The sequence below is a fragment of the Prinia subflava genome, chromosome 2 (genome assembly GCF_021018805.1).
Source record: "Prinia subflava isolate CZ2003 ecotype Zambia chromosome 2, Cam_Psub_1.2, whole genome shotgun sequence".
NCBI classification, from domain to species: domain Eukaryota; kingdom Metazoa; phylum Chordata; class Aves; order Passeriformes; family Cisticolidae; genus Prinia; species Prinia subflava.
In genome coordinates, this window is record NC_086248.1 from 57,024,383 (window position 1) to 57,081,606 (window position 57,224).

Sequence of the window (57,224 nt, forward strand, 5' to 3'; positions counted from 1 at the left end):
ATGCCTTGACAGGTCACATCCTTATCACAAGACAATAGTGAGGAATGCCAGTGTGGCAGATGAAAGACACCTCTGTTTTGTCATTTTCTTGTGGAAAACTTAGAGAATGACTGCTTTGGTACCAGGAACAGTTGCTTACAGTATTCTCAAGTCCAGTTTTCCAGGATCAGATCCATTTAGACAGAGATTAATAAGATTTCTTCAAAACTGCATTACCGTCTTCGAATGAAATGACAAAATCAGTGTTCTTTGCTTTCTTCAGAACATTCACACCAATGTAGTGTGCATTTTAATCAGATTTGAGACTATGAGATTGAGAGAAGAACCAGAGCCAAGCCTAAATGTGGCAACAACTATAGACTATAAGGAAGGAGTGTGGATTGAGAAGGAGTATATATAGATCTTTAACATGAGGAAAGCTTGTGAAAGAGTTTGCTTACCAGATGCATGCAGATTTTCCCAAACTATCCTGGACATGTTAACAAACCTTTGGCTACCACAATTAGCTTCTTTGGTTTCGAAAACCAGTAGGAAAAGCTAATCTGATTAAAATCTCTAACACATAGTGTTTATTGATGGGTTCTACAAACTCACTTAAGACTCAGAGCCTTTCAAACCTCTCCATGCAGCAGAAACAGCTACATTCAAACTCACTTGTACAGCATTTTTTTCTTAGGCTTTTACCACCAGAAATGCACCATAACACAGTAACCCAATGACTACCTCAGTGGAAACAGGGGGTACAGAAAAATGGGGAAGGTGCCAAAGATGCTAGAGAGGGCAGGGCTGAGCAGAAAACAAATTTTGCATTGGAGTAAGGAAAAGACCCACTATCTGATAATATCTGATGGGAAGGAGGCACAGGGATTGGTGAGCAGATGCTGATTGTAGCCAGGGAGTCGGGGTATAGAGCAGGAGAGATGGAAACCAGGGTTTGGAGCTAGAATTGAAAATGAGGTTAAGATTGTTAAAAACATGGAGCTAAACCAGACTTGAATAGCTCTCAAAAGCCTGCTTGCTAGTAAAACATACTTGGTATTCTGCTCCTTTGTTTTACCCTTCTTTCCCAATGAGTAACTGCTCCTAAAATCTGATAAGCCTGATCCCACATGTAATTGCATTATATCCAACCCATTCTCTCTATCTCCCTTCAAACATTTCCCTGAGATAAGTCCAGCTCCAATCGGCTCCTCTCCTTGGCCTGTCTGCTTTGTTTTCCTGAGCTAACATCAGTAGTATCCCAAGCCTCTGCAGATATCCCATGCTTTGTTGTTGTTCAAAAGTTGCATTAAAACAGATTCAAGCACAGAGAGCAACCAAATGGCATGGTAATATACTACCCTACAGGAGAAAAATAGCATAGGACCACAAGCAGGATCAGCTTTAAATTTTTCACATAGTCAATAAAATATAGGCAAATCTTGTTCTCATGCTAGAATGCCTCTCTCACATATTTACTCCTGCACTCCTAGTTTTATCCCAAGCCCTCAGTACAGTGTAACTTCTACTTAAAGCAGGCAGGATGACATAGGAATGAACAGCCTTATTGGTTTTTAGAAGCAACTCGTGATTCTTTAATCTTTTGGCCTTCAACTGCAGAAGATTTAATTGCATGATCAAGCAGTGTCCATTCAAGTTCTCCCCATCCAATATTCATCCTGCTCCTGCCTCTGGTGACTCACTAGCACATTTGATTCAATAAGTTGTTTGGAAACAACACCAGAGAGTTAACATGCAAGAGAAGCCATGAAATGGTGCTGCAGTGCAACTTTTCCAAGGTAAAGGCTGCTTGGGAAATGCAAAGTGAGCTGATGTTGAAATCAGGATAACACAAATGAACAAAGTCTGACACCCTTGCTGGATGAGTCTGTGCATGCAATGTGAGGTTAAATGTCTGGTAAGGAAGAACACTGAATTGTTACCTATAATTCTTAAACTTAATGTTTAAAGTTTAGAATAACCTCTTAAATGTAAAGTTTAAATTAAATTAAAATTAAGTCCTACTTCCAAACAGAAGAAAAAAAATGAAAGCTCTAGGTCAGGGAAACAGCAGAAAAGGAATTCTTTAATAAAGAAGTAAAACTAAACTATTTTACAGAGTTAATATTATCTGAATCTTATAATCATGCTTACCATGAGATTAAATAGAAGTTGCTCCTTATAAATCAATACAGGTATGCATGGCTGAATTTACTATTGGGACTATAATGTCAAGAGAAATTCAGATCCTGCCTGGACACATGATTTTCCATGCTTTCCAGCAACATTATTCCTATCTTTTCTCTAGGAGAGAAAGACCTAACTATTTGAGAACAAAACATACCCTGCAAAAAAAAAAAAAAAAAAAGTGCCTTTGCATTTATTAGCATCCAGTAGAAATGATTGAATCTGATTTGGTAATCCATCCAATTCAAGGTTGTTTGAACGGCCACACCACGGCAAGGGCATGGGACCAGCATGGGAGAATGATTAACTTAATCCTCCTGCCTTGTTTGTTTGATGCTGCCTCACTCCAGTGCGAGTCAATAAAACTTTGAGCACCGACACACACAACTTCCAGCACCCTCCAAGCTGGCCCAAAATGGGGATTAGCCAAGCTGCCTTTCTCCTTCTCTTCTTTCTCAGCTCAGGTAAGAGTCCTTTGCCTTCTGCTTGCCTAGTTGAGACTGGGGCCAGACACTTGCAAGCTCCATGTGATGAAGGTAGGTCCCCAAATTCCCGCGTCACAACTTCCCTGGATGAGAATGGATTTGGGGCTTGCTGGCCAGCAAGAGCTGCTGCTGAACATAGTGAGAGCTCTCGTTGCCCCAGGCTTGTGTTCATTAGCGACACAAGGAAAGGAGCAGCCGTGGTGTCTGCATGGGTAACTCATGGCTCCCAGCAAACATTTCCTATGGGAAGTTAGGGGCACCCTGGGGAAGCAGCCTCTCAAAGGTTTGTACAAGGGCATGGCTCCCTCTGGTTTCAGCAACCTTTTATCTTAGGTTTGGAATTATTTTTTTCTGTGTTATTGCCAGCCACTATGATCCTTATGCTGATTGCTTTAAAGTTTGTTAAATGCTTGTGCAAAACAGAATCACAAAGGAAAGCTTGTTCTACACATTGTAGTTTCAGTCTTTTTCATAACTGCATTCTTACTGGTGAATTTTTTATTCCATGTGATACGGAGACCACATCTGATTGGTGTTATTTTCTGCACTATTCTTGGTGTGAAAGATATGTGGAAGATGATAAAAAAATTTTTGAGCACACAAGAACTGAATTGGGCTCTTTAGATATATTTATATGGGTTTCATACATATAAATATTCTGTGTCCTGAAAACCTTAAATTAACCTTAACATGAAGGGTGAGATTCAGACCACACATCTTCTTGCAGGCATCTGTATCACCACACAATATGTTGTGATTGCAGTAAAAAATATAGTTATGAGTGTGCTAATGCATATATAAAGCTACAATAAAATGAATGTTTTAAAAGTTTTAAAGTTTTAAAACATAAGAAGAGGTAACAGTTAGGAAAATATATGGGTAGATTTTAGCTGGAAATATTATAGACATGCCCCAGCATAAAAACAGCTGCTATTTAATGCTAAGAATTTTTATCTGAGTTTAAATTCTAGTTTCTAACCTCTTTTTTGTAAAAGAACAGCCTCAGTAAAATCAAATACCATTCTCAATTAAGTAAGAATTTTATATGAGGGAGAAAAATATACAGTTTGGGCTTTTATCTGAAATAGTATACTTTTGTTTGCAAATCCTTTATGAAATGGTAGTAAATATTTGCATTTTTGAATAAGATAGTAATATATCCTTCTGAGACTATAAAACATCATAGATACGGGGAAAATGGTAGCATGAAAATTTACAGCCATTTTATGCGTATTTTCCTTTTTATTTTTTTTCTTAAAGTATTATGCCCTGCCATTAAATATAACAGAAAAGGGGAAAAATATTTTTATGACCTAAATCAATTATGACCTTGTCAATATTTCTAAAATCAAATGTTGCAATAATAATGACAATGCAAAATGTCAAAACAGAACAGAATTAAGTTTGCATGGAAGCTGTACCAGAATAAGAATTCTTTACTTGTTTTTCTTTTCCTTGTGGAGAGCATCGCAGCATCCCTATGATATTGTCTTAACCTAGTTTAATGTTTTGTGTCAAAACTCATTTCTTCTCAATGTTTTTGTTTTGAAATAATTAGTGGAAATTTCATTGAACTCTTTTTCACTTATTCTTTTGTTTTCAGCAGCTATCCTTTTCTTCCATGCATACTGCTAAAGTCACTGTCAACCTTAGGGACAAACTCTTCCCTTGTCTAAATGCAGAAAAACCCCTGCAGTAACTTCAATACTTTTGCAGTTGTGTAAGAGGAAGCATAATTTGGCTCCTCCCTGTTTCACCAGCTTCAACTTGTAGGTGCAAAATAATCTTTAAGAAAATACCCAATTGCAGGCTGAACTATCTCTCAGGTGAAGGGATTTACTAGCAGGACACGTATGAGCCTGCTTCACACTCAAGAGTGTTACCCAGGAAAGGGAGGAGCTGTTGCCTTTCTCAGTTGCAAAGATCACCGAACAACCCAATGGAGCCCCATTCACAGGCCGTGGGTCTGAGTGGGACAAGGAGGCTTTTTGTGCCTCCTGCTGGCAGTGGGCCATAGCTGAGACAGACAGGGGGCAGAGACAGTGAAGAGGTTCCTCTCTGCAGCATGGCTGTTGTTCCTGAGATTCCAGTCATGGTCTGGTTCATCCCGTCTGCCTTTCATTCACCAATTGCATAAGGCCAGGCACAAAAACACAGAGCAGGACTGAGGTGTCCTGCAGTGACCAGGGGCCAGGGTGTCTGTCTGGGGTTGAAACTCTAGAGAACTCCCAGAGCCAAATATTCGTCAGAAGAGTCATATGCTCCACTGATAAAGAAACTGTAAAAATCATGGGACTCATGCAACTCCATGACCCTGCAGCTGGCAATCATGAAAGCCACTGTGCTATGCACTAATTCTGAGACTGCAGAGATGTAACAGGAAAATACTAAATGCCAAGGTCCTTTACAAGGAGGACTGTTGTTGAGCACTTTTTGAGTTTATTACTAAACATAGCTGTACTTTTTAGTATCCTATATATTTGACACACAGCTGTAGCCCAGAGGTTGTTAGGTGAATTTCTATTACACTGGGCTTTCAGTGATGCTACCTTTTACCATACCAGGAAGGCATTTTAGATTTACCCTCATATTTTGTCACCATTATCCAAATTATTCCAGCAATTTAATGATGATGTCAAATAACTAGGTGACAAAGAATTTAACATGAGAGTCTGAAATAAATCAAGTTCGTCCTTCCCATTTTCACTCCTTTCTCTCTTTTTCCTTTCAGTGCAAGGAAGTGTCCTAGATGGCTATGTGAGAACAGAAGGAGCTTGGCTGCTCAACCCAATGAAGCAAGTTTATAGAGCAAATAGTGAAGAAGAATGTGCAGAGAAATGTGAACATGAAGATAAGTTTGCTTGCAGGTAATTTCCACTGGTTCCCACATATATCTTTCATTGCAGGTGATAGAACAATATGCTTTTTTATCAGCAGTCTGAACTTTCAAGAATTTCCTTTATGACTATGTGGAGGTTTGAAGTTTGCTGGAAAAACAAAAAACTGTGTAGAAACACAGTGCTGGGATATATAGATGGAGACAGAAGAAATAGGGAAATTAAGAAAGTTGTGTTGAATTTTTATTGAAAAACATTATGATATCTTGCTGCACAGCTTGACATGCTGCAAACCAACTTCACATGGTTTTATCAAGACTCTTGCACTCCTTCTACAACAAAGAGTCATAATTAATTTCTTGGAAATTTAGGACAGCAATAATGGCATTGCATTGGCTATCTTGCAGACAAATCCATTATTTGGAATTTGACTAGAATTTGGACTTAGTAACTTTTATTTACTTTGAGAAAGAAATGGCCACCTAAACCTTAATGATTCTAAACCCTTCTTTCAGCCAAGTCCTCCTGCTTTAGTTGCCTTAACCAGGCACAAGGGGCTAGAAGCATGAAAGGTGTTGATGAGCCTGTATCACTGGTCTTTGCTCAGGCTTCTGCCCCACTGGAGCTATTACTCTGAGCCTGAGGCTTCTGGATCTCCTTTGCCAAAGCCTTGCAGCCCGTTGAGCCCCAGCAGAACAGCAGAAACTGGGGCAGTGAGGAGAGATGTCCATCACTGCGGTGGGAGGCCGTCCTCACATGTGGGGCAGAGGGGCTTTCTCTTCCAATCTGCCACTTCTGCAGCACACCTTTTGAACTCAGCGGAGTGATTGTCTGCAGTGCTGTTTCAAGTTGTTGGTTCTACTTAATGCTTTTATTCAAGGCAGGGATACACTGGTGCTGACTTCTTACATGTGTTTTGTGACTTTGTGTTTTAACTCAGCAGAGAAAATGGGACTTTCTTTAAAAAGGTGTAACCCTGCAGTTGACAGGGGTCTGCTGACTGTATGAAATACCACCAATTCCCTTTGACCCAGCTTCACCCTGAAAACCATAAAGAGGGCAGAGCTGCAGTAGCACGTGGTTCAGGAGAGTAGGGAGGAAGGCAGAGAGGACAAGTCTTTATATTCAGGTTATGTATTTTCCCTACAGTTTGCAGGGTATTAATGTTCTCTTTTGAGGCATATTCAGACACAGTATCATTCTTTAGCTTCTGCCCCAGGGTCTAAGCCTGCCATCACTTGGCACTGGAATGACATCAGGTCATGCCTCCTTAATCTCTGTGTGAGATCTGTTACAATCAAGCAAGAACAGGTGCTATTTGGCAGGAAGGATTTGAGGGAAGATGAATGGTAAGAGTTTAAGACCAGGCCAGCACTGCAGCATCCTCACATTAATTCTTCAACCCAATCTGTTCAGACCAATACTTCAGACTTGTTATCCCACCTTAGAGGGGGATTGAGCCATGCTCCTTAGTTACTTCCCTAGTACAAATTAAACATTACTGACAGCTTAACTGGTTTAACTGGGGATAACAGCTTTCCTACCCACTGAATGCCATGCAGTTGTTGCTCTTTTTTTTTGGTTCAGAAAATCCAGCTGTAGGAATTACTTAGCCTGTCAGAAGGTTTTCTTAGATGCTATTCTGCAAATAACAGATGCTATCTGCTTCAGTTTTGCAATTTACAGCCTAGACATTTGCTGAAAAGACAGAAGGCTGTGACTTGTAAAGTGCATACTCTCAGAAGAGTTACCACAAGATAATTTAAGGTCCTGGACTGTGTTTTACCTGCTTCTTGGTAACTGCTGCATACTGTGGAATGTCTGACTCCTTGAATGACCACTAATATTTTTGAAATAAGGTCAAGGTGCTTTATGCATGTATCCCCTTCAACATGAGGTCTCTTGAACCTCTTGCAGGTTATAAACCTTTTATCCATTTGTTCTTGTCACTCCCTTTCGACCTAAGTTTGATATGAACACTTAGAAGTGAAAATCACCACTGAAAATGTGAGCTGCAATACTCAGTGATTTGAAAATATTTCTCAGTCTTAAGCGTCACTGAACTGTAGTGTTTTATAAAATGACAACTGCATACTCAAAAATGTTTTTAGGACAGGAAAACAAGCATATATTCAGTATTGTTTCTTACAAAGCTCTCTCCTCTTAATTTCAACAGGGCCTTCTTATTTACCAGTAAAGAACAACAGTGTTTAACATTGACTGAGAACACCAAAACAGCAATGATTTTCAGAAGAGCAAATGCAGTTCTGTACGAAAAAAGGAGTAAGTCTAATTCTTTTTTATATTATTGGACTGTGGTTCAGATAAAAATTATCTATTTTTATAGTATTTGTATATTGTTGTATGGTGTTTGTACACTTCAGTTAATTAATTTGGTGACATTTTTGTCCTATTCTTATTTTTATGATGTAATTAATTGACATGGTGAATTTTTGTGTTCCCATTTTGTATGTGTTTTATTTATGAATGTTTTTCTCACAACTGAGGATTGTTTGACAGAAATGGTCTCTAAATAATTCTTGAAAATAAGAAATGTGTCTCTGAGAAATGGCAGCTATCCAATTTTTTATCCTGTTTCAAAAATTATCACCTTATGCCAGATGTAAGAAAACAATTTGGTTTCAAGACTCTTTTTGAATTACATTATTGAGCATGGAGTTCTTGCTAAATACAAGAAAGAAGGAATGTGGTTTATTTTTAATGTAACATAAATTTCATTGTGCTGTTCCTTGACTTTAGTAATGCATAAGGGAGAAAAGATCTCCTTAGAGATCATTCAGATATAAGATAATGTAGTAAACTCTGAATAGAATTACTTCTGTGTTAAATGACTTAATGAACATCGTGTTTGACCATTTGCAAAATTTGCAAACATCGTGTAACTTTGCAAAAAATATAATACATTTAAAAATATTCAGAGATTGAAAGCTATATTATTTCAAGTCTTTGGTCTCCTTCAACAAAGAAAGGTGCATGAAAAGCTAAAATGAACCAGGTTCTCAGCTGCTGAAAATCATGAAGTGGTTTTGCTGGGCCAGTTTCTAAGCAAAAGGCAAGAATCTCAATAACTTGACAGTAAATACACATGAGCTCCAGAGAAATGCATCTTTCCTTCTTTGCTGACCTGCCCTTATCCCTCCCTGTGGGATAAGACAATGCTGTGTGTATAGCAGCTGCAAGGAGATTTTAGATAGTTGTTCAACAGCTTTAGCTGGATTGCAGCCGAACATCGAAATGAGATTTTGTTCAGGCACTGTGGATATAAGGAAGTAATTTTTCACAGAAAGGTGGGTAAGTACTGGGCCACATTGCCCAGAGAGGCTGTGGAGCCTTTACCCTTGCAGATATTGACTGGACACAGCTCTGAGCAGCCTTAGAACCTGAATGTGCTATTTCTGGGGCTATGGACAAAAGGCAACTGGGAGTCCTTTGCAACCCAATATTTTCTGTAAGCCTTTGGCCAGCTACATTCTTTCTGTAGGTAATTTAATGTTTGGAGCATTAGCTCTTTCATTATACACAGAAGCTCGTGAGAATTTCCATAAATCACAATTAAGTAACACTAAGAAATCTTCTGCAGTTCCTATTCAGAAATAAAACTGAGTGGATCAATTAACAAGTAACAAAGCTAAAAGACTGAATAAGTTATATATAAATAATCATATTGATTTTGCTTTCTGTGATCAGGAGCTAGATTGTGATTTTGGTTTATATTTGAGACATCCCTTGGGTTTACTGAGGTTAGAACCTGGTCCTGCAATACTCATTGGGGATTGTTGCTACATGTTTTGTGGCCACAGACATGTGTTTTAATTTCTTAAAATACCAGAACCACACTACTAAAAGTGTGAAAAACAGTCATTTGACAAAACCAAAATTTCCAAAAATTGCACCTCTACCTGCATAAACAAGAAGATGGACCTTGGTATCATAAACATCAAAAACACAGCCTACTGTGTATGTGTCAGATGGTGTCTGTGTTGCTCGTCTGTTTATTAGCAGTAATTTTTTCTGTCGAAGCAATGACTCGATGAAACCCAGTTGCTATTTATTGTGTTCCACAAAAAGGATGACAATGACCATAAAACTGACAGTTTCAGAAGTTATTTTTTTCTATAATATGTGCTATAAAAGAGAAAGTTAATCTTCTCTGACTTATAGTAAAAGTAACAAGAATTAAAGCTGCATTTGGGAATTGTTACCTACATATCTGTTTGTAAATAGTTAACCCAAGAGACAACTCAGCCCAAGAGGGTTGAGTTTGGGGATCAAAGTTAGTCATTTCTCATCAGAAAGGAAAAGCCCTAAAGGTTATATAAACGTTAAAAGTTTACAAAAGAAGAAGAGTCAACACTTGACTGATTCAATGTTCAGTAATTGAGGGGTTTAATGTTATTTTATTGCAAAATTGTTTGAGGGATCCAAATGGCTTCCAGCTAAAGTTTCTAGAGTAAACTTGCCTCTATATATGCATTGAAATAAAAGCATGCCTAAAGGTGCATCTATAAATTCAGGTCTAAACTATCAGCCCTCAGCAAAGCTGAACCATATTCTGGATTCAAATATTAGTGCTTTTCACATTGGGCAAGACAGGTCTGTGTAAAATGCCATTATTTCTCCAGATTTCTGTTAATCTTCTGCTTGTATGTCAGCTTTGTTACAACTTTGATACTGAGAAAAACTGGGTCTCTACAAGTATTTGATTTGGACACTACTTAAAGACACTAAGACAAACCAGGTCACATCCTAAAAGACAGATTGCTTCCCTAGGGAAATGGAAAATGAGTTTCCTACTTAGTTTTCTGAACCAGAGGACACATTGCCTGACAGTGACTGTCCCTAAACTGCAGCTGTCTTGTCTTCAGCTGAATTCAGGTGACTGAATTCAAATTCAAACCTTTAAAGATTTGATTTTAATTACTGTGCATAACTATAATAATCTAATAAGATGAAAGAAAAAGAGAATGTGTTTCTATTTTGTTATAGTATCTATTTAAATGTTTAAAGCATATTTTGTTATTTAAATCTACTGTGGCACATTCCCAAAATAACTGGGTTTTGTTACACTTATTTCTCTGAAATTCTGATGTAGAACTTTTTTTGCTTTCACATACATTTTTCTGTCCCAATTAAGTCCACTTAATCAGCTAACTAGCAGATTTTTAGGATGTAAAATATCTGGTTTTGAGAATATAAGAAAATCAAAATATGATCAAACATATTTAAGTGTGTTAGCATGAAAACAGATTTTGTATATATTAGAATCCAATGGATATGTCATGATACTGATTAAGCACATGTCATTTCAGTTTATCTTTTAGAATGCAAGGAGGGAAGAGGAGTGAATTACAGAGGAACAGAAGCCAAAACTCAGAAAGGTGTGCGGTGCCAGAATTGGGCTGACAATTTCCCACATAAACCAAAGTAAGGTCTTTTTGTATCTGTTTATATGTTTTTCTGAAATTTTGTCAAACCATCCATATATGCTAATTTGTCTTGTAAGCAGTTTTTTTGGTGTTAGAAATCTCCTTATAAAATACTTTTCTATACCTATCTAGAATAAGATAATTCTCTATTCTGAGTTGTTACTCAGAGACCTCTAAGTGGTGCTACATGATCAGTAGACACACTGTCAGCCTTGGCAGTCACATTTAAATTTTATCGTCTTTACATGAGCAAAACACTAGACAGGGAAACATCTGGTTCTGCTGAAATCAGAATTTTTCAATAATCTCACCAGAGCAAGAACTTCTTCTCTTGGCCAAAGGTAGAACATGTGGCAGATGAGATAGCAGTGCATCATTTGATCAGTGAATACACAATTAACAAGGCAGTATTTCTTATGTTTAATAAAAAAATACCTACCTGGGTTTATGTAGTAACCTTTTATTCAGAAGCTGTAGCGTTCAGGTTACAGAGGACTCTCACATTTCAGAAATATGTTCTCATTGAGTCTCACAGGGAACATATCCCAGAGGAAACAGTTCACTACATGCCACATGGTACCCTGGCTGCACAATAACTGCTGGAAATCAATAACTAAAGAAAATGCAAGTATTAAAGACATAACTGGCCATAGAGGCTCTGTGTTTCCTGAAGTCTATCACTGTAGCACTTTTCATGCTTCAGCAATGGCACACAGTAACAATTAGGGGTCTTCTAAAGACCAAAATATACAAAATTGTCCTCAGATAAAGATTTTATTTTAGAGTCCTCAGCTGAATGATTGGGACATTCCTTATTCTGTAATCCCATTTAATTCCATTCCAGCTACACACCTGAAAAATATCCCAATGCAGGACTGGAGGAAAACTACTGCAGAAATCCTGACAATGATGAAAAGGGACCCTGGTGTTACACAACAGATCCTGATACCAGATTTGACTACTGTAACATCCCTGAGTGTGAAGGTCAGGATACACATACTGACTTCTTTCCATTTTTTGCAAGATGTGTTCAAGAATGTGAAGTTATTCAGCTACTTTTATTTTCAATTGAGCATTTGTTTCAAACTTGAATTTAGTTCAACATAAAACTTTCCAAAACATTTTCATCATCAACAAGGAAGATATCAAAAGAGCCTGAAAACAGCTATACAAAGTCTTTTTTTCCCCTAGATAAAAAAGGCATATGGGTGTATTCATATATCATAAAATTAGAATCGAACCAATGACTGTTGCTAGTGCAAAACTCAATAAAATGTGACAGTAGCAAAGCACAGATTTTAAATTTTATCTTAATAGATTCAATTTAGCTCTTTTAAAGCCTGTAGTCTGTAAAGTTGGTTTGGGTTTTTTTGGTTTTTTTTATGGAATACTACAAATGTAATCAACTAGTTAAAGTCATCTTATCAAAGAAAATAAGCTTTTACTTTGCCAAAAAATGACTGTATTTCAGCCTTGTGCTCTGATCAGGCTCTTGTGCTTCATGTGAGACAAGTGGGAATGTTTCTGGACCAGTTCATCAGGAGCTTGCTGTCTCTCTTGTACTTATTCTGCCTTGTTCCTACAGTAGAGTGCATGCACTGCAGTGGAGAAAACTACCATGGAGTAGTTGCAACAACAGTGTCTGGGCTTGAGTGCCAGCGCTGGGACTCCCAGGAACCTCACTCCCATGGATACCTCCCAGAAAAGTGAGTCAGGTTCTGTGATGATCCTTTATCATCAGTGGTGGGCTGGAGACCACCCTACACCAGACAGGATAATAGTTACAGCTATTAGTAACATATCTTAAAACTTAAAAATCTTTTTTTTCTGGTTCAGTTTTCCAGAGAAGGATCTGAAGAATAATTATTGTCGTAATCCTGATGGAGAACCTCGGCCCTGGTGTTTCACTACCAGTCCAACTAAACGCTGGGACTATTGTGACATTCCTCGTTGCAGTGAGTCTGACTTCTAGACTTCTTCCAGTCAGAGTGGTGCGAGGATCTAGAACAAACAGAAGAGGTCCCAAAGATAAAGAAAAGTACAAGAGACAGCTGAATTTTATCTGAAAGAAAAAAAATGAATCACTTTAAAATGAACCTCTGATAGCTTTATTGAGGCTAGACATTTCTGTCATAGGCATTTCTAAGGTTTTGTCTGGAGCACATTTCCCTTCCTTGATGTATTTTTCTATGACCAGGCATTCCTGGTGTTTCTCCTGATGTTCTTCTTTTTATGCCAAGAAGTTTCACACTTCCTGAAAATACTTCGGCTTTTGTTTTGCTCTTCCAAATCAATTTTCCACCTTTTAAGTTTTCTTTCCCCCTAAAGGCCTGTCCTTGCTGTTACACTTTTCCTTGGGACTTCTCACTCAACGTCATCCTTGCTATCTCTCACCATTCAGAGTATGTCTATTTTACACATTCATCTGTCAGTATCACTGCTGGGCCTGACACTTTCACCCCAGTTGTCTTCATGTTATTACCACTTGCTCACTTTCCAGCTCTGTTCTGATGAGGCTGCTATCATTTTCATATCTTGACTTTTGTATCCTGTATTGTATCCTGGCTGCTGTAAAGGGCAAATGCCTTTCTGGCAGCCTGACTGCTTATGAAGAACTCAAAACACAAGAAAGAAAAGTTGAGAAAGATATCTTTAGATCCTTTCAGACTTTTCAGATATTTTGATATTTAGAACCTACCTGCAAAGAAATCTAAAAAGCCCACTTAATTATAAAGTTCAGAGTGGTTTGTTGGTTTAGTTTTTTACTGTATCTAGAAGGCAGTGATTAATTTCAGTTCCTTTTCCTGTAACAGCAACACCGCCACCACCTCCTAAACCGGGACGTCAGTGTCTCTCAGGAAGAGGAGAAGACTATCGAGGCACAATATCTGTTACTGAATCAGGAAATACCTGTCAGCACTGGAGTTCTCAATCTCCCCACAGACATGCTCGCACTCCTGAAAACTATCCCTGCCAGTAAGTGAAACCCCTCTGCTATTCATGAGAAATACCAAGTCTCAAAATTCAGTTTTCTTCATCTATATTGCAAAATTCTTCAGTTACACCAGCATTTATCACCTGCTGGACCTCATATTTTCAATTTTTTCATACATTTCTTTTTATTGACTTCTTTGTTCTTGAATACTGGTGTCTCCTCTTCTGACTTTCAAGCTCTGGTTGACTGACTTTTTCCCTCCTCATTTCATGCTTTCACTGTATGGTTGCTCAGATGAAACCAGGTGGAGTAAGAATGGTACAGTTATGATGCCTACTTGGGGCTAGATTCTTTTACCCTAGATTCTTTCTGCTGTGCTACTCTTGGCCTCAAAGTACTACAATCTCTTAATTCATCCATCAGTCGAGCAGGTGTCTGGTTTAGCACATCCAAAACACCAGTGAATTCCAATTATTCATGTAACAGATGGCATAAGAGTAAATACAACAGTAACCTAGGCAGCAAGAGATTGTCCTTTTGTTCATAACCTTTAACAGATTTCCATGAGAGACTTTTATCAGTCAAGTTTTCTGTTTTAGGAGCCTAGATGAAAACTACTGCAGAAACCCCGATGGTGAGAGGAGGCCGTGGTGTTACACCACCAACACAACTGCCCGTTGGGAATATTGCAATATCCCCTCCTGTGACAGTACCAAGCCAGAGCCCCCTGGTAAGAACAAGGAGACAAGTGGAAGTGAAAGGTCATCATGGAACATTTTGAAAAATCTTGTGTGACTCTGCTCAGTTGCATTGTTGCTGTCACTGTTGGCATTGCCGTGTCTAGTTGAACTCCTGGGTTCAGTTCCTGATGTGGAGCCCAGGCTGGTGTGTTCAGTCTGGCAGCTAAGTGCAGAAGGTTTTAAGTCAACTACTGACTCAGATCAGGAAAAATTGCAGTAACAGAAGTCTTTTCATTTTGCCCAGTGGTGGTTACTTCCACTGATATATTTTTAAATGCTCCATGGAAAATTTAGTTAGCTTTACATGCCAGTTCCTTAAAAACTGAATCTGTAGCAAAACCTAAGATAATTTAGGAGCACTGAACCAAGACTCCATAGAAAACAATGAGAAGAAAACTCTCCTTACACAAGGTAGTCGTGTTCCACACTTCAGTCTATGGCAGACATAGACAGCCCCCACTTGAAATAAATTTGATCCATGTGTTACTGTTTGGCTTGTTGGCCGAAATAAATCTCCGTGCATGATAGTAAAATTATGTGCAAGTGCTTTTAATCTAGCATATCATGAAATTTTTGCAAGCATCTTTTGAAATCTTCCTTTTGATCTACTGTCTGAGAAGGACTCTGTTACAGAGAGCATGTTGTTGTGGTCGGTGAAACACTCTGGCTTGTTGTTTTCTGTTGTCTTTCTGTGCTCAAGTATAAATGTCAAAGTATTAAGATGCAAGAGAGTGGTTTCTGTTATTCACTACAGCTGTTGATGTGGCTGAGGAGGCTCAAGTTACTGAGGAGTGCTATCAGGGCAATGGGGTGACTTACCGTGGCACAGCTTCTTTCACTCTCACGGGAAAGAAATGTCAAGCCTGGAGCTCGATGTCGCCTCACCGGCACAACAAAACGGCAGAGAACTTCCCAAATGCGTATGTGTGTTTCCCATTTCTGGGTGTCATTGGACAGTGGTCACTCATGTACTTGTTTTGATTTGCATCATCATTGCACAACAACTATTATGAAGCTGGGAAGGGAGTGTACTAGATAAAAGTAATCCCTTCCTTTTCGTCTTTTTTATCATGGAAATATTTTTTATTAACCTCATCTTGAAAAAAAACCACAGTTGTCACTCCTATACTTTAGACTAATTAGCTATGTGTTTCTACATTGCTTCTAAGGCAATTAATAGTTATCATAAATTTTCCCTCATACTGATATTAACTGTTTCTATGCATTAATTGATTCATGAGTTTAGGTCTCTGCTTCTTAGTCTGCAAGTCATTGAAACCTTGAGAAAAGGATAGATTGTTTTCTTATTCCTGATATTTATCACTTATTTTTTCCAAAATGCAAAAACTATTCCTTTTTAAAAGCTATGACCATATTTGAAAAAGTAAAATAAATTATATCTTTGTTATACATATATACATTTACTTATCTGGATTTTAAATTATATTCTATTATAAGTGCTAATCAGTGAATAAGTATTTGGCATATTTAAATATTCTATATATGTGTCCTGATTTCTTTCTGCTGCAAAAACAATTTCAACTGGCCATGACAGAATGTACATGATATATGTACATGATATAATGTAAATGTATATATGCTAACTCCGTAGCAGATCTGCTTTCTAAAATGTTCTTTTGAGCTCTCCCCAGGGCAGTGGCATGGATAGGAATATAATGTGTTTGGATTTGTAGGGGTCTGAGCCAAAATTACTGCAGAAACCCAGATGCTGACAGCCGTCCATGGTGCTACACCACCGACCCCAGTGTGAGGTGGGAGTATTGTGCCCTGAAGAAGTGTGATGACCAAGGGCTGCAGACTGTACCTAAACCTCCTCAGACAGCACAGGAAACAAACCCTGGTGAGAATACTTTCATCTTCCCCAGAAATGCTCATAACCAGGAAGCTGGTTTTTATGGAAGCACCTTCAGGAATTTAATGAGGATCTAGAGTTCTAGGGAACTCTAGATAAAGATATTTAATATAGTATTGTATCCACTCTCTTCATTTTCTGAGCATTTTTGTAGAATTTTATAGCAGGGTTTCTGCATTAGATTTTAGACTAAAGTTGCATCTTTTACCTGCTACATCTGGCAATATTGGAAAGACAAGGAAGTAGATGACTAGCAGTCTCCACACTGCTGTGGGGGGGCAACAACCAATGACAGAAAACGGAGCAGTGATGGCATTTTGCTGGCACCCGCTCCAAAAAGTCTTTTCCTGTGCCATGCTTTCACACTTCTAGGGTTCCATTTACCATCAGAGAACAGCTGGTTTTTTTGATTCAGTTCAGATGCAACTCTGTTATACAGTAGATGGTTACAGTAGCTTTTTAAAGCCCTTTTTTTTTTTTTTTAAGCTTTTTTTTTTTTTGCTACGACACATTTCACTGGTAAGAAGGTTAATAATTTTGGCTGAATATGTTACTGCTTTTTACCTACTGTAAAATGTGGTATCAGACACATATCAGTGTCTGCAAGGAAAATACTTTGTGAGTGCATCATCTTTGTAGTCCTGGTTTCTGGAGTCATGAGGGATTGACTGAATGTAAGCTTCTTTGATTTATGACTTTTGTGATCACAAGGAAAACTTTTAAGATGCCAGGAAATTAACATATCATTGTTAATCATCCTTGGCACTATGTAGCCCTTCCTTTTTCATCTACATAATACTTAGAACGTGTAAATTGCAGAAGTATTTCCTCAAGTTTATCTCTGCTTCACCACCATCAAGTATGGACGTGGCCCAACAGCTCACAGCTAACAACCATTTTCTTTCCTTCATTTTTCACAGACTGCATTGTTGAAAATGGTGTAGACTACCGTGGCACAGTGGCAAAAACTGCAAGGGGCAGGACTTGTCAAGAGTGGAGTTCTCAGAGACCTCATAGCCACGACTATTTCACTCCCACCACTCATCCAAGAGCAGGCCTGGAAAAAAATGTAAACAGCTGTTCATTTAATACTTGTTGTCATTGAGCTTTGCCTGTCTTCTTCAGGGTCCCTCAGCGAGCATTTGGTGGCAGGTCTTTGTTAATTTCTTTTTCTCAGTTCAATCCAAAAAAACCTGATCATGATAATTCCTGCTGACATGACCAATGTGGTCATTGTGGGACACAGAGATGCCCAGAAGCTCTACTGAATGTTTATGTAGCACATCCAAGGGGCTTCAGGTGGACATTTGCTTCTCCTCACTACTGAGGACTAACTGTCTGTGGGCAGTGCCTGTGTCTCCTCTGACAGAAAGAACACCTGGGGTTATAGGTTTCAGTAATACCAGGGACACGTGAGGTGGTGATGAATCCAGGGTTTGGTACATATTCCTTGAGATACATAGCTGATGGATTGTAGCCCCTCATGCCCTAGGAATTCCCCTTCAGCCCTCCAGCTTCTACCACAGCCCATTATTCAGGGCTATATGTGTACCTGACCATTCTGGAAGGCAATTTCCCTTTGTAACTTTCATCTTCCTTGTCCTAACAAATGTATTCATCACCAGTTCTTTAGACTTGTAACGTCTCATTTACAATATTTGCTTAATTTGTGACAAGCTTTGTAAGTGATATAAAGAGCTTTCTTGGTGTTGACAGCTTGAACTATTTTTTACTGGGTAGATGACTTTAGAACTTACTTTAATCAATTCTTTGATGGCATCACATACCCTGCATTGCATTCCCCAAGCTCAGATTGGGGAAACGCCCTCTAAAAAGCTGTCTGCCATAAATTCTTGGTTCCTGCATTTGTCAGGGGCTCTTGGTAGCAAATATTTTCTCCTTTTTTCTAAGACATGGGATATGTTTCAGGATAGGAAAGGGAACTAGGAAAGATACCTGGTAGCATGCAGTTGTATGAGGTGTCTGTCCTGAGCAGAGATCAGTCAGTATGCCCAGGAAAAACCTGGAGAGTGATTCAGCTAACCAGTACCTGCATGAGGGTGAACACTGCAGCCCTGCGTCACCACAGGCATCATCAGGTTGAGCAAGAACAGCTTACACAACACTCACATGTGCCTGAGTTGTGCAGCCAGAGAGGATGTGAAAAGACCTCAGGACTGATCCTACTGCTCCTGTTAACTGCAGGGAAGGCAGGAGTAGGTATTTTCTGTGCTTTAGAAAGCTTCGTCCAAAGTCAAGATCCAATTTTCGAGACCTCAGAGATCCAAGGCTGTCCTAGTGAAGCTTACTGTCTGAAGACAGTTGAAAAAGTCATATTTTTATTATCCTTTTCCAAACTCACAGAGCACATGGAAAAATGAAATAAATTTTGACAAAATTAATTGGAAATCACTTATTAGGGTGGAAATAAAAAAATTCCCACATTTAATTTTATTTTGAAACTTTAATTGGGATTGGCTGTTTTATTCCCTGGTTAATAGCTGGTGCCTTTATTCTTTGTTACAGTATTGCAGGAATCCTGATGGAGATGTGAATGGACCTTGGTGCTACACAACAGACCCAAGAAAAGCCTGGGAGTACTGTGACATTCCCAAGTGCCGTAATTATTCCTTTAAAGACTAGTGTTTCCCTTTCCCCTAAAGACTTGTGTCTCCCTTTCCTGTGCCCTTTTATAACAGCTAGAGAGTGCTTGGTGATTAGTCTGAAAGACTGATCTAAGTGCAATAGATTTAGATTAGAAATTAATAGAAATTTCCCAAGAAACTGGGAAGTGATGTTCAAGGTCTCTGACTGAAGAATTAAATTGGTCCTTCTTGAAAGCCCCATAATACACCACAAGCCATGGAGGCCACTGAAGCTCATAGGGTTTTGCCATGTGTTTCAAAATGGGCAGTTCCAGAAGAAATTTTCCCTGCCCCAGCCTAATCTCCTGGCATTATGCTGTGTGTGGCCTTGCTGAACAAGGCATGCTCTTACACCAGCAAAATTTTTGTGCTCCCTGCTCATGTGGCCCTGGTTCTGTTCTGGATGACAACCAGACTATCCCTCCTCTGATATTGTACCATATCAGATGTCTGCAAAATGCATTGAAATATTTAACCAAATAGTTAACCTAAATATTTAACCAAATGCCACTTGTCTTTGTTAGTAGTAATCAAGCTCTGAATGAGGTGGTGCAACAAAGTGCACAATGATAAAATTTAATAACATTTTGGTTTCCAGTCCTCTAATGTCTATCAACAACAAAAACTATGCTAGGAGGAGAGGTAGCTCTCAAAAGAAGGATGCCTTTCTTGCTACTTTATCCTCTCAGCAGTGAGCAGAAGAAAATGTGCTCAGCTAAAACCCAAAACTGAGCAAACAAGAAAAAGAAAGTTGTTGTATACACACTGGAGCTGTGAAAGTAGTACTGCAGTGAACGTTTTGGGCTGGGACTCTTAAGGAAAAAAAATCACATTTTCACATGACTGTTGTATTCTATTTTGATGATCCATTTCTTCTTTAAATTAATACTGGTTTATTGTTGAGATGGTAATCTAAAGAACAGAGGAAACATGGCTTTTGCCTTTAATTTCATTAGCCAGTTCTTTTTGCTGACAAAATTCTAAATTCTGTATTGATAAGAGTCAGTTCACCAAGGCCAAATAAGAACTACTTTTTTTAAATAACTCAGAAACATCTGAAGTGTCAAATGGTCCTAAGACAAGAGCTGACATAATTTTGTTCCTCGGAGACAGCATTAGAATTTCACGTGCTGTACCACAAAGATTAGTTTAAAACATCTGCCAGTGCAACTTCTGCAATGCTGACGTCTATAGGAGTCCATTTAAGAATGTTGAGAGAATTTATTTCTTCTTTCTCTTGTTTTTCTTCTCCTTCTCCTTCTGTTTTAGTTTTGGGTTTGTTTTTTGTTTTCTATCTGACTGTAGAGCTATCTGTGTGTAATTTGCTGGCCACAGAGAACTACATGTGAAAAAAAATTACTAGGCACTTTTAGGTGTTCCAGATGAAGGCAACTTAACAAAATACATGTGATGTATGGTATAGAATTACTTGAAGAGAATCAGAAGCTGAAGTAACAAATGTAACAGGCTCACCTTCTACTGAGTTTACTGACTTCATAGTGAAGGTATAGCAAAATCTGAAGTTCCTTATAGTGATGTTTTTTTCTTATTCTGAAGCTCCTTCTCAGTATGAATGTGGAAAAGCCAAGTTCAGACCAAAATTGTGTGCCCAAAGGATTGTCGCAGGGTGTATTTCACATCCACACTCCTGGCCCTGGCAGATCAGTCTCCGTACCAGGTATGGTTATTCCCCATTACATTAGACTCTACATGCACAGAAACCTTGCCTCTCATACAATGTTACAATAAGAGGTTTAAGCATTCTAAACTTGATTTTCATTTAAAAATAACTCAAGGCTAAACATTGTGTATGCTATTCTTAAAGGAGGTCATTTGGACAACCAAGAACGTTCTGTTTTGTGACAAATAGCGAGATAATCAATTGTTAATTGTTAATTTCCAAAACATTTTCAATAGAAGGCAGAATGACTTTAAATCTGTCGCTATATTCTAGAATAGAATTAATTTCCAATGAATAAAAGCAACAGTATAGCTAGTGCACCTCATGATCAGTCCTTCCATGTAAGTATTTATTCTACTTGCAAAATTATTAATAAAACTGGGAATCAAGGCCAGCTGCAGAGCTTTTTGACTGTGATTAGAGCTAGAAAAACTCAAAATCTCTAAAATGGTGAACCTCACTGCACACAGGGTTTTCCAGTAGTAGAAACACTGGCTAAGAATGAAGATCTAGGTGTTTTCATACAAGGCCTCCTAAAAATGTCCACAGAACTCTACTCTCACTGTAAGAAACACTATTCAAGGAAAGCAGAACATTTCTTACTGAAATTGTGGAATAATGTCTTTAATTTCTAAAGGCACACATGTTAAAAATATTACCTGATAAATTACAGTAGGATTAACTTCCCCATCTTAAACCACTGCCCTTCTCATGACTTTTTGCTCTATTACAGTTTTGGCTTGCATTTCTGCGGGGGAACTCTGATTGATCCTCAGTGGGTTCTTACTGCTGCCCACTGCTTAGAAAAGTAAGTATCTGTTATAGTCTGCACCAGTAGCAGCTTCTTACACAAGATAGAAAATAACAGGAGAAACAAGAGACCAAATAACCAACCCAACCTGGTTGCAAACAGCTTGCAAGCAGTTGAGAATTGAGCAAGTCTATTTGTCATTCATTAAAGCTGAATTTTGACTGTAAAACAGAGTGACAGTGATAACTTCTGCCAATATGATCCCATGTGCCATTATAAGGGATTAAGTTTACTCCAAAGCTGGCTATCTGGCTTTGATAGAAGAAGGTGCTCAATAACATTGTAAAGTGGTCTCTGTTCTGGTTATGTGTTTGTCAGCTCACCATGTGCAATCATTTCCAATAGGTCCTCACGACCAGCTGCCTACAGAGTATACCTTGGATTACACAAAGAAGTAGCAACAGAGCCATCAGTACAAATACGTGAAGTAGAGAAGTTAGTCAAGGAGCCACGCAGAGCAGATATTGCTCTGCTCAAACTGAGCAGGTACCTTCTTACCTGAAGCACTCCTTTGTTCTGACGGGACAAGATGACTAAAACATGGTTGCTGGTGTTGTAGAAATGAGTGTTTCTGCACACCCTGTGTTCAACTAGTGATTTGAGACCCCCTCTTTTTTCCCTTTCTGCAGAAGCTCCAGGGTTTCAGAAAGGCAAAGGCTGCCTTTCAGAGGGGAGGAGGGCTAGGGACAGTTAGCCAGGCTGGAAATGCTCTGGGTGTCTGCTGCTGGAAGGTGAGGCAGTGGCAGCGGAATAGGAGGAGGTAATGCCTAGAGGAGCTTTAAGTCTGTGTTTCTATGTGCTTGTACCTTGATAAGGTAATGATGATTGAAACCGGCAGCATTAGCATGATGCCACTCTAGGCTGTTTCCATGCTGTGGGGGGGAGATTTCCTCTTGCAGCAGGGCTGGCCAGTGAGCAGGCAGAGTTTGATGTAATGCCCAGTATGGCCCTTCTTGCATCGGTTTTCATTCATTGGAAATGTTCTCCGTGGAACTGTGCAATCAAAAGGAATTTTTCCATGCAGCTGCAAGCAGTTGTGAATGTGTGGTGCTTGGGCTTTCATTTCTGAGGCTGCAGTGCATCTGTGCAAAACAGATGCAGGGTCAGCTTAAATAAGTGGTCTTCTAAATGAGCTTTAGCTGCACCCAAAGGCAAGTCAGATGGACTTAGGTTCTGCTGTGTGCTAAGTGTCCTGACAAAAAGTGATTTAAAATCAGAATGGTTGCAGAAAGAGCAAGCTAACACCTAGGGGTTAAATGCCACTAAATCATACCCTTTGTAATAGTTTGATAATTAGGTTCTGTTGGCTATGCATTAGCCTAAGTCAAAGCATTCTCCTGGATTAATGTTTGTCCTTTTTTTGTCATTCTCCATTTCAGACTTTTCTCTTTTGTGTATCACTTTCTGTGGGTTTAGAGCCTAAAAAGCAACTTTGTATGTCAGAAATAAACCTTAATTGAAACTAAGAATTTAAGTGATAAACGGCTAAAATATATTTAATCCTTTTTAGAAACCTGAAGGTAGTATTAAGTATAATTGTGCTAATGATTGTTCCTCTTTGTTCATTTCAGACCAGCAGTCATTAATAATCATGTAATCCCAGTTTGTTTACCAAAAGAAAACTCTGTGTTAGGAGGAAGAGAGGAGTGCTATGTGACCGGCTGGGGGGATACAAAAGGTGAGACAGCATTAACACGTTTTAAAGCTCCATGTTTGCAGGCTGGTATATAACTGTATCCAAAGTGTGCCCTCTCTTGCACCCCACATAAGCTACTGATGAAAAACTTATTTCATCAAAGTTCATCAGGTGCTGCCAAGCTTTCCTCTGTGTCTCTCTGACACTTATTCTCCTAAATTGTCCAATGCCATGCAAAATGAAACCCTCTGAATAGATGTTACAAGAGAAGCAGAGCTAAGGAGTCATTTCTCTCTCAGTCCATATGCTTTTCCTCAAAGTGGAATTTCGCCCAATTGGATGGAAAGTTTTTCTAGATTTAGGTTGTTTCTTAATCATATAAATGTGAGTTTGCTCATTCTCTTGAGTGATTCTTCCTCCCAACCAGGCTGGTTCACCTCTCACACAGTAAAACCCTCATTTTCAAAACCTCCCACTTTGTCTTGGTTGAGAAGTGCATTGATACCTTCTCTGCCTCCTTGCCCATCATGCCACTTTCAACTGTTTGCTTCCTACCTAATTTCTTCCACAGAAAATTCAGATATAGAGAAATAAAATGGCTTGGGAATGACTCCCACAAGTATCTGCAGGTACTGGATCCACATGGATGTGCTGTGAGAACAGGAAGGTCAATGGTGGGTGGTAGAGGGTGATAAGTACCATAATACTGATAATGCTTACTGATTTTGGTGTATCTTCATGCTGTGCCTGGGAAGTGCATGCACAGTGCACACTATGCTGATTTTACTGCTTATCCTGGTATTTGTGTTTTGTGAATATGATAATTGTCCTTGTCATTCATTCTTTTTTGGTTTCATTTTTATTTGCAAAGGTACTCCTGGTGCTGGCTACTTAAAGGAAACTGGCTTTCCTGTAATTGAGAATAAAATATGCAACCGCCCGGAATTTCTGAACGGTAGAGTTAAAAAGCACGAACTCTGTGCTGGGAATATTCATGGTGGCACAGATACCTGCCAGGTAAGGAAGTCTGTGAGCATCAGAGTCGGTTGTGTGCACATTCAAATCACATAGGGCATTGCTTTTTGGGCTGCAGAGGCCCAGAATTATCCTCGGGATGTTACCACACACCACATGGTATCTGAGCTGAAAAATGCCCATGTTTTCTGCTCCTTCCTTGCTCCCTTGGCTGCTGCTGGGAAGTGGGGCAATTTTTCAAATAAGCCTGAACTCCAGAGCACATGGTAACACGCAGCTGCACAAGTCAGGTGTATGGAAGCCAACTTAGAATGACAAAAGGCCTGGTATTGTTTCCCCAGGCCCCCTCACTAACCTCAACCAGATTACCTCTAATGTCCAATCTAGTTCTGTTAAGAGCATCTCATTTAGCAGTATGGAGGGTTGCAGTGAAGCCTGCCATACAGGCAAAACAAGAGCAAAAGGAGCTGTGAATTTCCAAGTAACAGTAGCACTGGATCATCTAGTAACAAGAGGAACACATGAAGACCTTAGGAAAAGAGTCTGAGGGAGGAAGCACAGTTTAAGTTAACAAGGGCAATCAGATCCTTTCTCAATAAATCCCCTTACTTCAAAAATAAATGTAATGCCTGGGTGACATGAAGAGGACTTTAAAAAAGTGGTCAACAATATGCATAAAGAGCTCTTGCCTTGCTAGAATTCCAGTGTTTTCTTATAACTACCGTGTCCTTCACATGTAGGAGGTACCTCTGTTTCTGTGCCTCCTGTGGGAAGGCCACATGTGTCTGTCCAAGAAGGAATCATCCTGTTCTTTCACTCTTTAGGGGGACAGCGGAGGACCTCTAGTCTGTCGGGACCAAGATAAATTTGTCCAACATGGAGTCACCTCTTGGGGCCTTGGCTGTGCCCAACCCATGAAACCTGGTGTTTATGTTCGAGTCTCCAACTATATTCCTTGGATTAAAAGTGTGATGGAAAGCAACTGATCCTGGGTGTGGACTGCCCTCTCCTGGAAAGCAGCATGCACGTCAGAAATGCAAGATTCCAAGTGCAATATTAAAGCTACAATCATTCATAAGAAAGCAAAATAAATATGATCATCCATTTTAAATTGCTGTAAAATAATAGTCATTGCCGAGAAGCCCAGCTGACAGTCTGTTACGCTCTTTCTATATGTTTTATGGTTTGTTCACGATGTCTGACAATAGACTTACCCATCTCTGAAATGCATGTTGAAAATCCCAACCTTAATTGTGACAGGACACCTGCATTTTAATTTTTTACCAGCTCTACAATGACATTCTCTTTTAAAATCATAATTTTCAAGATGTTGTGCTTCTAACATACGAAGAAATGAGAATACTTTTTTATTTTCTATGAGTTGTCTGAACCTATTACCAATTTGATGCTGCAAACCAAAGAAGAATCTCACAGTACATGTCTTACATGCCTGTGAAGTTTCATTACATATATTTTCTAGCATTAAATACATGGGATGGGGGAAAAAAGATGAAGGAAACACTTTTGGTTTGTGTTTTTTGTATTTTTTATCATTGTGGAAATACATCTGTCAGCAAAAGTATAAATGTTGCATCAAAGATATAAAACAGTGAATAAAAAAACAGCCTCACCCTGAAGTTAGTCCCTAGTAAAGAAAAGAAAATAGCTATCAATAGTTACCACAAATAGTGACAAAGCACCTACATACTATAAAATTTTGTTCTCCATTGTACCCATTCATTTCTTTGTATAACATTATCTGACTACATAATTGTTAGGTATACATTTTTCTCCTCTAAAAGAAGATTATGTACACATGTGGTTATAGGGAGTGTAAGTTTAACCCTTTCAAAATGCTTCCCAGGGAAAGCTTGACTCATGCTTGCCAAAGTGAAACAATTTCTGGCTGTGAACTCCTGCTCACATCCTGCCTCTCTGGCATATAAACCAGGGAGCTCCCCACAGGCCTCTGCAGACCCCCAGCTCCACATGGGGTCCTTCTGGCATCCCCAGGGTGTGCTGAGTCTATTCCATGTAACACAGCTGCTTCCTAGGGTGGGATTTGTCTTGTCCATTTTCTGCACTCCCAGACAAACCAAGCTGCATGTCATTTTAAAAGTCTCTCTTTTTTGTATGCTTGTGCATGCAGAAGGGATGTGTTATCCAAACCTCCTAGGACTTTTGGTTTGGTTTTTGGTCCCATTGCCTTAAAGGGAGATGAGAACTATTAAGCATAGTTAGGTGGCAGGGTGATTTTTGAAGTTTCTACATCTGGAGTCTGATTCTATGAGATGAAATCATCTCAGGGCATTGCCTTCCTGAGCAGGAGCAGCTCTGATAAAGCACACACCAGTCACCTGTCTGGTCAGAGGGATTCACTGAACACAAAATACCCTTCTGCATATTTTCCATATATATCCACTTTGATCATTAAGCCACCCAAGAGTTTTGTACACCTCCCTGACAACAGAAATTCTGTGTTGCAGCTTGGACTTTGATTTGTTAAGCTCTTCAGATGTGAACTCTTGAAGGCATAGTTAATACCTTGCTTGTAGACAAACCATTGGCACTGCTCTCCTTGCCAAACTGGCTAGAAGTGCCTGGATATGCCTGAGTGGCCACAAAAGTCCCACCTCATAACCCTTAAAACAGTACCAGTTGTGATTTTTTCCTTCTGCAAGATTGTCAGTGTCAATAAAAACTGGCACATTTTGTGGTAACCGTTTGGACAGACTGGATAAAGTAACCCAGCACATGTGGTGGCTGTGGTGCATTTGACCCAAAATTTCATCTGTTTGTTGGTCCAAGAAACCTCTTTGCCAACAGGAAAAGCACAGCTGGGTTTCTGAGGTCACATTGTTCATGTGCCTTTGGTGATGGTACGGTGACCCTTTGTCTCTTGTGTATGTCACATCTCTGGAGGATACACATGCAGGACAATCACAGCTGGCAGAGTTCAGGCCCTCTTTGAAGAGGTGCCTCTCACTGAGTGAGCTGGGTCACAACAGCCATTTTAGTGTCAACGCATGTGTCTTAGGAGAACACTGCTGTGTCTCCTGAGAAGCTTGTAGGACTTTCCTGTAAGTATTAAGCAGTTTGAGGCACATATGAATTTAGTATAACTTTTTTTAAAACAAACAGCCTGTCCTATGGCCTGCATGCCCACGTGCATCCTGCTTGGGGTTCTCCCTTGCTGAAGCCCTTCGTCTGGTACCACCACCTCATCTGTCCTCTCTCGCCCACAGGAGTGTAATCCCACCATTACCAAACCACGTTACATACCCACTACACCTTCAGGGGACAACACAAACTCTCACAGAGATGGAAGGATATTTCAACTTACAAAATCCCTGTTAGGGATAAGAGTTAGCACAGAAGCAATTACAAATACAAACTCCACCTCAAGTTGCTAAGCACTCCTAGATTAGAAGTCAAAACATATGCATAGGTTTTTTTCTTCTGTCCTTACAAAACAGATTTTTAAGAAATAATTATATTCAAACTTCTGACACTGCCCCAAGCCATTTTACCTACCGAAATTTATCATTTACATTCTCTTTTGAGCAACACATAATGTTATGCAAAACAAAGCACAGTCTGAAAGGAGAAAACAAGTCTTTGCATCTCTCATTCCTCAATGTATTCAGTTGTCCAAAAACTGAAGAAGCTGTCAAATATTATTTGTGGCATTGCATTTCCCACACCCAAGCAAATGATTCTATATAAGGAAATGAGTTTTGGTTTACTTCTGAACTTAAAAGGAAAATGGACTGGAATCTTCTGTGATATTCACACCGTGATTGGCTCAGGGCCAGGACAGGAGCACCTGTTGGACCTTCTAGCTGCTCCTCAGAAATGTAGCTGGTTTCTATTGGGCAGCAAGCCAAAAGCCCTCCTAAAACATCAAGTACTTAGGAAGGAGCACAGAGGTGCTCATGTGCTTTTTGGAGTGCCTTAGCCAGCTGTAAGGGGCTTTCCTGCACCTGAGCACAGCTTCTGGTTTTTGTTTTTGTATTGTTTGGTTTTTTACCATTAATTAAAACCTTTTGTTTTTCAAAGCACTCCTGATGAGTCGTCTTGCAAATATTATTCAGCCAAATATGGGAAGTGCTGGACACCCTCAGAACTCGATACACCTTCCTGAGTCTCAATACACTCTGGCCTCGTGTAACATTGTATCAATTATTCACATATGTTTGGGAGGTCGTGGCTTTAAAAGACCTCTCTGCAGTCTTGCTCAAGCTTTCTCAAAGTGCTTAAGACTCCAATTAAAAAAAAAAAAAAAAATCACAAAGAAACGCTAAATGGAAGACAGTGGTTCAGCTCATCCAGCATCACATGTGATCACCCTGGTTCTCCAAGGTGCTTTCATTAGGGGCTGGCTGGGTTTTGAGGCTGAGGGTCTGCATTTTCCACCCTGCACTGAAACACAGCATCCAGCCTGTGCAAGCCCAGAGCTTCCAGTTCAGGGCTGGTCTCTGCCAGCCAGCCTTGGGCTATCGTCTTCAGCTATCCACAGATTGCATTGGTCTAGGAGAAGTTTTCTCCTTGTAGCAGTAGCTCAGTTTTTTATGGTGTCTTCTAGATCAGTTGTATGTATTGTGAGATGTTCCTTTAGTTTCGTATCTCTAAGTCATTACTGACTTTTGCTAAGCATACCTTTGACCTTTACTATGCCTCAGAGTAAGGTAGGAACAGCCTTGAAAGACAGGCCTTTATTACTAACTGCCTAAAGTGTGCAAACATCAGGCTGGGGTTATTATTAAAGGTCTTTTTTCCTCCAGAAGGGCTGGTGATAAGGGCAGTAGCTGGGAAAAGGCAGGGAGGGTTGGGAATTGTTGAAAAGCACAATATATTCCTCACCACAGGAAATCCTGCTGTGCTCCTAGGGTGGTGAGACTGGAGCAGTGGTCATTCGTCTTCAGTGACTGTACTATAGTGCTACTGATTTGTGGTATGAACCTTCCAAACTCAGTCCTATATTTGTTTGTGCCAAACATGGGGTTTTGTGAGTTTATAAGGTCCTTTGCAACATCTCACTGACTTTCTTTTCTTTATTTCTGTGTTGGTAACAGGACACCTTTTGAATGCCACATCTTTTCAAGTCATTCCCTGCAAGGAGTGTATTGTTCACCAGTCAGTGGCCGGGACATAATTCTTGACAAAGGTTATACAGGAGAAGGGAAAGGCAGTCTGTCCCTGGAATCTGCTTGCAGAGCCAGAGTTACTCTGTTACATGTCAGCTTTAAAGGACCAATTAACACTTACTTCCCTCCATAATCAAAGCTCCTGGCTCATCCCTGCCCAAGAGAGCTTGACATCTCTGTCGACAACACAAAAAAATTATCCCCAAGACAGAAAGATGACAAATAGTGATAATGAACAGAAGACAGAAATTGCAGGTCATCTTGACAGTGGTGAGGGTGAAGGAATTCAGTTTGTAGGGGTGGGCAGAGAGCATGACTTGCAAAGGAAAAAAATCAGCAATCTCTTGAAAGAGGTGTTTGAAAAAGCATTCAGCAGAGGAGAGCAGGCATATCTTCCCTTGGAGATATGAGGGGTGTCACATGAACCCCAGCTGTGTCTGGGGAAGGCACTAATGGGCAGCAGGACAATCTGTCCTGCAGAGCTGATGCCCTGTACAGGGTATGACACCCACATAAAGCTCTGGAAACGTGTGGAGGACTGCTTCCACATTTCAGAAAGCCCTTGAACAAGGAGGGAAGCAAGGCTTTTGTTGAAAAGGGTCTCTGAGGATGACAATCAGATCAGAGAGAGGTTCATTCTCCTGATGCACACTGCTGATTTCCATCCTTCTCAACCAGGGAAAGAGTCACCCTGATCAGTACCCTCCTTCTTTAGCCATCATAACTTCTATTGGTCCAGATTCTTCATGAGCAAAGGAGGACAGGTTAAAATAGTCATATTCTCCTCCTCAAGGTCATCTAAATCTTAAACAAGCACTCCCATTTACATCCTTTCCACACAAATGTAAATCCTAACAACATAATAAACAAATGTCTCAAATAGATACAGAAATAAATACAAGGTCGCTGAGCTAGACATTCCATATTTTTAAAGCTGTTCTGCTCTCTATGAAGAACCACAGTCCCTTCTTGCAAACAGCATACTCAGAAAAAGAAGTATTTATTCCATATTTGTAGAAAAATACACTACTTGTATTAAATGTCCTTGTTTAGAAAGAGAACATGAAGTTTAATCCATATGTAAATTCTGCAGCAAATTTTGAAGTGGTGGCAGGTGGAGAACAAATTCCCAGTATGGGAACAAGGTTCTTAGCTCAGTGCTGTTCTTCAAAAGTCAAATATAAGAGTTGGTGTCCCGGTGTTTCTGTTTCTTGCCACATTTTCCAAAATGACTGTTGAAACAGAAGGGGAGAGGAGTGTAAGTGTGAAAAAACACGAAAATGTGTAGTTCAAGTTGTAGTCCGAGCTGTAGTACTGAAACTTTTTTTTTTTTTTTTAATAGAAAATGTCCTCTTTCTTTAGTTTGCATATTGAATCAGGCAAAAGTTGTTAGTGTAATATCCAAAGCCTGTCCTTGAAACATTAATGTATAGCACTAGATCCTCAAATTATTTAACCAGGGTGTAAATATTCCCTGCATATCTGCAGGGCAGTGAAGAGTCTGGCTTGCTGTGTGCCAGGAATGGGAAAGCTGTGCCTGCAACTCTTCAGCTATAAACTCATCTCATATGTGACTTTTAAATGACTTCACAAATTGTGGGATTGCATCCATGATAAGCGGCCTTTCTTCACAAGATGCTTTGACTGAGGTAATGGCTGGTTTTCTTGAGCAGAGAGTTGCAGGCTATGCTTTGCAGCACCTCTCTTGTGTACTATTGCTTTCTGCTTCCAGAGATGCATAGGACAACTTTGTGTCTCTATGAGAAGAATACAGATTTTATCACCATACATTTTTTTAATAGCCTTCCTTAGTGATACTGCAAAGTTCAGGTTTCTGTTGAGGAAAATACCACCTGCTCATAGCATCAACCTGACTAGGGAATTTACTTTGACCCTGGAACAGTCAATACTTTATGACAGTTGGTAAAGTCGGGGGAGAACGTCCTTAGGAAACCTCACCCAAGTATAAGTAAGAAAATACATCTCATACCTTGGAAGCTGCTCCACATCCTCCAGTGTCTCTGGTAATGAGATTCCCTTTGTCTCTGGTAAAAGCAACACTAGGAGGCCACAGACAGCTGCAAGAATACCTACAATGGACATTGAAGAAATACAAAAGCAATAGGAATATTGTTACTTTTTTTATTTTCAGCATTTATCCACTAAGAAAAGTTTATTCCGATTGAGTTTGAAGTGAGATGTTTTAAGTGCATCAGCTAGTTCTGATTAACCTACACTAATCAAACACCTCTGTGTTACATTAATTTAGCCTATTACAAGATCACTTGAGGGCTAGGAGCTCATTTGCAGCCTGATCTCCCCAAAGGGAAATCTTAGAAGTCAGAAACCTGAGATAAGTGCGCACAGGCAAATGTATAAAAACAGCACAGGAACCAGGGTGGTATTCCTCATGTAGAACAAATCTGCCTTTTCCTAAATTCTACATCTGTCATGTAGATGCATCTGTGTTTCCTGAAACCGCTGAGATTTTCCTGAAATACTCTCTTCCTTTATCCATGGCCAAAGTAAATTATGTGATTCAAAATAAAAACTCCTCCTTGGGGGACAGCGTTCAGATACAATCTGAATTAAGAATGGATATTTTGGAATAATTTCCTGCATAGATATAACTTACATAATGTATTAAGTCAAAAATAGAAGGGCAGCAGCAAAAAAAATCAAGTGTTCTCTGACTGTTGCACAGTTCACTCTGATCCTCTCTGATTTTGTAGCTGTTTGCTTAAGAGAGAGAATTCATATGTCCCTCAAAAGCAATAGAATTTAATAAGTAGATAATGTGAACACTGTACTTCTATGTCTTTTCTTGAAATAATGGTAATCTTTTAAAATACCTTTTGTCTTTCCAATTTTGTTTTCAGCTAAAGTTGCAAATCAGTGCAAATTTCCCTACTTATTCTATCCTTTTCCTTTTGATTTTTTGCAGTCACTTCTACCTCCTAGAATCTGGTTTAACCACAGACTCCCTTGCAATTACAGAGCTGAGCTGTAAGGTTTCTCAGTCTTACAGCTCTTCATGTAGTGTCTTTTCTGCTCCTTCAGCAGTTACCTAAGCAGACCTGAGCTCTTCCACACAGTGCAGAGAAATCACATTTCACCTCTTTGCCATTCAGCCTCTTGCTCTAGGCATAAAGGTGGAGAAGTGCTGGTCTGAGGGGGAGATAAGGCCACATACTACTTTTACCCCAAAAGAAAAGCTCTGTTAGAGAAGGATATTTAAACTTAAAGTATGTTATAAACTAAATCTTACTGAAAATAATTAGAGGTAGCTCCAACCAAATGGCTGCTAATCGGAAAAGCAGGAATGGGGCTATGATCCCACCAAGATCACACAGACTTGAACACAGGGAAACACCAAAGTTTCTGCAAAAGACAAAAAGTACCAGATATTAGAGAGGTGCTACCAAACAGAATAACCAGCGGTTTAAGGAGTCAAATGTAGACTTAGCTCAAAAATTATCTCTTCAGGATATGCCATTTACATTAAGCAGTGGCTATTCAGCTGGAAAACTCTGGAGAAAACCAATTTTAACTAAAGGACAGTGAAATAGGAAATGGGAAAAAGCAGAGGTTGAAAAGAAAAAGTTGAAAGATTCCTGGGAGCTTTTGACATACCTCAGTGTTGTAGGGTACAATTCACTGTTCACTAGATAGACAACTTCAAAAGCTATTGTGATGCTCAATCTTCCCAGCGTGGCAACCGTCGTTTTGAGCCATGGGATATCTGTTCAGACAAAAAGAAACACTTCTGTGTGAAGTGTGCTCTGCCACACCAGCAGAGCATTTCTTAGAGCCCCAGGACCTGTCAGCAGAATTATACCACAGGAACACTGCAAATCAGACTGAAAGGCCACTGCTGTAGGTATCAATCTGTACTGGCATTTATTGCTTTGGAACACCATATGAGGCTGCTTTGGAGAATTAGAGATCACTAGAGTTGATTGATTCAAAATGCTGGTGGGTCATAACAGCATGGGTGGGGGAATAACCATCATAAGCTTCCACGACCACATCCAAATTGTGCTCCAGAAAGAAGTATTTTTCTATATAGTTATGTTATGCTGTAAAGAAGCTCAGTTGAGTCACCTCCCAAAGCCTTCTGACCACAAAGAAGGTACCTCTGAAGCTGCATAGAATCATAGAATCGTTTAGGTTGGAAAGGCTTTTAAGACTGTTGAATCCAACCATTAACCCAACTCTGCTACTCAAACACTAAATCATGTCCCTAAATGCCACACCTACACATCTCTTAAAAACCTCCAGGAAGGCTGCAGTAAAATAATTCTCTCTAGAGCAGTCCACCTACCCTTTGTAATTTTTTCTAGCCACTGCACATTAGACACACTCCTAATTATGCTCCTTGTCATCCTCCCTTCCCTTTCCTTTCATACCTGGCACAACTGGCACATGCTGTACCTGACACTGCCCCGTTGGCTCTGCCCAGCTCTCCCAGGCCCAGTCTAGCTCCAGTGAGCAGCCACTGCCCTGAATACATCAGTGGGAAGCCCTCGTACATCAGCAGGGATGTGGTGGTCACCCACACATGGCAGGACAGAGCTGCACCTCTCATTGTGAGCAACCCCTCTCTGGAGAGCTGGTGCTCTTTGGAAGTGCATCACAAGGAGTGTGACAAGCACTTCTGTCACGCTCTTGGGAGAGGACAGTCTCCTGCGTGGTCTAACCATAACTAGGCAGACAGGGAGGCAAGTGAAACAACAAGCCTTAACTTGGCACAAAGGGGAGCTCTGCCACTGGAGAGGGCTCTGGCAGGGATTGTGTTTTTCAAACCTTGAGTGGAAGAACAAGAAAACATTTCAGTTTTCTCTGAACCAAAAATGAGACACTTGGGTTTATTTCCCTTCCAAAACAACCAAACAAACCACCATTAAACTTCATCCCATGTTGCAAGCACTGTTTTTGTCCTGAAGAGTTCTGTTTTCAAAAATATACAAGAAAAACAAAAGCTGGAAAGAGCAAAACAAATCCACATCATCTCCATGGCACCCCTTCAGTCATCAGGCTCCCAAGGTGATGGTGACGTCCATGTGGATCCTCCCTCCGTCAGAGGACTCGAACTGTGTGAGCAACACGGTGTGATGGGGCTCACAGCTGAGAGCTGCAGTTTTTTCCATCTGTATAAACAGACTTCTTCAAAGCAGCACTTGGACCTCTAGTGTCCAGTCTACAAGTATGTTAATCCCAAGGCTGTCCTCTCCTACTGAGAGGAGGCTGTTGGCAGCCCTGTGATATACCTTGAGAAACTAAAACCTGTTAGGATGGCCAGGACCATCCCTTACTTTGATAGGAACAGTTCTGGGGAGGAATAAACCTTTCTCATGTCCATCGAGCTGCTGCTCTGCAGCTACAGTAAGGCAAAGCATAATCCTATGGTTATATACAATTCAAAGCCTCCAAATCCTTCCTAGGGATAAAATAAAAAATAAAAAATAATTTAAAATAAATAAATAAATAATTAAACCACCAAACCATGGTAGGGAAACAATTTTAAAAAAAGAAGTGCTGGGAAGCCTTTGTGCAATATCAGACCTTTTAGCTGTCCCTGAAAACAGGTAAGAATGGCCTAATCAAAAGACATATCTTTCTCCCAGCCTCTTAGCATTGTCCAAACCCCTGGGAGAGTGAGGGAAAGGCAACAATCTCTGTGATGCCTACCACAGCCCCTACATTGTATTGTGGTTTGCATTGTTCTATTTGTAAAGGAAAAGACTACCAAGATGACTCACTGATTTCTGACACCACCAAGCGTGTTCCATGTCAGGGAACATGTATTTTCCCATTATGTTTGTATATTCTTCCCTTGCATTTCCCTTTAAAGAGGCCTTTCTATACCTCTCCTGTAAGACTACTCCCAGCTGTTGCTCATAGCCCATCAAAGACATGGCTGTTCCATGCGCCAGGGCCATCTATACACAAATGAGGTGTGTTGTTCCACGTTTTCCTTCTGTCTGCCGCTTTGTGTGTCTCGCTGTCCCTGCTCAGGGGGTGTCAGAGAGAAGCCATGCCCTGCAGAGCCTGTCTCAAGGAAGGGCATCACCTTCTGGCAGGAAGGCGGTGATGAGACAGGCGACGCTCGCCACGATGTTGCTGGCGGCGAAGGGCAGGCGCCGCCCGATGCGATCGATGGTCACTATGATCAGGAAGGCGGCGGGCAGCTCCACAGCTCCTGAGATGAAGAAGTCTAGGTAGAGGTTCCCTCCGATGATTCCCAGGCGCATGACAAGCCCTTGGTAGATAAGGGCACTTGTGAACCTGAACAGCAAAGGGAAAAAAGTGTTGAGGCAAACAAATGATTGCAAGCAGCTGGAGAGACCCTGAGCGTCACAAGAGAATCCTTCCTGAAAACCCACAGCCAGGTAACCAGCTGGACTGACACGGGCACTCACCAGGCGTACATCAGGATGAGCGTGTTCCTCCTCATCTGGGGAGTCCTCACCAGGTCGAGGAAGGACGGGTTGCTCACCTCCTCGTTGCTGATAGTGATCTGAGGAGACAAGTGAGCAGTAGGCAGGAGTCAGGGAGGCACTGCGACAGTGTAAATACGAGGATTGGCAATATTCCAGTCCAGCGAGCAAAGGTGCTTACGAGCCAGTTTGCTGCTCATAGCACTCCAGGGCAGAGCACAGGCATTGGAACAGCTAATAACTGGACATGGCTGTGAGCTTTCCTTAATGATGATTGTGCAAAAATCGATTAAAAAATCCCCAATCTTAACTTGAGAATGGAAAAATTATTTCCTCCTTGTTGACCCGGATTTTGTTGGAAGGTAATAAGCAGTCATTGTCACATCAGAGCCACTGGGCACAGAATTGCCTTTGGCAGAGAGGAGACAGGGCAAAGCAATGGGCTGAGGGAAGCAGGGAGAGTGGGGCTGAGCAGCAAGCAATGGGCTTGGGAGTATCACTGGCAGCACAGCTGGGCAGCAGGAAGAAAAGGGAGTGAGAGAAAGAGCAGATCTGTGATGGTGCTTGGGTGCTACAAAATATTCGACCAGTGAAATTCAGAGGGTCCTAAAATACACATGCACTGTGCTGAACATGGCTTCGACTCTCAAAAAAATAACCTGCTATGTATGAATTAATGGTCATCATACTGCCTACAAAGTATAATAAATCTGTTCTCAGCTGCTTCCAATACAATCACAATGAGCACTCAATGAAATTACTGGTTAGAAGGTTTAGCACTAACAGAAAAGAGCAGGATTTCACACAGTCCTGTGTTTACTCGCTGGAGTTCATTGCTGTAGATATTACAGAGCCACAATGCTCGTAGGGCCAAAAAGGGATTAGTTACATTGATCTAGGCTGTTTTTAACTCCAGCCAGCAGTTTTTAACCATGCTGTCCCAGCCAGGTGGCAACCCTGTGTTCATATGGTCATGTGGCAAGTGAGGAAGACATAAGGAAGATAAGGCAGAGGCAGTTTTAGTCAAGGACCAACCATGATACTGCCCAAGAACTGGCAGCCACAGCTGGAATTGCTATCAGCTCTCAAAGCAGCTGTGGGGAACATGGGGTTAAACCAGCTGTGCCATTTTTAGAGAGATTTTAGGCAGCCTTGCTGCTTTAACTCTCCATTATTGACCCTTCCTGAGAGAAGGCCTAAGAGGGCAAAGAGAGGAGCAAACCTCTCTCTATTACCACAGCACCTGCTGCTCATTCAGGTGCAGGAGCCCAGGTCAGAGGGAAGAGAGGAGGGAAAGTCAGAGAAGCTCGAGGTAATGTGCAGATCCATGATAAGAACACAGGTAAAGCCAAAGGCATTGCCCCAGTGGTCTCATCAGCTCAGGGCTGAGCCCAAAGCTTTCACCCTTTATTTGTTTTATTATATCATAAGGTAGCACAGCTGCTTTTCAGTGAGATGTGGCTGGATGTATTTACACATGACTTTTTTGTAACTGACTGACACAAAGCTTTGAAAGTAAGACAGAGAAACACCACATTTATTTGAACTTCCTTTCTACTCCCTCTCAGTTTTCTTCTGTAAACAGAGCCAAAAGTTTTCTTCAAAGCACTGCCACTTGTGCTGCATGCCAGAGTCCTTAGTGAGGCAGGCTGAGGTTGCTGGGTTTCTGCACTGCTCTTGGACTCTCATAATATGGTTATAAAGCTGCCATGTCTGTTGTTTATAAGAACAGGCTGCCAGCCATCAGTTGTGACTTTGTGCAAATATGGTTTTAGATTTCCAAAGGACTAAAGATAACTTCAGCACAACTGCCACTTGTATTTTTATGTCTTAATAAAGTCAAAATAACCCCAAGCATGACTGAGCACTTTTTTATAGATGAAGGAAAAAAGCATTATCGACAGTCAGGACTTTGCAAGAGAAAAAATCCTCTTTTTGTTCTTTGAAGTCAAGGAGAGCTTTGCCATTCACACCAGTGCAGTCAGGAATTCAGTGACAGAGCCCATGTTTCCCAAGATACACAAACTGAAAACTCTGGATGAAGTTTTATAGCTTCCCTCATATTTTTTGTTCCAGCAAAATTACATATCAGTTTTCCCACAATTGTTTTTATGTATATAGTTCTACAAATGCTTAATTCTTCATGGGCCATGCAGGTTTATATGTACATGGATGTGTATAACATTTACATGTGTAAGTTAATTTATGCAAGAAAGACCTATGTCTAGATATGTTCTATAGGGTAGGAAAAAATCTGTAGATAAAGGGACAAGTTTTGATCCAAAATTCTCCTAAGAAGCAGCTCACTACTCAGAGGGTTGCAGTTCATTCTGGTTTTGGACAGAGACCAAAAATTAGAAAATTAGTTTGAAAAAACTCTCCATGGTAGGAAAAATATGAGCAACTGGAAAAAAGGAGTTTATAATTTACAATTAATTTGATGAGTTCTGGTTGGGGTTGACCTATACCAGTGTCGTAACTCACAAAGCAAAAGCAGCAAATGTTTATACTTTTTCATATAAAGGTCATCTGTGGTTTCTGCATGCCAACAAAAACCCAAAGCTGCAACATCCAGAGCCATGTAAGGGACTTGGCCGATGAAATTGATACTGACATACTGGAAAATCTGAGCCCAAGTGCATTGAGGGATAGTGCCCCTCACTTCCCCCCTGAGTCTCCACACCTGCAGCACTTAGCCTAAAATTCTGGAGCTGCTTCATGAAAGAAAAGTCTGATATCAGTTAATGTGAGAAATACCCTTGATCCATTAGCCATGCACTTCCTGGAGATGCCCTCTTTCCTCTGGGCACAGCACAAAGGATGACAGAGATTGTATATTTAAAAACTCCCAGGAACAGATCCAGCACAAATCTGGATGTGTGGAGGTTAATCTGTTGCAGCTGTGAGTGGCTTAAGGTCATGAGCATGGATACTTAAAAAATAATACAACTGAAAACAAAAAGCAAGGAGAGACACATCTTTCTGACATGATGCTTTGAAAATGCTGATGTTTAGAGAGGAAGAGGGTGTAGCAATGCAGAGCTGAACGTGGAGGGGAAGCTGCAGCAGCACAACTTCTTGCTACATGACTTGGGGAATGGTTGGTGCTGCATAATTCTAACCTGGATGTGGGAATCACACTGGTGTATATGCCCCAGCAAAAGACAATAATTCATAGACTCACAGAATGGTTTGGGTTGGAAGGAGCACTAAAGTTCATCTAGTTCCAGTTCCCTTGCCATGAGCAGGGACACTGTATACTAGGCCAGGTTGCTCAAAGCCTTGCCCAGCCTGCTCTTGAATACTATCCAGTATGGGCCGTTTACAGCTTCTCTGGGAAATCTGTTCCACTGCCTTATCACTCTCACAGTGAAGATTTTCTTCTTAACATCTAATCTAAATCTGCTCTCTTTCAGTTCGGAGCTATTCCCCCTTGTTCTGTTCCTTCATGCCCTTGACAAAAGTCCCTTTCCAGCTCTCTTGTAACTCCCCTTTAGGTATTGGAAGGCAGCTCTAAGGTCTCCCTGGAAACTTCCCGTCTCCGGGCTGAACAACCCCAGCTCTCTCAGCCCTTCCTCATAGGAGAGATGCTCCAGCCCCCTGATCATTTCACAGCCTTCCTCTGGACCCACTCCAACAGGTCTATGTCCTTTTGTAATCTCATGAGGTCTAACAAGAGGTTTAACAAGTGCCTCATCTGGGTCCAGGCAAGCCCTGGAATCAACACAGGCTGGGAATGAACAGACTGAGAGCAGCCCTGTGGAGAAGGACTTGGGAGTTCTGGTGGATGAGAGGCTGGACAGGACCCAGGAATGTGCACCTGGATCCCAGAGCCAGTTGTATCCCGGGCTGCATCCAAAGCAGCGAGGCCAGCAGGGCAAGGGAGGGGATTCTGCACCTGTGCTTTGCCCTTGTGAGACCACGCCTGGAGTGCTGCATCCAGCTCAGGGTCCTCAGCACAGGAATCATAGAATGTTTTGGGTTGAAAGCGACTTTAATGATCAGTCCAGTTAACCTCATCTGTTCTCACTGAACCATAAGTCCAATGCTGCAGTAATCATGGTCTGAGAGCCAGACACTTGGTACCATCACAGAACAAGCCAAATGCTGCCATGTCACAACAGCATTTTTTGAAATGCCTTTCAAGTTCTGTCACGACCACTGGCCAAAGGACTGTAACTCTAACACGTTATCCTACTTTGTGAATAATTATCTCAGTCAGAGCTTCCTCAGTTGTGAACTTTGCAGTATATTTTCTCCCTGTTGGGATAGAAGCAAATTTATACTTAAAATCCAATTTCCCTTTTTCCTAGAGCTGCAAAAACAACTTACAGAAAAGGAGCCAGGAAAGTGGATCCTGCGATCTCCGCTCACTCTGTCAGATAAAATGGCAACTGCTATGAAATACCATTGCCCCTCAGCTTAGTTTCTGATATTTCCCTCAAGTTTTTAAAGTAGGGGCACTACAAAAGAAAGACCTGATGCCTTGTTTTAGACTTATTTTTTTCAGCCTGTATATTTCCAGCCAGTTCACTTTTCCCATCTTGCAGTTAAGGAAATAGCTGTGTATCTGACAACAAACTGTTCTGGTGTGACCCCATCCCTTAAAGAGAATGCATTTTTACACCACTAAACATTTCAAAGCTTAAGAAAGCTTAGCAAAAACCTCTAGCTCAAACATATGACCGTACCTCTGAGTAATGTGGTGAGAGAAATTTGCCATTGTGTTTTGCAATGCTGCGCATGATTTTTAATGCCTTCTCTCCCTTTTTGCGTGTCAGGAGCCAACGTGGAGATTCAGGAACCACCCTGTAAGAACACAAAAGTGGTAAATTAGGCTTTTACTCTGTAACATTGTAAGTAAAGCAAAACCTTTTATCTTTTACCCTCTGTTGACACAAAACACAGACTTTGCAGTCTTTTTCAGTCAAAAAACCTCTTTTGGGGATTGCTTTTCCAGTTAGCCTTCTGTAAAATATTTGATACTAGTGGGCAAGAAAGAAGAAAATAAACTACATCAATACTCTGCAAAGCTGAAAATCAGAAATCTAACTCTTGTATCTGCACAATGGTAGTCAAAAGTATAACCAACAAGCAAAGAAGATTCTGTAGAACAGCAACAATGAAAACAACACTAAACACATAGAGTAACACATACAGGCACATCAGGAACCTTCTGGCTGTATCACTATAGGATACACACACACAAATGTACTTCTTTTGTAAACTGAACATAAAACAATACTGCTGCTGGCTCTCTCAGTTTCTGCTAGCCATGGGCTAAGATGATTCACTATGTGAGGGTTCACAGCAGGTAGTGTTTAGGGAAGCAATGCTCAGGAGAAGGCTTTGTGGATTGGTCTCTTTGGATCCATCCCACAGGACAGCTGCACTGAGACAGGTGTTTACCATGGCTTAGAGCTCTGCTTTCTCATCAGCTGTACTGCCCAGCTCAGGGGACCTGAGGGCAAGGTCAGACTTTACCTAAGTAGATAACGGGAGGCAGAAGTGGGGTCTTATGGCTGATGGGAAAAACAAACTTTGGTCAAGTTAAGCTTATAAACACAGCAGGTTTCTGTGAAGGGCCAGTTGTGGCTGATCAGAGAGGCAAACTATGGGCAGAAAAACTGAAGTAATGGATGTCTGTGATTCACTAAAAAGGAATTACAAATTACAAAATCAACAATATGCAAATATCTTCTTCCTAACCTACATCTTCCACTCTGGATCCACAGCAGGACTCTCAAGGTGCTCAAATAGCAATAATGACAAGAGCAATGACTGCAACATTACCAATAGTAGAGCAGGAAGAGGAAGTTGGGCAGTGAAATAGCCAGCTGGATCCCCTGCCAGGTGGGAATCAAGTATGCAATTCCAGGGAGAATTATAATTCCCAAGGTAAAGAATATCTGAATCACGATTCCAACAATCCGCTGATCGGAACCAACGATCTCCGTCACTGAGCAGAGACAAAGCCAAAATAAGTAACACAGAAACAAACCCAATTTATACAAAAAAATATTAGAGGTGAAATATGATGAAGGCTGTGCCATATCAGGCCACCAGGTCTGGTCTAGCCCAGCATCTTGTCTTCAGCAGTGTAGGCATGTCACTGAGGCTGTCCAGGGCAAACGTGAGGGACACCTGCTCATCAGCTCACGCACCCTTCTTCAGCCAGAGGGGTTTCTGACTGCATCTTTGCTACTGAATCACATAGGGCCACAACAGGGGTTTGAGACTGCATCATGATCATGCTTGGTGGGAAGTCTTAGCACTCTCCCTGGTGCAGTTTTGGCACATGCCCCAGACAAGGGGATCCTTCGGGCAGAGGCTGTTCCCAGCAGGTAATATGGACAAGGTGTCTGTGGGGAAGAGAGTTTAACCATATCTTGCTGGTTACTCTGAGGGTAAGGTATGATCCAGTCTGGTTTGTTTATTTATTAGGAAAGTTTTAGCTTTTGTTAGTTGGGGTTTTTTTAAAATAATTTTGTGGGGGTTTTATTTTGAGAATGTGTCTAATAGCTCTGAAATCTATGCTCGTTTTTCAGGCAATATCCCATGGCCATGACATCCACAACTGAGGTGAGCAATGTAAGAAAAAGTGTCTTCTGTTTTAAAACTGTCTCCACTACAACAGTTTCAGAGTAAAAGCAGAGGGTTTTACCTTAGTTTGGAACACACAGAAAAAAAATTATTTTAAATTTAATATTTATTTATTTATTTTGCTAAAGGAGGCACAAATTTACAAGTAACAATGGGTTTTATTTGCTGTCAATGCAGAGAGATATGACAGCATGACCATTTTTATTGACTGTCCATCACATCTGCATGGCTCAGGGGCAGCTCTGTTGCCTAAAGATAGCTGATTAGCACTGCCCCCAAAGGAGCTGGATTGTATGTAAAAGCAAAGGGAGGTTATTGGGGCAACCTGAAGCACACATCATGGGCTTTGGGAATGTATTAATAGCAACCACCCTCCTGGTGCAAACAAACCTGTGATCTGTATGTGTTTCTCAAAAGATGTTAGGTTGGTAAATACTCTGGGTTATCCCAGGAGATGAGAGCTGATCCCTGAAGGGCTTTGGAAGGAATCACTCTATCCAAGAATTTGGCACCTTTAGGTCTGCAGCAATAATACAGTTTACCTGAGGTTCTCAGGATCTGAGTTTTCTCCTAAAGTCAGGCAGCCTGATCTGAACACTGAAAAGCATTCCTTTCTGTTAAAGCTTGGCAATTTCAAGGAAGCCATGGGTCTCTCACAAAACATATTGCTGTTTAGAGCACTTGCCAAAGTTTCAAGATAAGATCTCAGTTTAAAATTTAGCCATGTGCATGAAAGTAAGAGGAAAAGCAGCTTCTGGTCCTTTCACTGGATCTTAGACAGGAGCTGCTCAGCAGTGTAACTTGGCACAGAAAAACAAAGTTCTTTGGGCTTTAGATGCTAAAAAGGCCAGACTGGTATGTTTGCACATACATCACCACAGTGCTCCCAGGTCTTATTGTAAGTGTTTATGTCTGGTTGCAGTTCTGCTGTCATTTATCTGAATTCCACTAGGAATTTCAAACACTTGTGACAGACCTCAGAGACAACAGCAATGATACAACAATGCTTTTATTTTTAGGTAAATCTGACATCCCATCTCTTGAAGGATGCCTTCCTCAATATCTGGCTTTTTCATGCTTTATGACTGCCTTGCTGAACCTGGCAGTCATTCAAGACACCACAACAATATCCTTTCTTTGTCAAAAGGAAGCTTGCTATGCAAAGAGCTTCATTGCTATAGACTATAGACTGATAAATTATAATCTACCAAAGATTTTGTATTCCTGCTGTTTTGATGCTATTTATAACAAAGCTTCCCTTTCTTTTCCCTTTTCAGGAAAATAATAATCCTAATATGGACCCTGGTGTCCAGCCTGACACTAAGCAAAGTCTCCCAGCTAAAGACTGAAAGCAGCCAGCCAAGCTGTGCTCCCAGTGAGGAGAGGCAGCTAACTCCTCTGAGCATCTGTGTAAGACATTCAGACTCTGCCAAAATAAACCATGTCCCTGTTTGTGTATCCGCTTTATCTGGGGCTTGCTCTGCAGATTTTTATCATCCTGATGATCTTCTATGTAATAACAAAACCTTTATGTATGAATAATCCATTCCCTCCCCTCTTAATCATTGGAAGACAAATGCATTAACTAGGATGGACTTGAGCCATTATTTGCTGATTCCAGAGCCAGTGCTTTGCTCCCAAGAAAAAATATAATGACAAGCAGATGCAGCCAGAGTCTTTTGTCCCCCCAAAATCCCTCACTTTCCCTAACCAAGAACGAAAGAAGGTAACAGCTCTCACCAATCACATAGCATGTCATCCAGGTCCCCTTGCCAAACATGCCTTGGAGAAAACGGAAGATCAAAAATACAGTAAAATTTGGTGAAAATGCCACTATGATACCACATATCCCAACCCCGAGGCAGGAGAGCAGGTAGATGAGGATTCTGCCATATCTGTTGAAAAAGGAAAAGAAAGTGGAAATCATGAAAAGACACAAAGATTTTTCTTTTCCCCAAAACATTTCATTTTAATGCTAGATCTGACAGTGCCTTTTTGAGACCAGCCTTTTTCCAAAAGGTGGCTCTCTGAAAATTTGTGCTATTGGCCCTTGGGATATGGAACTCTTTTCCTGTGGTAGTTATCACTATTGTTACATCACTAATTTCAAAACTTGTAATGTCCTCACCAGCCCTCATTTTGTTTTAGAAAACTCTTTGTCTTTTTGTACCTAAACTGTGGTCCATATGTTCCAATTCAGGTCTTTGATCTGATCAGGTTTTTGATAAGAGCAATTTTTGCTGAGAATTTCTGTTTCCACAAATTAGTCTTCTAACAATAATTACAGCCAGTTCTATGAAAGTCATTTCTGCTTTAACTACTCTATGTGATTTTCTAGATTCAGTTTCGGTTTAGACTGCATCTTTTCAAAATTCGCCTAATGTATTCAGGAGTTTCACTTTCCAGCAAGAAATATAATTATGGGCCCAAGGTAAGCCATAATTAAAAAAAAAAAAGTTCCTGTAGTTTCATGGAGTTTTCAACCAGATCCATTCTTCTGAGTGCTGTCAAGGAGACAAAAGTGAAATGATGTGGCTGCAGCACATTCCCCCAGTTCTGTCAATATACAACATTCACAGCTGTACAGTGGTTTCATTGGGATCACTATACAAGCACTCCTAGACATATTATTTTATTTTAATAATTGGCTGTAATATCTCTGCTCTTTCACAGTTTTGTGGTGCTAGTATCACAATTATCTGTCCAGACACTGAGCAGAGATATCTTAAGTTATTCTGTGCCATGGCCTCTTTTTCCCTTGATTTTTCCCTTATTACTATAATCCTTGGAAAGATGAGGGTTTCCTTGAAATTACTTTTTTTTGCTAATTCAAAATTTTCTGTCTGAGATGCCATTACAGATAAGTTTGCCTATGAACAAATCATACTCTAAGTTATTATTATTACTACAGATATCAAAAAAATATAAACCAGGCAGAAAGTAATTTACAAGAAAGAAAAGAAGAAAAATATTCTGTCATTGAAACCATCAGGGGAGCTCTTGGCCAATGGACAGGTTGACTACTGTTAAATAGCAGCACAAAGCACAAACTAGGCTCCCTTCTTTACTTTCAGACCAAGGTAGAGCTTGTGGGAGCTCTCCACTCTGGAGCAGGTTAGCTACCCAAGCCTGAATATGGCCCACACCTTTTCAAAGAATCATGGAATGGGTAAGGTTGAGAGGGACTTTTCCATGGTTTCATCCAGCTCTCAGAGAGCTGAGGACTGGTTGGCAGGAGCTATGACCTCGGAGGTAAGCATGAGTGCAGCCTGTGAATGGAGAGAGTTACACACTGAACCCCTTCCTTCCTTCCTCAGGTAGCAGCTTTCTTCATCAGTGGTGCCCATTAAACATCTTTCAGTAAACATCAGTCAGAAAGCTCCTCTGAATCCTTCCTTTTTGTTTCTGTGTCCTCCTGCCCTTCCTGGGTCCAGATGTGCACAGCAAACTTCAGAAACCACAAGAAAAGTTCATTTCATAGCATTTTAAGGTCCAAATAGGACTGGTGAGTGCAATTGCATAAAGTTTCCAGCCCAAATCAAAGCAACATTGGCTGGGTTTTGTTAACTCAGTTTGGGGATATTTATCCCAAAAGAATTAAAGCTGCAAAATGCTGACATGTGCCTATTGCAGGTGATACTGCAATAGTATCACCTGCCAACAAACCAAACAAACCAAAGGACAGCAGAGCTCATACTGTACCTGTCAGCAGCATAGCCCAAGATGAATGCTCCAGCCAGGAACCCCAGATTGAGGATGGCCTGGGAGAGATCCAGCATCCAGGCATTGCCACACACAAGATCATACTGTGGGAACAAGGGAGAGGCATAAGCACCCAGGTGGGTCATTTGTCAACTTCAGGGCAACACATGACAGAACTGCAAAGGTCCACAGGGGAAGGGGACGCTCAAATATGCTTGCTCAATAACAAGCACCATAGCAAGCACTCTTAAAGTGGCCATGAACAGGGAGAGCTCCTCCTTGCCAAGAGGATGCTGCCTTTCATACATTAATTGTCCAGATCTGGAAAGCAAATCACTCTTCTGCGAACACCGCTGTTAAAGATGGTGCCAAGGCAAAGTCCTGACTTTGTTTGGTGCAGAATAAGGGTCCACAGCTATTGCCAGTGAGAACAGCATCTCATAGAAATGGTTTAATTATGCTTCTAACTGCCTTCTAGATAAAAGAAAAAAACTTGTAGTCTCTGAGGAAACTGAAAACAGATCTCAGGTCAGTTTCAGACACACTGAATATGTATTCTCTTGGTGTAGCTTTCCGAGACTTTTCTAGTCCCTATACTGCAGCATCTGTAACTCCTTAGCACTACTAGCAGGGATGGGGGTGGGGATAGGGGAGGCAAAGGGAAGGAGAAAGTGGTTGAGAGGAAGGGACTAGGAACAAAAACTAGAATGAAACTAAAACTGAAGTAATTCTATTGACAGCATGGCAAATTACTTTAGAGGTTCCTGGAGAATAAAGAAATTTAACCACTGCAGACTATATGGGATTTGGGAGGTTTTAATCCATACCTGGGCTAATCTTTGCAACAATGAGGCCTCAGGACCCAAGGAAGCCATAGACAACAGCAGCTGCCACTATTTACCTAGAGAAACCCTTTTGCTTTCAGATGTGAGCTATAGGAAATTTTTAATTGTCAACAAGGTGCTGGTTGCTGAAGCACACACAATGTGCCACATCTGTGCTCACTAGCACACGACAACACCAATGCTCAAGTACTCTGCTTCAGCAGAGTGGCCACAGGGTGGGCTAGAGAGACAGCAGCCTCTTTGACCTTTCTCCAGTTCTCCAGACCCTAAAAGTTTATGCTGTGTGCCCGAGCTCCATCCCAGCCCATTTGAATGCTGTAATGCCAGATCATTATCTGGGCCCGAGGTCTCAGAGGTGCCTACGCAGGCCATACAAGGGGCACCTCGCAGGTCTCCAACCAGACAGATATCCCACCTCCTCTGGCTTTAAACTAAGTCATGGTTTTGATGGCAACCCCATTACTCCAGGGAGCCTGACTGGCCACCTTTCAGCCAAGGCAAGCTATCAGCACCTGGCTTCCACTTCTGTAAATCTTGAGCAAGAGCTGCAGAAACCTCTGAGAGGAATAAAACCTGCTCTCAGCTGTCATACTCAAGGGCAACTGCAATGCTTTCCTAAAATAGTCTGATTATAGAGCGGCACTTTCAGATTCAAATGCTGCTTAACCTCTTGCTTTTTGAAGCTATGACTATGCTAGCAAATTGTATCAAAATATATATTTTGGAAAACAGTGGAGATTTATAAGAATGACCATTAAAAGAAGATTTTTTAAATCACAATGCAATTGCCTGTGCTGATGCCAGAGGCTGGAACTTTCCTTGACCAACCTTTTCAAAAACTGTATTTATTTTTAAGTTATTTGATCTCTCTTTACTGTAAAGAAGCAAGGAATAAACTACGACAAAAGAAGGCAGGAGAACAAATGCATGCCAGAAAGGAAGGAGAAAGTATCTTTAACGGAGAGGATTCTTTCATCTGTACAGCAATTTCCTATGATTTATGCAGCAGCTGGAGCTATCTCTAACAATGTAGTCAAATATTGTATATATTCTGGGAAACAGTATCATACAGGAAACTTCTAAGGGGCTACAGGCTCTTTCTGAAGATTAGGGACAACACACAAACTGTTCTCCTAAGTTAGTCCTGCACTTTCTCATTCTCTAAGTATTTAAATAATTTCTGATATAGGTAAGCACTTCTGTTTGATGTAGTACCTAACATTGAAGTCATCACCCAGCTAATGTCTTGTTTTTCATTTGCAAACACAACCTTTAGAGGGGAATGTAACCTTTAAAAGAGACTTGAACATTCCTCAGAGACCTTTTCTTTATCGTAGCTGCCTGTCAGACCCAGATTTCACTGCTTCAGCTGGGACCTGGTTTGATTGTGCATGAAAGTTATCCCTGTATGCACCCCTTGGGCAAAAATCATCTGCAACAGTTTACCCACAATTGCAGACTGCCTCCAGTTAGTCCTTGGTCCCCTCTGCGGGACACCCCTCCCAAACACCTGCCGTGTTCCTTGCTAGCAGCCTCCACACAAGGTGGTGCCGGTGCCTCCTCTCTGTTTCTGAACATTCGTACACCCATCCGTGCACGGGCTGATGTGTACACTGCTGAAAATGCCAAACTATTTATTGCAGTGCCAGAGGATGGGGGGAGAAGGCTATCAAAATGTAAAGTAAAGCCTTAGGGTTTTCTTCCCCTGATCTTAAGCCTATTAGTTGTTCTGGTTACACCCTAAGAAACCCTGCTGGAACCCCGCAAGCTGGCTCCTCGCTGTAGTCACCAAGCAGGTCACCAAGCTCACTGGCCAGCTCCAGCTAAGCCACATCCTCTTCCCAGCTTTGCCGTGCTCTCAGCCAAGCCCCTCACTGCACCAGAGCAGGCATGCAGCACAGCCCTGCAGCTTCACCTCTGCATTCAACCCTGCAGCTTCACCTCTGCATTCAGCCCTGCAGCTGACCTCTGCATTCAGCCCTGCAGCTTCACCTCTGCATTCAGCCCTGCAGCTTCACCTCTGCATTCAGCCCCGCAGCTTCACCTCTGCATTCAGCCCTGCAGCTTCATTTCTGCATTCAGCCCCGCAGCTTCACCTCTGCATTCAGTCCTTCCCCCACCTGGAGGATTTCTGTCCACTGTGGGACACAAACCACTGTGCACCTGAACACAGACCCTTTCCGTTTAGGGAGCAGATTAAAAAATGGCCAAATTGGGAAACAATCCGCTTCCTCACTGCTTTTCTCTTTAGCCTTGGTGATGAGCTGCTACTGTAAGCAGGAATGACGTGCTGACATCACAGACAGGCAGCAGGAACAGCTCCTTCTGGACATTCCTCTATAGTGTCCTTAAAGGATGGGAAAACCAGTTCTGTCCTCCCTGCCAGCCTTGCAGCTCATGGAGCCATCCGCTCCTGGTTGGAAATACATCCCTGTCATGAGTGTCTGCATATGTGCTGAGGCTTGGACACCAACGAGATGCTCAGATTTACAGGAGCAATGGTGTGACTGGAAGGAAGGGTGCTGGGTGCTTCTGTAAAAGAGCAGCAAACCAGTTAAGTGAGATCTCTCTGGGAGAAGGAAGAGGCTTTGCCCTGGCTCCCTGTAGCTCATTAGTGGTGAAATCCCTCTAAGGAGTGGCAACTGGAGGAGCTCGTACATGACTGATGACTGGCAAATATGGCAGTGTGGCAGCTTCTCATTTCTTCATGACTTTGGAACAAGGCAAACATTTTCCTTTCCAGTCTGACCTACAGACTAACCACAAACATGTAATTCCTGGTACTTGAGAGAGCTTTATTCACTTCAGCACACATATTCCTGCAGAAATATATTGTTTTAAATCACAACATACCATTAAAAGCGCCTCAAAATGTAGCAACCTTGGGGAGGAGTTTTGAAGAGCTTTAATTGTAACTGCCTGTTACAATTAAATTACAAAACAATGGATTAAACTCTATGGTGAGATAGAGTTCATAGTTAAGGAAACCTGGGGAGATGCTGAGTGTTGCTGAATGTTCCCTATTTGTTGCTGGGCAGCTCTTCTCCTCTCGTCCACTGGCCTTTCAAACTGCTATCTCTCCCACATCCTTACTGCAACAAACCCCTCTGCAAGTGCATGCAGTGGAAAGGGAGAAATTACCTTCTCTTTCGCTTTCTGTCAAAGCTTCTGGCAGAGCACTAAGGGATGAAGCCACTGTCCCTCTCCGTGTCTTGTTTCCAGCTGAGCACTTACCAGGACAAGCAGAGTCAGTCACTACCCTGCTGCCAGGGCACTGGGGCTCAGGGCCCCAGTTAGTTAGTTAGTTAGTTAGTTAGTTAGTTAGGCCCAGGACAGGTTAGTTTTGAAAGCTTTGTAAGTTTTCCTCCTGTGCATGACCAAAAGCTTTTTGTCCCTGCCACTGGGATCACCTCATTCATTGAGCGTCCTGGCACAGAAAGCCTGTTCTGTACTTCTCCTCTTTCTCTGTCTCTTCAGGGCCAAAGCAAGAGGGAGGTAGAGAAACTCTTCATCTCCTAATGAGGGAAAAGCAGCAGCTTTCCTCAAAATAATATGAAAAAAATTGAACCCTCAATTAGTACCAGTGGGTTTGATGGCAGTGGAAGAAGCACAGCCCCACTGGCATAACCCCTGCAAGAAACTGCTCCAGCCCCTCATATGGAGAAATCTTAGTCAGAGTTTCATAAGAAATTCAGCATTTGCCGCTCCCTCTGCTCTCTATATGCCCTTTTCCCTTTTCTCTCCCCTAATTAATATTAACCTCACCATGACAGTGAAAATAAGACAGGATATACTGCCATGCCAATAACAACAGTCACACTAGAACAACAATTTGAGGGTAAATTGAGTTGTTTATTCCCTTGGAGGAGGATAGCAGAAAGACCAGCTGTGCTTTTTCCACCCTGAGTTTGACTGACGTGTTATCTCCTTCTCTCAGGGACTGTAAAAACCATGAGACAAACATTATTTGTTTCTTTCCAGGTTTCTCTGCAAATGTTGACTGATATTTTCTGGAATGCCTGGTGAGCAGAGAGTAAGATTGATTCCCAGCAGGTGTAATAGGCTATGTTCAGATGATCATTTGTCCACCTCAGACCCCACACTTTGGCAACAAAGTATTGTTAGATCTCAAGATGGCATCATACACAGTGTGCAGATTTGCTTCAGACAGGACATACAGAAATCTGTCCCTTCTGCTCAACTCCTGCTGACAAAGGCTGAAATAAATGCTGCCTAAAATATGCCCATCTGTGCTGTAGCTGCTGCTGACCACACAGACCTCCTCTTCCTTCCCTCCCCCACCTGTGGCCATTTCCCTGCAGTTGCAGTTGAAGCTCATGCCCATGCCTTGAAGAGTCACCAATGTGTCAGAAGAAAAATTTCTTCAGTGTCTGAAGAAAATGATGCTCCCTTCACACACTATTTCCAGCTGCCCTGTCACAAAGTGCTAGACTTGTCTCTCAGGGACCATAGTGCATAGTGCCAAAGCCCAGCAGTCTTAAAGATCAGTGACCCCATCTTCAGCACAGTTTTCTGGAAAAGTTTGGTTTATTGACTTTGGTATATCATGTATACATCGGTCCTTCATAAGGCTCACCCAGCAGGACCTGGCAGGCAAAACACTTTCTGTTTCACGTGCTACACAGCTCAGGGGATGACCTGGGCTCCCCTCCAGACCCCTGGCCCAGAGGTTGTGGCCCCCCAGTCCACTGCAGCCTCCCAGCACACCTGTTGTTTCTCCATCTCCATCTGCTGCACAGAAACACAGTCCTTCCCTTCCCTCCTCCCTCTGAGGAGCTGCTGCTGTCACCAGCCCTCCCTCCTGAGCAGGGCCAGCCACCTGCTGGGACCAGCATCATTTCAGGTGGCACCAGCTGGCATGAGTCAGGAATTGATTTACCTTGTTAATTTACCCTGTCAGCTTCCCTCTCCAGGAAAAATCTGAGAAGCCACTGCATTCTCATCCTGCTGCTGACGCAGATTCACAGGGAGATATGCAAGAGATGCTCAATTAAACTGGAGCTGATTGCACTGGGCCAAGGTTCTCTGCACAGCCCCACCACCTCAACACAGCTGAGTCTCAAAATGATATCTTGAAACCTTTATGTCAGCCCAGGTCTTCTTTGTTTAACTCTAACACATTGCAGGTTTGTGTGTGCAGCACCAGTGACAACTTTCTCAAATCTGGATTGCCCTCACAGAAAAGCCTGAGCTAAAGCACTAGAGCACAGAGCCCCTTGGCCATGTCACTGCAGAAGTAGGCACCTATTGTCAGAGCCTACTGGACACCAAGAGATCTTAAGAGGGAATCTTTGGCAATACTGTGTTGCTCATCACAAGAACAAGGTAACTGGCTTTGCCACGTGTTGCTCTTACAATACAATTTGCTAAATTAATACAATTTGCTCTTCTGCTCAAATGCTGAAAGAGGAAAGTCCTGTACATTCTCCCAGAACCTCACTGTGCCCCAACACTGAGACCTGGGAGTCCTGCAGCAGCAGGCACCTCAAGCAGTACTTAAAATAAGTGTGTGCTTTGTATCAATGTACACTCCTCTTCTTTCCTTTGCTTCCTTGTGCTGATGCTGCTGTGAACACCTTTGCATAAGACAACTATCTCAGATGAGAGGATGGCCAGTGAGCAACCTGAGCAGTGAAGTCAGGTACTACAATGCATTAGTTTCACAACTCCTTAAAGATCAGTCACATGATTTAGCTTCTGAGGGTGCTCAGAGCTTATTGCAATAGCCTGTGCTTTTGGCTGCCAGACCTCCTGCGTGATATGACATCTATCCACAGAGAAGGCTTTATATGTCTGCTTTTGGCCTCTGAATCCCCTGTCACACTGCAAATCCACACTGGACCTGTGCTTGCCATAGTCCTGGAAGAATTCTTTCAGTACACTGAGTTTTCCCCTCCTCCTCTCTCTCCCTGAACAGGCATCCCGAGACTGTTTTGTAACTCATCCTTTTAACTTTGTCTCCCTGGTCACTTCCACTGCTGATTCAACAAGACACGCCAGAAATCTTTAGCTGAAAGAAACATTTCTGCACACATGGACAAAATGAAGCATTTACAAGTAGATGGGTAAGGAAATAAGTCTTTGGTGAGCTAATTAAACAGAGGCCAAATTGAGTCATGGTTTGTTAGAGACTCAGCTGGGTGAAAAGAGACTAAATTAAATCTGGGATATAAATTGTCTTTGCTGGATATATAACTCATTATTAAGATATCAAGTCCCTTTTAGTAGCTGACCTCAGAGCAATTGAGTCAAGACATGCATGCCACAAGCCTCCTTTTTAGATTAAGAAACTGAGCCTCGTGGGATATGATTTATCCAGAAAATGTTGCAAAACTGGGAAAAAGTTCCAAGTGGCACAGGTCACAGCCCAGCAGCCTCCACCCAGGGTGGACCTGGCCAGCAAGAGTGCCTCTAGCAGTCACAGTGACACCAATGGTGTGACCTGCTGCCCTGGGACAGGGAGAGACAGTCCCATCCTTGCAGACTGTTACTCCATGGTTTTCCCAATCTGAAGCTTTGGGAGCACAGGTAGGAGTGCTTGCCCAGTCATCCCTTCATCCCTCCTCCCTTCCCTGGCCCTGAAGGGTCTCTCCAGCAGAAAAGAGCAAGAAAGTGAGGATGAATGAGGTATTTACCCAGGAACATTGAACCTTTCACTCCCATTTATTGCTGCAAGACAAATACTGGTTTCCTTTCCCCATAGCTGTACCCATTGCTGCTGGAAAATCACAGTGGCTCTGTTAGATACACAAAGTACTGCCATAAACGGACTCTGAGCACGATCTTACAGACACAGCCTGCATGCTTTCACCTGTAACAAGGCTGAATGGGGAAAACAACGGGACAACAAAAGAAAAGGAATCTCTGTATTTTTATTTTTAAGGTCTATCTCCTCACAGTCCCCCAGCAGAAGTACCTTGGAGGCAGCATTATAAACTTCTCAACATGTCCATGTCCTATGGATTGTTCCAGAGCCAGGCTGCAGCTCCCAGGCACCATCTGTCCTTCCTCCCTGCCCACCTAGCCCTGCCTTCCCCTGCCAGCATGGGCAGAGATACACCCTTATTAGGGACCCAAATTTGACAGCAGCTCCCTGCATGGCACTTGCAGCCCTCTGAGCAGCCTTGATTTCACCGATCACACACAAATGCCAGATCTGAACCTCTGCTGGTTGGGTGCTCTGACTTCTCCTGAGCACAGACCTGGCTAAAGCTGCTCAGGCTGCACACAGGGCTCAGGGAGCAAAGCTGCTGCTCTGGACAGCCCGAGGGCTGCGAGTGGATACAGCAGTCCCAGCTGGATGGGAGAAGGAGGGTGAATTGGAAGGACGGGATAAGCATCTCTTGTCAGTGTTTGCTCAGGGCTTTGACTGCTATACACTGCTCCCTGGTTTGGAGGACACAGCTCCAGTGCAAGCACCCAATTAAAAAGCACAGCAGGAGGCTCATGAGACAGACAGGAACCAGGGCCCTCAACTGTGCTGACACATTTTGCAGTGCACCTTGATTATTTCCAAGCCAATCCCTCTAAGCACACTTTGTATGTTTCATCACTTCATGAGTGACAATTGCTGTCAGAATGACCCTAAAACACACACTCCTGGTGTGCAGACTGTATTTTGAAGCCAGACCACAGCACACCCACGGCACCATTACAAATCTCCTAGGAAAGCATCTTCACTGGCCTGTTGCAGCCTAGTTAAAAAAATCACTGCATTTGCCAGCGCTTACCACCAGTGATAACAGCCTGCTCTTCTCTGACACCAATATTCAGGAAAAGCTGAATGTTAGCTTTGGACAAAAATGTGTGTTTGCTTTTTTTTTTTTTTTTTTTTCCCCTCTTTAGTAAGCACAATCACTTCTGCTGACTTCTGCCGTATCTCAGATAGGCAGTCTGCCACCTGTTGTTTTTTATTACCTGCAAACTTACATATTCAATACTGGAAATACAGAGAAGAGATAATCTACATTGATCCTGGTCATAGAGTGCACTTGGAGTTTACACCCCCAAAGTTGCTGGCCCAAAACTGAGCACCAGAAGCCTCAGCTGCAAGGACCTAACACTTTGTTTTAATCTAACATTCCTCTGCAGACAGAGCAATAACTCTGCAGGGTATTCAACTTTGCGTGGTCACTTGGCTTTGAACAGCCACCTTTCATATCAGCTCACCTTCCCCTAAAAGCTTGGCACTTAATCACACTCATTGACTGGATTTGCTTGTGACTCAAAATTAAATAAATCTGGAAAGGAGAACCAGCCAACAAAGCAACCACCCTTGGACTGGCAATCCCATTTTACTGCTGCAGTCCCGCACCAGGACAGACACCGCCGGTGAGGGGGTGTGTGTTTTCCTTACCTCGCTGACGATGGATGAGTGGGGCTGTTCGTAGGCCCAGTTGCCGTGGCAAGGGGCCAGGGGCGGGCTGCCCGCGCTGCGGTTGCCGTGGCGGGCGAGCGGGCTGGCGCAGCCGGCAGAGGTGTCCCAGGTGATGTCCAGCCTCTCGCACTCCCCGCGGGCGGACTCGTTCCCCAGCTGCAGGGGCAGCACCGTGAAGTTTCGTTCCTCTTCCAGTGTCCAGCCACATCGGTCACTCAGTTCAGCCGCCCCGGGGATCCTGCACCAGAAGGTGTCTGGTGCTCGCCCAAGGAAAACGACGCTGGCGAACAGGGAAGAAAAAGTTATGCCTGTCTGGCTAAGGAGGAAAAAGACCCTCTTTTGAAATCTTCCAAATTCCCCAGCCTCCTTCAAAACCTCATCAAAAGATGGCATTCTGTGGGGTGGTGTGTCCACTGGCAGCAGCCCGAGAGGTGGCAGAGTTTTCGTTCACACTTCGCATCGACTGCCGGCACTTCCTACGAACATGACGGTGTCGCCTCCGCTCGCTCCTCTCTTCTCATGTGCACACACACACAGGCAGACAGACAGACAGACAGACAGACGCGGAGACAGGCGGGTGCGATGCCGCCGGTGGCATGAGCGCAGGCGGAGCGGGGCGGACATGCGGGCGCACCCCCAGCGCACAGCCGGGCACAGGGGCAGGCTCGGGGCTGACACGGCCGGGAGGAGAGCGGGCCGAGGCGGGCAAACAGGGTGTAGGAGAGGAGGGGCGTGCGCCTCCTATTCATCCCGAGAGTTAAACGGGTTATGTAATAAACCCGGTTAACTCCTTCCGAGCCGCCAAGGGCAGCTCCCGCAGCGGCTGCCACAAGTGAATAGGTGCGAGGGTAAAGCAGACTTAAATGGGAAAGCGCACATGAGCTGGTGCAAAAAGCATCCGTGAGTGATGCAGGCTCCCTGCCGGACGGCAGGGGCAGAAAGAAAGTTGTTTCAAAAGACGTGTAGTCTTTCCTTCCACAAAAAGAAATTGATAACTCTGGCAAAGTTCATTACTTCTTCAAGGCACTACTTCAGCATCTGTACACACCTAATTCTCATGGACTTTTTCCTTCTGTAGCATAAAGTGAGGGTCACAAACTGCAACAGACCAAAATCCGAATTTTTTCTTAAAGTTTGATCTACCTGTTCAACAAGGCATTTATATGACCTTGTTAAATTTAGTTCCACAAAATCTCTCAAATATTTAAAAGAGAAATGACAGTGTTTCTTTCTCAGAAATGAATGGAAAACAAGTTATGTCACTTTTCTACTCAGCTGTTTGAGGAAGGGGGAGAAAAGAAGAGGGAGCCAGGACCAGGGTGCCTTTTGTGTGCATGTGAGCATGTTTTGTACAGAACACCATGAATCAAATCAGAGATTCAATAGTGGGGTTTTTGAACCTCAGGATCATGAGGTCCATGGCAACTGTATTCTTTTGGGAGAAGGAGCATCTGTCAAAGAGAGACAGCGTCCATCAAAGATATCTCCAGCAAACAAAGTACAGTTTTAAAAACAGGTGCAAATCAAGGAAGGCTTTGATAACTATACAGGCTCTTTGGCATGAAAACTGATGCTATGGTGTGAGCTCAGCAAAGATGCAGATCTCTAGGTGGGTGCACTCCTGTGCTTGCATGAGAATATATTTTTGAGGGAATTTGGTTTGATGCCTGACTGTGCTATTTTGTAATACTCAAGTTTAGAGGCCATGAATGTATCACCTTTGGGTCCAGGTGGAGGAGAGGAACACTCTGATGGCTGGTTTCAAGCAAGAGAAGTTTTTTATCCCAGCGGGGCTAGCTGGAAAGTTAATAATGCTGAGATGTCAAAGGTAATAATGTTTATTCCAACAACTTTGAGT

The 57,224-nt window shown here is 41.9% G+C and overlaps 2 protein-coding genes across 3 annotated transcripts; one reads left to right on the top strand and one right to left on the bottom strand.

Moving 5' to 3' along the window:
- The first annotated feature begins 1,581 nt into the window (after nucleotides 1-1,581).
- Nucleotides 1,582-30,235, top strand: LOC134546855 (plasminogen-like). Its single transcript, XM_063390071.1, has 19 exons — nucleotides 1,582-2,630; nucleotides 5,383-5,518; nucleotides 7,665-7,771; nucleotides 10,819-10,933; nucleotides 11,780-11,919; nucleotides 12,521-12,641; nucleotides 12,772-12,890; nucleotides 13,749-13,911; nucleotides 14,470-14,600; nucleotides 15,365-15,530; nucleotides 16,305-16,471; nucleotides 17,404-17,552; nucleotides 19,010-19,103; nucleotides 20,686-20,806; nucleotides 21,543-21,617; nucleotides 21,966-22,106; nucleotides 23,192-23,298; nucleotides 24,128-24,273; nucleotides 25,056-30,235. Exons 1-19 carry the CDS (start codon nucleotides 2,582-2,584, stop codon nucleotides 25,215-25,217), a joined length of 2,409 nt encoding a protein of 802 aa, XP_063246141.1. The 5' UTR covers nucleotides 1,582-2,581; the 3' UTR covers nucleotides 25,218-30,235.
- Nucleotides 30,236-30,361: 126 nt separating this feature from the next.
- SLC22A3 (solute carrier family 22 member 3) lies at nucleotides 30,362-56,061 on the bottom strand. 2 transcript variants are annotated; one of them, XM_063390073.1, is made up of 12 exons: nucleotides 55,742-56,061; nucleotides 55,346-55,646; nucleotides 46,124-46,227; nucleotides 44,162-44,316; nucleotides 41,612-41,777; nucleotides 40,510-40,627; nucleotides 35,801-35,898; nucleotides 35,452-35,666; nucleotides 33,012-33,120; nucleotides 32,647-32,759; nucleotides 31,369-31,468; nucleotides 30,362-30,610 (listed from the first exon to the last, which is right to left on the bottom strand). In XM_063390073.1, exons 1-12 carry the CDS (start codon nucleotides 55,744-55,746, stop codon nucleotides 30,553-30,555), a joined length of 1,542 nt encoding a protein of 513 aa, XP_063246143.1. In that variant the 5' UTR covers nucleotides 55,747-56,061; the 3' UTR covers nucleotides 30,362-30,552. The 2 variants fall into 2 exon arrangements, with proteins under 2 accessions (XP_063246143.1, XP_063246142.1); XM_063390072.1 differs by having other exon boundaries at nucleotides 55,346-56,060.
- Nucleotides 56,062-57,224: the final 1,163 nt, after the last annotated feature.

Coding starts and splice junctions, on each gene's coding strand:
- SLC22A3 (XM_063390072.1), bottom strand. CDS start 55,759: ATGCCATCTTTTGATGAGGTTTTGAAGGAGGCTGGGGAATTTGGAAGA. Junction 44,317..46,123: donor TTGGGCTATGCTGCTGACAG/GTACAGTATGAG, acceptor CTTTTTCAACAG/ATATGGCAGAATCCTCATCT. Junction 32,760..33,011: donor TTGTACCCTACAACACTGAG/GTATGTCAAAAG, acceptor TGTCTTTTGCAG/AAACTTTGGTGTTTCCCTGT.
- LOC134546855 (XM_063390071.1), top strand. CDS start 2,582: ATGGGGATTAGCCAAGCTGCCTTTCTCCTTCTCTTCTTTCTCAGCTCA. Junction 12,891..13,748: donor TTGTGACATTCCTCGTTGCA/GTGAGTCTGACT, acceptor TTCCTGTAACAG/CAACACCGCCACCACCTCCT. Junction 22,107..23,191: donor GCTCTGCTCAAACTGAGCAG/GTACCTTCTTAC, acceptor TGTTCATTTCAG/ACCAGCAGTCATTAATAATC.